Source organism: Mesocricetus auratus, unplaced genomic scaffold (assembly GCF_017639785.1).
Source record: "Mesocricetus auratus isolate SY011 unplaced genomic scaffold, BCM_Maur_2.0 Super-Scaffold_100045, whole genome shotgun sequence".
In the NCBI taxonomy this organism is placed as follows: Eukaryota; Metazoa; Chordata; class Mammalia; order Rodentia; family Cricetidae; genus Mesocricetus; species Mesocricetus auratus.
This window is the reverse complement of record NW_024429222.1, coordinates 8,184,197-8,242,040: the sequence shown is the minus strand read 5'-3', so window position 1 is coordinate 8,242,040 and position 57,844 is coordinate 8,184,197. Positions and strand designations below refer to the sequence as shown.

The 57,844-nt window shown below is 46.8% G+C and overlaps 1 protein-coding gene across 1 annotated transcript; it reads right to left on the bottom strand.

Annotated features, from left to right (window-relative positions):
• Nucleotides 1–15,977: 15,977 nt before the first annotated feature.
• Nucleotides 15,978–55,294, bottom strand: Slc6a2 (solute carrier family 6 member 2). The gene is made up of 14 exons (XM_005079146.4): nt 54,754–55,294; nt 45,763–45,894; nt 43,406–43,643; nt 34,707–34,845; nt 27,921–28,055; nt 26,829–26,932; nt 25,600–25,724; nt 24,049–24,161; nt 22,852–22,980; nt 22,452–22,551; nt 21,444–21,544; nt 20,865–21,032; nt 20,125–20,196; nt 15,978–19,573 (listed from the first exon to the last, which is right to left on the bottom strand). The coding sequence occupies exons 1-14, from the start codon at nt 55,025–55,027 to the stop codon at nt 19,550–19,552; spliced, it is 1,854 nt and encodes a 617-aa protein (XP_005079203.1). The 5' UTR covers nt 55,028–55,294; the 3' UTR covers nt 15,978–19,549.
• Nucleotides 55,295–57,844: the final 2,550 nt, after the last annotated feature.

Here is a 57,844-nt window from a genome sequence, read left to right as displayed (position 1 = left end):
TCCACTCACAGCAATAATTACATGAAATTAAAATGCCTGATCGTATTATCCAGATTTTAAAGCAAGACTCAACTCCATGCTGTGGAATTCAGGATGTGGCTCCACTTTCTGACCTTTGACTGCTGGTAGCCTTTAAGCCTCGCCTGTCGCCTTCCCCTTTCGCCCCTTATCTGGAAAAGCTGATTAGAAAGCCTGGGACTTCCTCCCTTGGTGCCAGAGTAAGATCCCAGCCTCATAAGCTGGCCCTGGTCCCACCCCAATCACAAAAATCCTAAACCTTATCTTTCAGGCCTTGTTGGAGCTGAGTGAGAGGCCTGCCCTGAACCTCAATACTGTGTGTAAGAAAACCCTGCACCATGTCAATGTAATCGCACACACAATTTATATGTTTATATTTATATTTAAAGTAGAAGATGCACTACACAACCCAGATACTCAAAAGACAAAATTGGATGGTGATATTAATATTCCATGAATCAAAGTTACAAAGGAAAAGAGGGATAGATGATAGATAGATAGATAGATAGATAGATAGATAGATAGATAGATAGGTAGGTAGGTAGGTAGGTAGGTAGGTAGGTAGATAGATAGATAGATAGATAGATAGATAGATAGATAGATATCAATGGGTCAATTCTTCTAGAGGAACTACAACCCCAGTGCACTTACAACAGCTAATGGGATCTCAGAGGCTCAGCTCAATGTTTGGGGGCTTGGTTCCCAAGATTAAGTCCTGAATACAGTCATGCTGGGAGTGGATGGACGATAAGTACAGAAGCACTGGGGCGGGGGAGCAGCTGTGGGAAGAGACTTCCTAGTGGAAACTGAGCCATTCCCCCTGGGGACCAACAGGAGGTAGCATAAGACAGAGCCAGCCATACTCCTCCAGGAGAGCTCAGAAGGGGGATGTTTACACACCAACTAGAGTCCTTTCTCACAGTCCTGTTGCCTGATCCCATGAGACACTGCAGATGATCCCCCATCCCTGGTGCTTGGAAGGGAAGCATCCTGGTGTGTAGGATCAGTGAGCAGGGGGTTGGGCAGAAAACAGTGTCCTCTATACTTAAGCTAGAAGGCCGCTGAGTCACCGCTAGCTTGTAAGGCGAAGAAAGAAAGGCACTGACCCAAAATCACTGTCAATACCAGTTAAGCCACACAGTCCCCTCTCCCTGGTTGGATTCTTTAACCACACTGCCCAGTCAAGCTCAGCCTGACCCCACCATATGTAGGCGTGACATTTCCCTGCTCATCACCCTTTCCCGCCTGTCCTGACACATGTTCTCAACAGCTTCATTTCTTGCCTGGCTTCAGGGTGTGACACAGACACTCCAACACATATTTCTCCTCACAGAGTGAGCATTTGGGAGTCTCTGGGCTCTGAAAGTTCTATCCATGCTGAGCAATTGGGAGAATATACTGCTGAGCTGGGCCCTCATCTAAACCAAGGCTCTAGCCATAATAGAGATGACCAGGATAGAGAAGGAGGGAAGGAAGGAAGGAAGGAAGGAAGGAAGGAAGGAAGGAAGGGAAGGCTCTAAAATATATATGTATATATTATATGTGTATATGTATTGTGCATATATATATATATATACTGGAGATAAGAAAATGAAAGAAAGACTTAAGAAGCCAATACCTACAAGTGGCTAAGATATAACTGAGAAGTTCCTCACCTCACTGCCCTGCAATAGCACAGGGTGATGCTCAAGCATGTGTGTGTGTGTGTGTGTGTGTGTGTGTGTGTGTGTGTGTGTATCTATATGCATGGATGTGTGAGTGTGTCTGTGTGGGTGTGTGCATGTGTGTGTGTGCATATGTCTGTGTGCGTGTGTTCATGTATGCATGCATGTGTGTGTGTGTGTGTGTGAGTACATCCTTCTTTATGAGCATGTGGAGTGGAGGCAGTTGGTTGGTGTCGGTGTCTTCCTCCATCTTGCTCTGCCTTATTTTTTGACACAAATCTCTCATGGAACCTATACCTCACCATTTTGCCTACACTGACTGGCCAGCAAGCTCCAGGGATGCGCCTGTCACCACACACATCCCCAGGAGCGACAGTTAACATGTGTCACCACACTTGGCTTTGATGTGGACCGGGGGGATCTGAAGTTGGGGCTTCATATTTGAGCAGCAAGCACGTTACCTGCTAACCCATCTTCCCCGGTCTATTTATTTGTTTATGGCTGAATTCTCTTGTTGGGGTTTTGTTATTGTTGTTTACCTTTCTATCTCACAAGGTTTCGGGACTCTGCACAGCTCTCTCAAGCAGGAGACCAGATAAGGATTCTAGAGAAGAACGCGACTCGAACCCTTGATTCACGCAGTTCCCAGCCTGTACGAAGCTCATGGACCACACACACTGGGACACCTCAGCTCTGGGTGCCGGGGAAAGCCTCCTTCCTTTGCCTCTGCCTGGCCTTCTCCATCACTAGATGTGTGATGCAAGTGAGTAGGAGGTCCCTGCATCTGGTCATAACCCTCACAATGCAGCTCCTTCATGACAAACAGCAGCGTGTTCATTTCTTCTTCTGACGGTTTTGGAGCCTGGGGACAGGAGGGGGTAAACTAAACTCAAAGATTTCACTTCTAATAATTTAGAAATGAAGGGAGCAGACCCTCACTCAGCCCCCTGCTTTAGCAGCCATGACAGGCTACAGAAAAGACACGTAGGCCTCTGACACACGGAAACTCCAGATCCTCTGGCCCCCTAGTGCCTAGGGCCAAAGCTGAACCCAAAGAAACTCCAGACCCCCCTAGCCTCCTAGATACTTGGTTTCTGGGAATTGTTTGGCCACAAAAGAAACTCCAGCGGGCACCAAAACCTCCCCTGTAGTCTCCAGGATATAGTTCTGAAAACTATTGGTATCTATATACAACAAGCCACCTGCAAGTAACAAGATAATTCCATAGAAATCCCTGAGTGTTCCCTCTCAGCACTGACCAATGAAAATAACTGGTACCCAGGTATTTCATGCCAAAATATGACTTTGAGAAATTCTTCTAATTGTTCCCAAATGTCAACCAATCAGAAACCAACCCATACCTACAGATGTAATCCTGTAACTCTTGTCTGTAAAACCTAGCAGTAGACAGGGAACTTCACTCCCTCTGGAGGCTACTGTGTCAGCTTGCTAGACAGGGCCCCTGTCACAGTTGGATGAACAATCAATATAATTAAAACCTTGCTTTCACAGTTTGGTTGGTCTATCTTCATGGTGGTCTCTGGGGACTTTGCAACTTGGGCACAACAGGGACAGTTGGGTTTATTAGGCTGATCCTCGGGCAGAAGGATGGCAGATACTATACAGCAGAAATGCAGGCATGAGCCTGTGTTTATAAGTCCTGGTAGTGGTCACTGTCACTCCTTCCTGGGGTCATGTGCTGATTCTTCTTCAGGGCAGCATCAGGAACAAGAATAAAGGCAAGAGTAACACAAATAATAAAACCTCAGAGACAGATATTGGAGTTCAAGTTCCAAGCGTAAGGTCAGAGAAGCTAAGCGTCCAAGCCAGTAGCTATTACCTCTACCCAGCTGAAATGGCAATACTATCTCCATGAATCCTCAGAGCCATATCATTCCTGTCTCCGTCTCCCTAGTGCTGGAATTAAAGGTGTGTGATCCAAACTGCTCGATCGAAGGCATGAGCTCTGTTACTTTTCATTCTTATGTGGGCCAGAGTGACCTTGAACTCAGAGAGATCCATCTGCCTGTCTCCTGAGTCCTGGGATTAAAGGTGTGTGCCACCACTGCCTGGCTAGCTAGTATGGCTGCTGGGAATAAAGGTGTGTATCACTACTGCCTGACCTCCATAGCTTGTGACTGGCTTGCTTTCTGAATCCTTAGGCAAGCATTAAGAAATCATAAATAATATATCACTGTGGGCATCTATGCCCAGAGGGTTTCTGGTTAATCCTTGGACCAGAGGCCTTTTCAGAATCCTCTTCATCACCCCTAGCAAGTTCTTAGCAATGGGACTAGACGGGTTAACTGGAGATGCCCGGCCAGATGGACCATCTGAGGGCCTTTTATTATTTCTTTGAACCCCATAATGAGAACAGAAAGTAAATGTTATGAATTTTGTTAATGTGTTAAGAAAAAGTTCACATTTATTCGAATAATCTTCAAAGCAAAGCTGAGAACTGAACTCACCTCCCATGACAGGCAGCCCAAGGCCCATTTACCTGTAAGGACAGGTAAGTGGCAGGACCAACAACATGCAAAATATGAAGTTGAAACACTATTATCATTAGTAGTAGTCGTTTCGTCGTTGTAGTAGTATCTTAATATTATTATAAATTTAAAAATTAAACATTTTAAGACAGCAACAGCTAAGTGTTCAGTCAACTGTGGAGGTTTTCTAAAAGCACAGCTCTGTGACTACAGAGGTCTCACAATCACAGAGTCACTCCCAGGGACAGAGCAGGAATATGAATCTAGAAGCTCCTTGAGAGCAAAGCAATCTTGCCATGCTCAGATGGCTACTTCCGAGGCGCCTGTTCTGCTGATAGCGCTTTGCTGCCCTCTGGTGGCCAGTTTACAGACAGAGTCCTTAAGGACTCTGGACTACATACAGCCTGGGACCACAGGGCTCCTGAAACTTCTGCATTATGGGATTGTGCCCATGTTGACATAAGATGCTTTCTCACCTCATTCAGATTCTACAGTCACAACCGCAAACTCAGTGAACTACCAACTGCGCAGTCTCAAGACAGGGCGAATCCACTTCTGGGTACCTCGGAAGTGTTTTCTGGGAACTCCAAAGTGCTCGGGGAAACTCTGATCAGAATTTCTCTATAAATGGACTCTCCTTTGCCTGGTTTAATCCAGAATGAGGAAAAGTCGAGTGCTTTTCCTGTCTGCATTCGTATCTGCAGCTACCACCCGCTGTGTGGCATTCCCCACACAGCAATTCTCCAACAGACAATGTTGAGGGTTCTGCAATTCAGTTCAGTCCTGACAAGATAAGCCAGAAGATGACATCAGATCTCACATCTTTGGAGAGCAGTACTGATTGTTTGTTTGTTTGTTTGGTTGGTTGGTTGTTTGGTTGGTTGGTTGGTTGGTTGGTTTCTCTGTGTAGCCTTGCCTGTCCTGGAACTCACTCTGCAGGCCAGGCTGGCCTCAAACTCAGAGATCTGCCTGCCTCTGCCCCTGAGTGCTGTGATTAAAAGTGCGTGCCACCATCACCCAGATGGAGAACAGTCTTGAAAGGCTACCTCTGTGCCAGATGCCAGTGTCAAGTTCAGGGTGTGGCCGGAGCAGTTTCATGCTGCACTGACGCCCCTGGAGTGGGACAAGGGCTCATGGAGTACGTCCCACGAGGCAGGTTTGTTACTGACAAGTGCACAGAAAATGGAGGCCTGGAATTTGTGGTTTACAGGCTTCTTGGGGACCCTGTCTGGAGCAGTCTTCGTTATGTGTACCCCTACTTGTGCCACATCTGAGAGACCCCATAAAATAGCCATCACTTGGTTTTATATACAGAAAATGATGCTGAGGGTCATCCTGTTCTGGGAGGGACTGAGCTGCAACCCAGGTTGCTCGGGCCCCTCATTTTAAGCATTGCTTTCTATCTCATTATACTGTCAGTGCTGAGACCACTGAGCAAGGAAGGAGAGCTGGGATGGACCCAGGGAGTCTGAGAACTGTGATTGGAGCAGGGAGATGAAATGAGTGAGAGAGAAAACTTTGAACCTCCTTAAAGGCAATGGAAACCACTAAAGGGATCTAAATGAGTATACAGTAGGTACTCAACAGTTCTTCTTACCATCAAGCCATCTATTTTCCTCTCAGGTTGAAGATCTCAAAGCTAGGTTTATTTATCCCTTGTATTCATTAGACCAGTAGTTCTCCAACTTTCTAATGCTGCAACCCCTGAACACAGTTCCTCATGTTGTGGTGAGCCCAGCCCCACAACCATGAAGTTATCTTGCTGCTACTTCATAACCATAGTTTTGATACTGATATGAATTGCAATGTAAACATCTGTGGTTTCTGATGATCTTAGGAAACTCCTGGAAAATGGTTGTTTAACCCCCCCCCAGAGGGGTCATGACCCACAGATTGAGAACCACTGAACTACTCTATGCCTATGCAGACTGGCATTCTCATCAGTGAATAAATGAATGATTTTCCCCAAGACACAGTAGTATGAAATCAACTGGTCTTTTGTGTCTAGATAAGACAATAGCTGATTTTCTACACTCAAATAAGCTCTGAGAAGAATCAAGAAGAAAAAAAAAGACTTCAGTTAACTCTAGACTTCCTTCAGCCATGATTTAGAGTGTGTTTGGTGCCACCTAGTGGTCGTATAACATTTTAACCAGCTCCCTTTGCTGCCAGCGAAGGAGAGAGGGAGCTAGAGAGCACAGAAATGCTTTGCTTGGCTGATATATCCACTCAACAGGTCAGAGGGGCCTCTGTAAGTGCACCCAGGTATGTCTGCAAGCCCTGACAAGACAGGAAGGACCTGAGCCCTAAGTCCCCTCACTAGAGCCCAGGAGTGATTGATCCCAAAAGGTAGAGTAAATGCAAGTGTCTTTGTCTGTGGTCCTTCAGTCCCTGGTCCTTTATAAGGGTCCCTCATTACCCATCCATGCAAAGCAGAGACTCAGTACAAAGAACTGAGACTAAGGGACTGCTAAACGCTAAGTACTAGGTGGAACATCATTTCACCCACCCTGAGGCCCAGGAAGTATTGTAGAGGAAGGAGGGGAAGGCGATAAAAGTTGGAGGACAGAAAAGAGCACTGGAGAATGCTGTCTGCACAGGACACAGTTGCTGTCATCAGGAACACACTGTGGCTGTGACCACCCATGCACGAGGGTAGAGGGGGAATAGAATGGGAAGAAGCAGGACATTGACAGGGTATGGGAGAGGGATAAGAGAAGATCGTGGCAGGGGTGGGGCGTAATGTCATCACAATGCATTGTATGCAAATAAGAAACTGTCAAATTAAACCTGATCTATTGAAAAATGGGAGTCTTCATAATCCCTTACAGATGTGCCTAGAGGCTTGTCTCCTTGTTTCCAGTATCCTATCAAGTTGACACAAATCTGCACACTGCCTGTCACAAGACATCGCTACAAGAGCTTATGTTATAAGACATCATTATGAAATTGAGAGAATCCCTTTTGTTGATAGATATAGCTGTATTTCTATTACACAGTCACTTTCTGCCCTAATATGTATGTATACATATTAGATACAGCCATGCCCATCTGTGTGTGAGAGAGAAAGAGATACAGAAGGAAAGAGAGAGACAGAGAAAGATCTTCTTGCTTTGTAGTAATGAACCCAGACAAAATATCCATCTGAGTAAAGACCCACAGAACATGTAATTGGGGTAGATTAGAGAAAACTAGTATAATCATTTTTCCCTGTGAAGTTGGAGACCTTATTTCAAGCTGATCTCTCTAGCCGTGTGATTTGACATAAATTATTTTCTTTCTAATACACTGTAGACACTTAAAATACATGTTTCCTTTTCTATTAAAACATGCATGCACATACATACAATATAAGCTTCCAAACTGTATATAAGGTGTATACAACTTATATGTATATGCAAATAAATAGCCCTATTTGCATATGTATACCTGATGCATTTGTAACTGAAGATGGTGATGGAACTAGATGAGAACTCATGTTCATACTGTGACTGGTGCCAGAAAACAGCCCATCAAAAAGCTTAAAGGCACAGAATGGGGCCACGCCTCCTGGGCTCAAATCCCAGAGACAACAGCTTGTAAGTTATTTTCTCCATCTGCACATTGAAAACGTAATACTAACCATTGCCCCCCCTTCTCCCGTCACCCTGTCCTGAAGCTCTGAGGCAGATTCAATGAGTTGGCATAAGCCACCTGTTTGTCATGTCTGTCCCTTGGCCTTGTCCAAGGTGCTGATGCTCCTGCACTGTCTGTCTTCCTGGAACCAGTGGCTTCTGTGGCTGGACCTAAGCTCCTCCTCTTAACTGAGGCTTAAAATGAACTCAGATGTCCTTGTGCTGTCCAAAACCTAAGGAACGGGCTCTATAACGGTAGTTGAGAAGCTGTTGGTCTCTGCTTGAGTCCCCAGCATGCCTTCATCTCACTCTGCAGCTCCCTTGATATGCCAAAGTTGCAGACTCTGAGTGGGCATGCCTGAAGTGTCCTCCCCGGGGAATGAGAGACTATCAAATAGCTGTAGAGATGGGCTGAAATTCGATGGCAATTGCAAGGAAAATTGGGTGTGGCGGAACATGAACAACTCAGTGGGGTCCTAGGAACAAACTCAGAGTGGGCAGCAAGCAGGTAAACTGTTGCTGAGCTGGCTATGGGCAGTGTGCTAGTTAATTTTCTATTGCTGTGATAAAATACCATCATGGCCAAAAGCGACTTGGGGTGAAAAAGTGTTTTACAGATTACAGCTTGTAGTCCATCACCCAGGGAAGTCGGAGCAGGAACTTGGGCAGCTTGCTCAGCCTGGAACCGCAGGCATGCAAAGAATGGTCTTTATCTAGCAGGCAGCTGCCCCTGCTGAAGACTCCATGCCTGTGCTCCTAGTATTTCCAGGCCACAGCATCACTGGAACCTTAAATGGCTTTACTGAGTTTCCTAAAGCCCAGACTTTACTTACCCTCATGTCCTGACCACCCTCTCCCAGGCCTGAAGCTGACAAATCTGGTAGTTGATCATTCTAGACCCTAGCTGGCTGCTTAAGTTGTCTCTAGATACAGGCTTCTTTCTCCTTCACTTTTGGTCTCAGTGGATATCAGCGCTGGCATAGGGAGTGTCTCCCTTGCCATCAAAACTAGCAGAGGCCAGCAGTGGAGAACTTGTGAGACAGCACGGTCCTAGAGAAAGGCAAGGCCCAGGCATACCTTGAACCTTACTTCATGCCCAGGCAATCAAATGCCTTTGGGTCTAGGAAGACTAGGAATTGGATAGCCAAGTCAAAGGCACCATCCAAAAGAGAATTGAAGAGACATGAGAACAGACCACGTTCTAAGCATATGAAACCCAACAATCCAGCTGGGATGTCTTTTAAATGAGCCGGAGAGTCAGATCAAGGTATACCAGAAACCAGACAAGAGACCCACAGCTACAAGGTTACTTGATGTGGCATGATAAAATAAGGGTGTAGATCCAGGGACTGGCATGGGTATGAAATGTCCGCAGGAAAAGCTGGCTTTTGAAGGCTTGGTCCCCAGGTTGAGGTACTATTGAGTAGTGATTAGATCATAGAGTGCTAACCTCACTAATGGATTATTGCATTGATAAGTCCGTAGCTGAATGGTCTAGAATACTGAGTCCAGATGAAAGAAGTGATTCATTGGAAACATACATTCCTGATACATCTTGTTTTTACATCCTTCTTACTGATCCATGCTGTGTAGCTGCCATGAGGTGAGCAGACTTTCTCCATCATTCCTTTCCACTACAATGATGCAATAGCATTCTCACTGGCCTAAAAACAGAGGCCATTCTCTGAATGTATGAGGCAAAATTAACCTTCCTCCTCTGAGTTGCTTTTCTCGGGTTTTCTGTCGTAGCTGTGGAAAGCTGACTGCCACAAAGAGCTGAGGCCAGAAACAGGGTCATTGCTACGAGTGCAATTGACATTCTGATTTGTGTTCAGATGTCTTTGGAGCTGGTTTGTGGGAGGAAATTTGAAAAGACAGTCTAGCTAGACAGTTTTGAAAATCTATAAGCGGAGCATAGTGGATGATTCTGCTGGACCAGAACACCGGCAAGAACACCGACAGCCGAGACTGGAGTTTCTGTTAAAAATGAGATTCTATTGGGAACTGAGCTAGACGCCACTCATGCTGCATTCTCACAATGGCATTGCCTACATTTGTTCCATGCCCAGAGAATTTGTGAATTTAAAGGTGACAATCTAATTAATTCTCAGACAACACAGCTATCGTGTGAATTGCTGGATACCCTTAGCCAGATTTGCAGTGGGAATATGGAGCAGAGAGCAAAGCTGGAGGATTTGAAAAGCTTACAGTGTTCAGGGAAGAGGCTTGTTTTAACTTAGGCCAAGGGAAGTGTGGTTCCTAGAGATATTAGTGCCCGTAAAGAGAGACCACCGTTAAGTGTGATAGCTCTTTCCTGCAATCCCAGAAGTTGAGAGTCTGAGCCCAGTGTCTTGCAAGTTCTAAGCCTCCCTGTGCTACATGCCAGATCCTCTAAAAAATACATAAGAAGGAAAAGGGAAAATAAGGAGGGGGGAGAATAAGGGAAAGCTTGAGAGAAGGGAGAGGAGAAATAATTCGGACCATGAAGGCCAGCTCCCAAAATCCCAAAAGAGAGCCTCAGTGTAGTGGATTCGGAAAAAAATTCTTTTATACCTAAAAAGTCTTTAGGAAAAAACAGGCTCACATGATCTGAAACTAACTGTCTTTATTACTGCTTCTTCAATAAAATTCTTTCTTAAAAAATCCTCTCTGCTGAGCCAGGCGGTGGTGGTGCACGCCTTTAATCCCAGCACACGGGAGGCAGAGGCAGGCGGATCTCTGTGAGTTCAAGGCCAGGCTGGACCGATAGCCTCCAAAACAATACAGAGAAACCCTGTCTCGTAAAACCAAAAAAAAAAAAATCCTCTCTGCTCTCTGTCGCTGCTGCTGCCCCTGCCTCTGTCCCTCCTCCCTTCACCGCTGTCTCTGCTCTCTGCCCTCTGTTTCTCATTCTCTCTGCCTCACCCCACCTCAGCCCAACTCTGGACAATTAAATGTTACATTTTTAGGGCCCGATCCCTTCTCAAAACCCAAGATATGTCACATTGTTTCTCTCCTACTAAAATGTCACAATGACCAGTGAGCAATCATGGCCTTGTAAGTAGCTCTAAGTTGGTGAGGGTTTCCAGGCAGTAAATGACATTGGAAATCAAGATTTAATAAAAACAATTAATTACCTGGGGAGTATGTGCAAGATAAAGTTGCTTCCAGCTTTGGCCTTGAATCAGCAAAACAAAACCTGGAAAAATGACCCTTTGTCTCTAGGGGCAAACAGATATTGTCCCCAGGGGCAACCAACCTGCTTTGAATTTGGTCTGAAGTCTAAAGTTAGCTTGTCTGTGCAAAAGACTGTCTTTGTGACCGGGAATCTTATGTCCACCTTCCTAGTCATCTATGGTCATCTTCCTGACCATCCACAGCTATATGTGAGCCCAACAAGTATAAAACACATCACCAAAGGGCTGTGGAAAGACCCCCAAAGTTGTTCTTATTAGGGAGGTAAGTAAAAGCACCGGAGAACGTTTCAGACATTCATTCATTGTCAATAACCCTACCGGCTTTGCCAAGTGGCTCCCCAACAACATTTAGTGGGTTGACTTGTTAAATACTAGCTGTCACTGTTGTATATTCTTTTAGTGGCCTCCGGAAGAGAAAGATGTCTCAAGAAATGGATGGATACTACCCATTGTGGGTCCAAGTGTGTAATGGAAAAATTTCATTTGAGAGACTTTGTTTCTGTGAGGGGCAACATATACCTGTAATCCCATCGTTTGTGGGACGGGGGTGGGAAGTATGTGAGTCTGTGAGTTCAAAGTCAGCCTAGAATGAGACTATCCCAAAACAAAGAAGAGGAAAAAAGAGAGAAGGGGAGGAGGAGAGAGAGAAGAAGGAGCAAAGCCAAAGTCAGCCTGGGCCGCGTAGTGAGACCGTATCCCAGAATGGAATGGGGAAAGACCGGCCTCGCTTATTTTGTTAAAAGAGTTTTGGGGTGACATGCCTACGGAGTCATTTAGAAAACAATTTCCTGCATTCCATCACGCAGACACTTGGAGGGTGTCTCAATTAAGTGCAGGGAGAGCTGCACCTGCTTGAACTATTAGCACACCTTGACGTTGTCCATATGAGAGTGGCATTACAGGCTGGTGTTCTTTAAGAATCATGGCATCCTGGAAGATCCCCACGAAACTTCAACAAAAGGGCTAGGAAGCCAGGTGTTGTGTGCGAGTCTCAGAATCCCTCTGACAGGGCTAGGAGTGAAGCTGTGGGGATGGTGCCGACATTGAAGTGGAGACAGCAATGTGAAGCGACTGCCTGAGAAAACCACGTGGCCTCAGCACAGCTAGCCCAAGAGAGAGGCTGTGTGGGCGCCAGCTCATGACGTCAGAGGCGCTGGGATGCACAGGGTCTCTGAAACCCACTTCCTGACAGCATGTGCCGAGTACTGAATGGAAGATTTAATGTTTGCCCTGCTGGGTTTTGGTCTTGCTTTGTGGGTCCCATGCTGCTATCAGAAATGGAAACGTTTGCCATGCCCCACTATTTTATACTGGAACTATGTAATGTTCTTTTTTAATTAATCATCAGTTAGATGTTGCTTTGAGTCTGAGCAGCGATCTTGAACTTAAACTTTTTTTCATTCATTTATTTAGTGTGTGTGTGTGTGTGTATGAAGGCTAGAGAACAACTCTCAGGAGTTAGTTCCCTCCTCACACCATGTAGATTCTGAAGATGAAATTCAGATATCAGACTTGGTGCCAGGTACTCTTAACCTGATAAGCCATCTCAATAGCCCTCACTGAGCTAGACTTGCTAAGACAATGAGAACTTTTAGAGATGGACTAAATATATTTTAAATTACAATGTGGTCATGAACATTAAGCAGCTAGGGGCAGAATGTTGTGGTATGGAATGTCACCCAAAGGCTCGAGTGTTGAAGACGTGTTCCCCAGATGGTGGTTGCTGTTGAGGGCTAACTGGATCATGAAGGTGCTAACTTTGCAAGCAATCTTCTCTTCCTCCTATTAAACTCCACTCAGCTCCAGGGCCTAGTGCTCACTCCCTGCCAGCCTTCATAGAAGGAGGAACACTGATCAAATCTTCATTTGATGCCAAATTCTCTAGATCAGCTACTGGATGGTTTTCATTAAGAACAAACACATTGCCTGATAGAAAAGACAATGGGAACTCATTGGCACAGAAAAACACTTTCTGAAAAGAACAGTGTTAGGACAGGCACTAACTTCAACAATTAATAAATGGGACCTCATGAAACTGAGAAGCTTCTGTATGGCACAGGGCACTGTCATTTGGACAAAATGGCAGTCTACAGACTTGGAGATTTTTACCAACTACACTTCTGATAGAGAGTTAGTTTCCAAACATACAAATAACTAAAAAAATTATATACCAAGAAACAAATCACCCAGTTAAAAAATAAGGTACAGATCTATTCAGACTTTTAAAAAGAGGAAACTCAATGGCTAAGAAACAAATAAATGTTCACATCTTTTGTCATCAGGGAAGTGCAAATCGAACTGGTTTGAGATTAATTTATGCTCACCAAAATGGCTAGGATCAGTAACACAAGCAACAGCTGATGCTGGTGAGGATGTGAAATAAGGGGAACACTCATCAGTTGCTGGTGGAAGTGCAAACTTGAATAACCACCATGGAAATCAATATAGCAGTTCCTCAAGAAGATGGGATTCGATCTACCTCAAGATCCAGCTATGCCACTGCTGGGTATATATATACAAAGAACACTTGTTTCTACCACAGAGACACTTGCTCAACCATGCTCTTCACTGCTCTATTCCTGATAGCCATATATTGAAAACAACTAGCTGTCCTTCAATAAATGAAAGGATAAAGGAAATATGGTACATTTACACAAGGGATTGTTACTCAGCCATAAGAGGAAAAAATGAAATCAATAAATTCACAGGCCATTGGATAGCACTAGAAAAACACCATCCTTAGTGAGGTGACCCAGAACCAGAATGGAGGAGACAGAGTCCCAGCTGGCCTATCTTGTCATAAAATGAAGCTTCCATACCAGGACTAGGGTTACACCTATTTGAGATGTTGGCCAAAGGGGTTCCAAGGGAACCCCAAAGTAATCCAGGCTGTTGCTGAGACTACAGGTTGCACTCTACACACTGATGGCAAGGCTCCATTGCTAAAGACAACACCTATACAATTCATTGAACATAGAGACATCAAACTGATCCCCATGTAGAGCCTTCATTCCTACTGGCTACTGTCTTTGGTACAAGAAGGTATTTTGCACACTACCAAAGGAGAAACATAAACACCAAGTCTGCCGCAAACCCTTAGGTCTACAGTGGTATCCAGCCTGCAATGCCAGTGCTCCACCATTGGGGGAGTAACTAATCAATAAATGATTTGACTGAAGATAAATCATTAAGGCACTCCATGAGATGGAGTCCATATCTGACACTGCTTGGGTGACCAAGAACCTGAGACTAGATATCTTGGGGACCTAGGGTAAAACTAAATACTACTGTTCTAGATAGATAGATACAGAGATATAAATATAAAATGTAGCAATAAAACAGCTTTTAATGACATTCTGCAGTACTCATAGATCAATGCCTTGCTTAGCTATCACCAGGGTAGCCTCCTCTATAGCAGATGGGAACAAATAAAGAGACCCACAGCCAAACATTATGCAGAGAGTGAGACTTGGGACACTTGACCCTGAAGGGGATGTCTCTGGCAAATTCCTCTTCTCAGGGGTCAGGGAACCCCACTGAAGAGGAGGCAGTAAGAGCATATGAGCCAGAGGACACCAAGAAAACAAGGCCCTCTAAATCAACTTGATCAAAGTACATGAACTCACAGAGACTGAGGCAGCATGCAGAGGGCCTGTGTGGGTCTGCACCAGTGGGGGTCCTAGAGCAGAAAGTGGACACAGGCCCCCATAACCATTTGCAAGTGAAAATTCAGTTTCTCTCAAGGGTGTTTCATTGGTGGTACTCATAAGGGTAGGCTGCATGCCTAGCAATAGGAGGCCAACAGAAAATGAATTCAACGGTAGCATCATTGGGAGCTCCTTGTCTCATATGTCACATCAGGGACTTCTTTTTCATCTTGGTTTTTTATATTTTACTTATATATATATATATATATATTCTCTCCTTTTACTCTATGGGTCCTTTGGATATATATAGTGGTTTCCAGGTTAGTGATTTCATGGAATTCCTGAGTGGGTAAATGAGTGGATCTCTGCCTCTATATATCTGTTTCTTGTGCCTTCTCTTGGTGTCTTTCCCTTATGTTTGATTGCTTTGTCCTGTTCCTATGAGTTAGTCTTTGTTCTGTATTATTGTATTTTATTCTATTATTATCCTGTAGAGACAGAACACGGGTGGATCTGGATGGGAGGGGAGGTGGGAAGGAACTGGAAGAGTAGAGAGAGGGGAAATCATAATCAGGATATATTGTGTGACGGAAACAATCCATTTTCCATAAAAGGCGAGAACAAACATACTGAGCTCACAACTTCCCCCCAAACAAAACCAATGTGAACCCCAAGAGCCTGAGTGTGGACAGCACCCTCTGCCCAGAGAAGTCCGCATCTGCACTAAACTGTGCACCCAGTTTAATTCAGCAGAGGTTCTAATGCCTTTGAAACCCAGGCCTAGGAATGACAAACTTAACAAAGTTAGACACAAGGCATGTTGTCTCACGGCATCCACTTTGTATTTAAACAAAAACGAGCCAGGGGTGTAGCTCATCAGGGGAGAGCATAGCTCAGTGTGCTCTTGGGTTTGATCCCAAGTTCTAGAGAAGAACAGATCATAAAACAGAAGGAAAGGAACAAAGCATGGAAGAGAGGAGGGGCTGAGATAGAGTGGAGAGAAGAGAAGGGAAAGAGTGGAAGGAGAATGGGAGGGGAAGGGAAGGGAAAGGAGGAGAGGAGAGAGAAGGGGAGGGGAGGAGAGAAGAGGAGAGAGAAGTGGAGGGGAGGGGAGGGGAGGAGAGGAGAGGAGAGGAGACGAAAGAAGAGAAGAGGAGAGGAGAGGAGAGGCGATCTTTGAGCTAACATCACACACTCAACCCTTCTGTATCCATCTCCTCCACAGGTCCTCAGAGCAAGCATACAGATGAAAGGTGGGCTTCTGTGTCCAGAATCTCTTCTTTACTACTTGGCTGCTCATCAGAGACAATGTCACTTGCGTCACTAGCTTTTACATGCATGGAACAGCACTCAGAACTTCACAACCAAATAGACAGCACAGGCAATGTCTTTTATTATACTGTACACTTATTTTTTCCCATGAAAAGAGCAACTTTCAAAACACATCCAAAGCAGACACAGAGATTTGCATGGTACTTGGATGGTCCATGACATGGAGAAGATGGAAACAATCCTATTTACATAGAAGTAGAGACAGTGGGGCGAGGGCAGGCACCCACGGCTTCACATTCACCAGCCAGGGCCAAGCACACTGCCTCTGGGCAGAGCTGTGGGTACCCAGACTTGCAAACACAGGGCAGAGCATGCCCTTCACCTTCTCACACCATCCAAGTGTCAGATCGAGAGGCTGGACTCGACTTCTTAGATACCAAGTCTTTTTGGTGTTGGCTGAAAAAATATCTGAGATAGGGGATCTACTAGACATAAAGAAATATCAAAGCTATGCAGGCCAATAGTTGGTCAGTTATGGGTCACTTTTGGAAGCTTCTGCTGTAAGCGGCATGCTTTTGTCATTGTAACTTGAGCACAAGGACGTTGTTGTGCTTTGTTGTTGCTTATGTTTTTAATTGATTGATTACCCGATCAAGTTCTGATTTTATAGACAAAACCCCCTTAAACCCAAAGATGCAAAGCTCCTGTCTCAAGCCACAGCTAATCCACTGTAGACCCTCCGCTAATCAATTCTAAATACTGTGCTGATTCCACCACACCAAACACCCACTCTGGTCACTTCCCCCTCTGTGGTTTTCAAAAACAAACAAACAAACAAATGTATGGGGTAGAAATGGTTTCTTTGGTAAGAACGTGTCAGTCTTACATTACCAGATCTGGAAAATCCAGACTGGATGATGGATTATACGGCAGGGGACTGGCTCCTGTCTGGGCAGGAACACCCTCTGAGAACTAAGGCAGTTTAGAGACCTTTGCGGAGCAGGATTTCTAGGGTGAGTTGGTATCCTTTTACTCCTCTGTCTCACTGGAATCTAGAATGAAGACTGACAGGAATGGTCTAAATAACACCAATGTTCTTAAACAAATGACTCACAGCTCATAGAAAATAATTCTCTAAAAATATGATAAAATATCAAAAGTGTCAAGTGTCATATACAGTACTCAGGAGCACACTGGACTCCACTATTTAAAAAAAAGTCACAATAAGGAAGTCAAGCATTATTTGTGATTAAGCATAACCCCCATCTGCTGAGTGTGGGTGGAAAGGTGGGTGCAGTGGCCTCCTAGCACCTTCATGAGAACCTCCAGGACCTTTCTGGGTGCCCCACCCTAACCTACCCCATCAGAGCACCTGGGCTTGGAGCCAAGAACCCCGTGTCCCAATCTCAAGACCCAACTTTGCCACAGAACAGCACCTTTGCTCTAGTTTGGGGCTCATTCGGCTAGCACCGCATCTCAACTTCACCCCGGGGACAATGTCTACGGGCAGAGGGACCACATAGGTGGCAATGAGAAAATGGTGAACCAGTGCTGATTCAGGGCACCCTGACTTTCTGAGTGTGTGCACTCATGACAGATAGGTGGACTTGCTTCAAAGTATGACAATTGGCATCAGAGGAAAGAACAGTGCCTCTCAGGGAGCCCGTGGGACGAGAAGAGTGACATTCTTCTACCCTTCTCCCAACACACTGTCCTTCTGCTAAGAAACACTCCTTTCCTCTTAAGTGGGACTCTGTGCCCTCTGCATTTGGTGACAACCCTGGGTGGGGTGAACAGGGAGTTGCCCGGTGCTCTGGAGGGTGAAGACAGGATGGGAATAGAGAGAGGGTCCACCCTGGTCCCTCAGGAGCTGAGACCTTGAGCAAGAGGGACTCTGTCTTCTCACCAGGGACATGGGGAGATGGAAGATAGGACACAGCCTTTCTTCTTACGGGGTAGAAGGGAGGAAGTGTGGGTGGAAAGTGTTTTACTTGAATAATGATAAACTCTCTTTAAAGATAACAAGTGTGCTATTCGTCAGAGGTGTTGAGACTGTCTGCTAACAGGACTCTGACAGTGAGGTGGGTGAGGTTCTGCTTGCCCAGCACTGCAAGACATTTGCCACTGGGGGGTGCCTTGAGCTGAGCCAGCTTTCTTATACAGAAGAACCAAAGTCGCTGGATTTCCTCTAAAGAATGACTCAAGGACCCTGATTCAGGGAAATCTTGGGATCTTCAGAGTAAAATATCTCCCATCCAGCTATCCTCACCTGGCCTCCTCTTGCACCCTCCATGGGGACATACCAGTTTCTCCATGTGGCCTCCTACACGACCCCAAAGTGTTCAGTGGCTTTTTTTTCACAACACATAAATAAAAAAAACCTGCAGCACGGAATTCCACGATCACAATGACAAACTATGATTCTACATTTCAAATAAGGGCTTATGAGACTCAAACCATAAACATACATGCCAAGGAGATGCCATCGATTTACCAAGCCATCCTTTCCCTCAACGAATCAAAACTAACCACCAGAGGGCACTAAGTGAACCTAGAAATTTCCTGACCCCACCAACCTGTCGTCACCAGTCAGGATATCATCCCCTAGACATGAAGGGCTGTGCTCTGATGTGGTAGATCTCCATCCCATTATGCCCTCCAAGGTGCCAAGTCCAGTCAAGGAAGAAGCAGACCATTTTCAGAGTCAATATATCCCATTACTCAGGACCCCTCCCTGTCTGCCAGGATCCCAGGAGGAGGCTTAGGACAAGCCTGTAGACCATGAAGAACTATGGCAGCCTATCACGTTGCCCTCAGTCATGCACTTGACCCAACACAACAAAGATCTCTGCTATGCCTCAATCCCCAGGAAGGTCTCTGGAGCCATCCATGTGTCAGACAGAACGTGAGCAGTGTGTGGTCTTGGCAAGGGTGATGTGTCTAGCTGTCTCTATCACCTTTCTGGAGTATCTGACTTTGTGAACTTCTTCACTGGTAGTCCAGCTACATTCTTCCACTAACATCATGGTTTGGGACTAGCCAAACACCAGAAGCTAGAGTAATATTCTAGAACATTCAAAAACCAATCTCAGATTAAACGGAAAACTTAAATTAGAGGATTTTTACTTAAAACCCCTAAAACATTACCAGTCACATTTTAGGTGCAAATAAACCCTAACTCCCACACAGAGGCTCAGGTACCTAAGTGGTGACTAGATGAAAAGCTGGGTAACCTTGGCTCCCACACAGACCCCATCAGGCTTCGGTTGGGCTTTTGATATCTAGCCAAAAGACAATCTTCTCTTGGCCTTGATGAATTGAAGGTTTCTTCTAAGATCTGAAGTACAAGCAAATTCAGGAAGAGGCTCTGCCTGAGTCATGGATCTCATGTGTGCACTGAGATTGCCCTCTAGCCAGAGTTCCAGAAGCCAGGCCCCATTCCCTCCTCTCATCCTCTTCCTCGAGACTCTTTAGTTCTCCACACTCACTGCCTCCATGCCTGATTAACAGAAGGCAAACAAAACCAGAGTCATAGAATCATTAGTAACCGGGAAAACAAGAGGGATGGGAAAGGTTCTTCCAGGACGGGAATCCCAGGGCGGTGTCCGCATGGGGGTGAAGAGGATGCCCTTGGTCCAGATGATGGGTTCCTCCTCCTCAGAGCCAGGTTCAGATAGCCAGCCAGTGCCGCAACTGTAATGAAAGACAGTGGGACCAACATAGTTGAAGGCAGAGCCAGTGGGGTCTTGAAGGACCAGGGGCCAGTTGGTTGGGACATCAAGAAGCAAAGGGGAGGAAAAAAAAAAAAACAGCCGCAGACTTCAGAACACAGTCCTTAACTGGTGCTGAGGTTGGGTACAAAGAAGCCACCCCTAAAGAGGAAGCTCAGCAGACACCACCCCCAGCCCTGGGGCCAGCAGCTGTTACTAATGTCCTGATGCTATGCTGTCAAGACTATAAAATGTTCAGCTTAGTTTGGTGACGCTAACTTAGTCACCTCTGTCACTAACACGTCAGAGCTAGAATAAAAGCGGGAATCTTCAGCACTCAGCATCAGGACTAGGAAATAGCAGCAGCAGCATCTGGTGGCTGACTAAACACCCATCACCTTATTTGCCCCTAAACTGAAGCTAGACACCACCCAGTTTTCCCAACTGTGATCCTGCTTGGGCACCCCACAGAGAACAACCAGAACCCACCCTACCCTGCCCCCACACCACCCCCAAGGTCAGCTCTGCATCTACCTGGAACTGTCTCACGTCTCTCTGGGCCACCAGGTGGTGCTCGTTCTCTGGTGTGATGCCATAGGCCACTCTCTGTGAAAAAGGGAGAAGGGAGGGAGGGAGTCTTGGTGGCCCAGACCTCAGATGTGCCCAAAGCAGCTCAGATGTGAGGTCTTTGCCTTACAAAGTAAGGACACTTGGAAAGACTACCGCCACTAGTTTATACAGCAAAATAAAAGTCATGGTGTAACTTCAGGATAAAGGGCACCTCTGTTGAGGGTTGGGTGTGTGTGTGTGTGTGTATACAATGCATGCATATAAAGGAAAAGGAATCATTTCAGAAACCCCTGGTTGAAGGTTAATCGTATTATTATTATTTTAAAAATGGTAGTGGACTTAGACGAGAAGATATGGGATATCTGGGGACATAACACACTAAAAGGGGACAGGCGTGGCTGAGATTTGCCTTCCCCTGTGAGCAGCAGAAACAGCCCCAGTACTGATGGGCAGCATGCAGGCATGTGGGAAGCACCTCCCATGGGCCAGTTTCTGTGCTTAGTCCCCAAGTGCTTTTCTCTTCCAAGGCACAAGATATTATTCCCAAGTTACAGATGTGGAAGCTGAGGCTCAGGAAGGGTCATCACTTGGTAAATGAGGTGGGTATGCTGACCCCCAAGTATCCCAAGTATCCTCTTTCGCTCTCTCACCCCAACAAGAATGCCGCCTTCCCCTTATCCCACAATAGCCATCCCAGAGCTCACCTCCCAAAGGGAGCCCCGAATGCTGAAGAACTTGTAGATGACATAGGCAGGTACCAGGATCATGGATGAGAGGGCAATGCCCCACCCGACCCAGTTGGCCCAGGGAGGATAGACGTAGTCATCGTAGGTGAGCGGCTTGAAGTTGATGATACTGACCACCACCACAAACTGGAGGAAAGGATGGGGCGGGAAGGAGAAACAGAAAAGAGAGAGGATGGAAGGGAGAAGAGAATGGCAGAGATAGAAACAAAAGGAGACGATTGTAGGAGGAAATGAGAAAGAAAAAGAAGAGGTGTTCAGGAGGCAAGCAAGAGTTAGTGAAGATTCGAGATGGCAAAGCAATGGGGGAGGAAGGAACAAAAGTGACTTTGTAGCCAACACAACAGCATGGGGTGGGGGTAGGGGACCTGGCTGGAGATCCACTAAGGTAGAGTACCCCCCCTGACCCTTCTAAGAGTCCTGCCTGCATGACCAGACTTCTAGATTCCAGCATCCCCCCTAGGGAATAAATGTGCCCACCCCACCCCCAGCCTGTACTCAACCACCCTTCTACAGGTACCCCAGCCACATCAAACCCACCAGAAGGAAGGCAGGACTGACGAACTTCCAACACAGTCTCCAGTACAGGCCTGGCTTAAACCCCATCATCTGCTGAATGTCATTGCTGAACCTGTCAACACCTGTGAGCACACAGGGCAAGCATGTCACAGAGAGCCCACAGGTGCAGGCCTGGGGCCTCCCCTGAAGCCATTCCATGAAGTTCTGGCAGAGTGCAGGGCAGGTGGCGAGAGACTGACACCTTGGAACGCGGGAGGCCCGAAAAGCACTTTGCTAACAAGAGACAGGACAAACTCTGGGACAGCCACCTTTCCTGTGCCACTCTTACAAGAGGGAAGCCAGGGCTCAGAGAAGCGAACACTTGACCCAAACTGACAAGCCAGGTGCCTTGACCCCAGTCTGGCTCTTTCCTCTGGCATAGCCTTTCAGTGAGAACATTCCATCTGACCACGCATGTGCACACGTGGACACCCCTCCAAGCATAATCTGAAAGAGACCATTACATGCTGCAACCCCTTCCAGAAAGAGCAAAACCAAGATTAGCCTACTACTGTCACATGAAGGGGAAATGAGCAATTATATCACATGTGACAGTTGATTTCTCAGTCCAGCTCCAGAGTGAGTTTAGTGGATAAAATACAGGATATCTGTTTAGGTTTGAATTTCAGACCCGTAATGAAAAATATCAGCATCAGGAGAGTCTGCGAAGTATTTGGGTCATGCTGATCTGAAAACATGTATTTATCATTCATCTGAAGTTCAAGTTTAGCTGCTTTGTTTGTTCACTCTGATGCATGCACTGTCAGGTTTGGTGGCTGGGGGTCTGCAGCTCGCTACTGGTTCTCTTTCAGATGTTGGCACCCAGTCTCTCCCAGGTCTTTGCAGCCCAGTGAGCTAAGGGTTGGAGAGACTTACACCTATTAAGTGAAGTGTTCACTTCTGGAGATCCCAGTGGTTGTCTTGGACATGAAAAGCCCCTTTCCCTCCCAGGAGCTCTTAGGACCAAGGCTTACGACAACACTCACTTACCATAAAACCAGGACACTCCGATAGCTTCCATAAGTACCGCAAACAGAATGGAGGTGCCTGCTGCAAAAGTATCCAGCAGAGTCAGGACATAAATTCCTCCCTGGTCACAGAGAGAAAGGGCTTGAGCCAACCTTGGTATAAGCAGTCACTGGCTATCCTATCCATCCTGCAAATCCTTCCTGTCCCCATTGCCTCATGATCAGAGCCCCGTTTACAAACATGGGTGGCAGGGCTGTACAGCCAAATGCGTCTGCATTCTAACCAATGGCCGGGTGGGGTTCAGGATAGCAGAACCCCTGTGCTCAGGCCCACCCGGCCCATCCCAGTACCAAGGCTGAGAACGTCTGGATTTTTGAAACAGTCTTTAAAAAGTCCCAGATTGCCCCAAGCCCAACCTCACCTTGGTTATGCAAAACATGGCCAGAAGGAAAGTACTTATGGTGACACCAAATGTGAAGAGTTTCCGGTGCCGCTTCAAGACCTGGAAGTCATCAGCCAGTCCTGTGATGACTGCTTCCATGCCTCCCATCTGTAGAGAACCAGGAGGGAGGGGCAGGAATGAAGGGCGTCCTTTCTGCAGCTCACTATCAGCTTCACGTACATCAGGCTCCTCAGAAACTGGCAGGCCCTGCTTTCCTCTTAAGCATCTTTTTCTGCTCCAGTCTCAATCACGCTCAAATTATATGAAATGAGAGTCAACTCTTGCCTGCCTCCTCAACAGGTCCCTGACCTCTGATTCATTCAGCCTGAGTACTGATGAGAAATAGCGAGTGAAGGATATAGTTGCCAGATGACACATCTACGTGCAAATAGAACCTTCTGGAAACATCAACCAAAGAACTTATCCAGAGTGGAAACTTCATACTGTAGTATATGATAAGGGTCCCTTACTGCCTTTCCAAGCGAAGTGGTCACTTTAAGTACAGACTGTGAGTCTATTCCTTATATTCCTTATGAGCCACTGCTGTGGCAGTCAATAATCACACATGTCCCTTGCTCCTCTCCAATGCCCTTGGCAGGCATTGTTAATCAACCTCAATACTCTTCCCTGAGGTCTGGAGTCAGCCTCAGAATCCTTTCCAGCACACTGCTCTGGCAGATCCACCAAGTGAAAAGCAAAGACAGTGAGGTCTGCCGGCCAGCCCTTCCCTAAGGCATTTAAGACTGAAGGGTAGAAACAGACATTAAAAAGATGTCAGGAACTTAATTTGCACATAACTAAACAACTGAAAAAACAACAACAGTAATTCTAGTAACCTAGCAGGGTCCAAAATGTTTGGGTTGTTTGTTAGTAATAAAATATAATGAGTGGGAAAGTGCTGGGTCACAGAACATTCTATTCATGTCCTTTCTGAAGTCTGCCTCCCCATCCGCAAAAGCAAAGTGTTGGGCTGGCTTGTCTGAGACCCAGTACAATTTGGAGTTCCTGTAGGTTCCTGGCTTTGACCTAGGCTATCATTTTGAAAGAAGACTCACTTCATTATTTGGATTAAAATAGGGCCCTTGGAAACAGACACCAGACAGCAACAGCCCTGCAGGCTGAGTACTGGTGTGGATTACAGTGGTGGAGAAGGGTGTTCTGAGAGGAATTACTCACTGAGCTGTCCAGACCCAGAGCCAGGAGCATCAAGAAGAACAAAACCGCCCAGAACGTGGATCCTGACAGAGTGGAGATGGCTTCTGGATACAAGATAAACACAAGGCCAGCTCCTGTAAGAAATATTAAGGCCTGGTCAATGGCTGGGATGTTCAATTGGGGCTCGGGACTCTTGATCAGTCATGCGTGGACAGCACAGACTCATGATCTGTGCATGAGACAAGGAGACACAGTTTAGTTGTGCTATTTTTGAGATCTGTAATGTCCCCCAAGCAGCCCTGTGTCAAAGTCTTGATCAGTTAGCTAGAGCAGTTTTGAAGTGGTAGGAAGTTCAAGATATGAGGTCCAATGTAGTCTTCCATTTATTGAGGATGTGTCCTTGTAGAAGATACTGGGACCCAATCTCTTCTTCCCTCTCTCCCTTTTGCACCTCAGCCATTAGGTGAACAGGTTGTCCCCAACACAGGTCTCAAAGCAAGAGTGCCAAGTAGTCATTGACTAAATCTCCAAAACTGTGAGTCAACTAGCCTTGTCCGCATCATAAGTCAATTGTCTCGGGGATTTTGTTAATAGTAATGCAAAGCAGATGAACACAACCTGGGCATCAAACAGCCAGGCAGAGAGAGCAGCAGCTTGCCTGAACAGCTACAAGCCACATGTGGTAAACCCACTTTCTACTCTGTGGGATTCTACCCTGATTCTCAGAAACTCATGACCCTCATAGTCCACTACAGAATGCCCCTCCCTGGGTCTCAACCTCCTTGTAGCCTTAAGGATACAGAAGGCCACAGAGAGACAGAGGATCCAAAGTCAAGATGATTGGGGCCAAATGCTAACATCATTGCTCACCAGCTCACCAGTAGCTTAAATCCAAAAGACTCATCTTTAAAGAGAATCTGCTGATCCTTGCCTTGCAGCTTTGTGAGAACTAAGTGGAGCTATGCTGCTGTGTTTGGTACATAGTTTGTCCCCACTGAAATTCATGCTCAGGCTTGCTCCCCAATATAGTAATGTGAAGAGGCTGAGGACATTAAAGATATAATTAGATGTTATACACACTGTCCTATAAGCATGACTCTTTTGACACATGGGTATTTCTACTTCTACTTCTCTATAACAAGATAAACAACACACGACCTGTACCTGAAGCCTACTGGACAACCAATCTCTCTACTCTGGGCTTACAGAGGGATAAGTTAACTCAGCATCTTTTGTGTATAAATAACCTAGTATGAGCACCTAATGCTACCTCCTGCAGACCCGGAACTATGAGGACTTCAGAACTGGAACAGATTTGGAACTAATTATTAGGTAATTAGCACAAAGGCTGGTGCAGAATTTGCAGCCCAAAATGTGTTCCTCTTAGGCTGCCAGAGGAAAGTCTTGTGTTATATACTTAGGGCCCAGGGTTTCCAGGAATGTTCACTGATGCCCTCAAGAGAAAGCCCAGCAGATGGAAAGCCAGCCCTCACTGTCTTCCAACCATAGAGGCACTATGACAAGCTCGATCTTTCTTCTTTTAGCTGGAAACAAAGTGGTCTGGCCACCTACCTTCAGTGGCAACATCCTCAATCTTGACCTTATGTTCATGGGCCATGTAACCAAGGATGGAGAAGATGGCAAACCCAGAAATAAAACTGGTAACGCAGTTGATGGTGCTGGTCAGCAGGGCATCCCTGGTAGAGAGAGAGGCGGGGCTGCTATTGACAATGCAAGTCCACCTGACTCTAATGCCACTCTGCTCATGAACCACTGGCCATCTATGGAATCTTCAGTCTCATTCAATCTCAAAGCCACCCCTCTTTTCCATTGCCATGCTGTCACATGAACCCCAGTGCCTCACCACCACTGGGTTAGTACCTGCTGGGCCAGTGTGTAAGCAAAGAGCTCACCAAAGGCACTGGTGAACTCTTAGGGGATCAAGAGTTCCTCTCTCCTTAAGTGAACTCTCCGTGACTTACTATGTCTCCTAGATCTTTGTGCTGTCATTTCAGAGCATTGCTAAGATGAGCCACCCTTCCTTCTTGGCCTGTTTCTCATAACTTCTAGTGTATACTCTTGGAACAAATAGAACAAAGCAACCCTGATCCTCTGACACACTGCCTCCCTATCTCTATCCATGCCATCCGTTCCCCACCTGCCTACCATAACCTCAGCTGTCCTCCCAAGCTTGCCTCAAGTTCATCTCTAGGCTCTTATTGCAGCACCCTACTAACGGGGTGATCATCCCATTTTTCTGACCTCCCTAAAACCTCTCCTGGTGGCACATGCATCCTGTTCTTTCTGTGTTTTTGCCTTTATTGTTAAATGGAGCAAGAAAGGTAGACTCAAATCTGCCCCAACTCTGAATTCCTCATAGCACAGGGTCTGCAGGAAGTGGCATTAGGTGTTCACTGATCCAAACTTCAGCATCCCACCTGCTCTGAAGTCTTACTTCTGACCCAGCCAGCCCTCTCCAGCCTGTTCATTCTGCCCCTGCCTCATGGCAGTATCTGATGAATGGCATCAGGTAGTTTCATCTTCTCTGGAAACCATGCCATGCTCCTCTGTCCCAATAATCCTTCCCCATAAGCTCCTATAGCTAGTGACCTCAACTTTCCCAAGAGATGTCTTCTAGTGAAATATGCTCCTCGGGCCCCCTAGACCACATTGGGCTTCCCAGAATGATCAGGATGGTCCACAGAGGACAGATAAAGCCTGTCTAGTTAAAGCCCTCTCTCGGTTCCTATAAGGACTGACCCCAGGACTCAAGCATTGGCACGCTCTAGAGGGGTGCTTACCTGTAACAGTTGTTGTCAAATTTATTGTAACTGGCGAATGCAATCAAGACTCCAAATCCAGCCCCCAGGGAAAAAAATATCTGAGTTGCAGCATCAATCCATACCTGAAACCAGTGAACAGAAGTCATCACCATCTCTGCTTCCTGGAGAACTGGATTGCCACCTTGAGAGTGCCATAGACCAGAAAACGTGGTCTGAAGTCAACAGAGGCAGTACAGTAACAGGCTGGAATCTCCCTAGCATCTCCTGGCCTTGGCTACCAGAGTAATCACATTCTGGGGAGCCTAGTGAATCCATTTAACATCCAGGTTTTCAAGAAAGTTAAAAACCTAAAATTCTAAGCTAGAATGGTGCCGGGAAAGACCAAAGGGTACTGACCATCACGGGAGTTCTGAAGATAGCATCCTCCTGCCCTTTCCAGTCACAGACACTGGTAAGCAGTGGGGGCCTTAGGAGACAATGGAGTCTACTTCCCAATCCCCTCTCCCTGGAGCGAAAGTATATGGCTAGTGGACTAAAGATGTGAGCACTTCTCCAACCTCTGTGTCATGGTTTAGCCCTAGTCAGTCTCTCTTCTCCAGCATCCAAGATTGCTGTGTGTGTGTGTGTGTCTGTAGATATATGTGTACATATATATATATATGATAAATATATTCAATGCACCTAAACTAAGGCATTTGAGTGTGATGGTGCCTGCCACATCTTTACTTGTATTATTCTGGATTTCCCCAACCTTCCATTGCAATGGAGGAAGGCAGATCCACTCACTGAGACTATACTAAGGACTCAGTGTCTACATATCTGAGTGAATGAGGGTAGCTGAACAGGTGCAGAACCAATGGAAGCCTGCTGTGCTTCACAAGTTTCAAGGTGACCTGTGGCCAATGGTCTCCCATCTTTCTAAGAGTTACACAAGAAAGAGGTTGCTTCTTGGTCCTTGCTCTATAGCATAGTGGTAGGCTGGACACTCAACTAAGAAAGGAGCACATTGAAATTTGCCCTTCTTAATCCTGTTGCTGCACCCATCACCACCTACCCCCTAAGAAGCCTCCCTCCATCTGGCCCAATGATAGGTGGCCAGCAGGCACTCACCGTGGCCTCTTTGAGGCGGTAGAAGTCAATGTGCAGGTAAGCGTTGATGCCATTGGAGGCGCCAGGCAGTGTGACACCATGGACCAGGAGCACAAACAGCACAAAGTAAGGCAGGGTGGCTGTGATCCACACGACCTGAGCAGAGACAAACTGGCTGTGAGAGTCCCACTCTGCCTGTGACCTGGGGAGTTACTAAGGACACGAGGTCTTTTCCCAGAAAGTCAAACATGCCCTCCCCCAGCTTCCTTCTCCTAGTGTTTGAGGCGCCATCTTCATCTCGGGGCCATCTCCTTGGCCAGACCTCAGGGACAGAACAATGAACAGACGCAGAGCTCCCTGAAGAAGCTTAGAACTGGTAGAGTCAGTCAGTCAGTCACTTAGAGAATAGGGCTCAGACAGCAACGGTGGCCAGCAAGGACAAAAACTAGACTGTCAAAGCCCTTGGTGCCTCTTCTTCAACAAAACTCCCTACCCTGATCCCTTTAAGCTTCTTCATATAGAACTGAGTACACTCACCCTCCTCCTGTCAGTCTTGCCTCCATCATTGGTTGCTGCACTCAACTGACAGGCAAGTTATTTAAAATGTCCAGTCTCCCCCCCCCTTTCTCTCTCCGTTTTCCTTCTCCTCCATTGCCATCTGTCCTTATCCTTTAACGCATTCTCTTTTTGTGTATATGTGCCTTTATTTCCTTCAGTGTAGAGGACAGCACCTTCCTCATGTCAAGCAAACACTCAACCTCTGAGATACATCTTTTATTTTATGAGACATTGGCTCACATGTAGCCCAGGATCCCTCAAACTCATGATCCTCCTGTCTCAGTCTCCCAGGTGCTGTGATTACAAATGCGTGCAAAACAGTTAACTTCTCTCTATTTCTTTATCCACATTTAAGTGCATTCTCTCAAGTCTGTGGTGCATGTGACTGGACAGAAAACAGAAAAAAATTCCCCACCTCAGTAGGAGCAGATAGAGACCAAGACAAACTGTCTTTGGAGAAATACAAAAGGGAAGAGATTGCCTTTAGAATCAGAACAGATAGTCACCCCCAGCTTGGAGGGACAGAGAGAGAGAGAGGTGACTAGGAGGCCTGCCACCCTCTCTGATCCTCCTTGCTCTTGTCTATACACTATAGCACTCCAGGGGAGTTATATACTAGAATGTTGTAGAGAGGCCCCTGGCTTGGGATTTCTGGTTCAAATGACCTAAGGTAGGGCCTCAACTACATTATTTTTTCCCAACTAAGGTCAATTTTGTGTAGCCAAGGTTAAATGTCTTCACTTTGATGCAGCTGTGGGCTGTAGCATTTTCTTTGCAGAAAAGTTGGGACCCAAACAGAACACTGAGCCAGGGCTGGGTAGTCAGACCCAAGGAAGGCACTGCTGTAACATGAATGGACACATAGCTTAAGGACCAGGAGAGTTTCCCCCCTACAGCTCAGGCACTCTGCCCCCTAAAGAGTCCATACACAAGCCTAGAGGGAACATGGAACACTGAAGACATGCCTGAGGGTAAAGTTCTTTGTCAGCCTAGAAAGATATGGACTCAAAACAAAGAGTAATGTATTAGTGACAAACTCATACATTTTTCCATATATGCATTTATAAACTGGAATTTAGCTGGCTTATTTCCTTATTCCTGGGGTATATGGGTCCTTTAAAATGTCTGTTAGGTGAATGAATGAACATTCATATAGATGAAAGTTTGAGTTAGAAGATGGGACAGATGGTTGGCTATAGAACTGGGCTTTTGGTTAAATGAAGGAATGGGTAGTTAAGTGGTCAGATGGTTGGGTGCAGGGATGGAAGGAAGTAAGAGCAGTTGAGTTATAAACCAGACAGCCAGTGAATGACAGAGTTAGTGAAAGAAAGAATGAAAATAAGAGCAAATGAATGAGTGAGGAAACAGAGTAGACCCATCAGTGGTAGGCACATCTGGTTTGGAGGGAACCAGAAAATGCTCCCTGTTTAATGATATTCAGTTAGTCACTCCCCAGTTCTATGAATGTCTTTGAGAATATGTACTTTGGCTTCTGTTCTTTGAGGGGTTGTTAATGCTGAAACGTGGAGGACAAAACTTGATAACAAACGGGGAGCAAAACATGCCCTTGACGCTGAAGCTGCTGCATCTGGGTGGCCTCACATTGGTCTCGGATGACTCAATCTCTCCAAATGGGACAAACGGATCTCAACCCTTGGCAATTGGAACAAAGAAGAGTCGTCATCCTTCCTTATTCTAACAGCTACAGTCTACTACAACTCTTGTCAACAGCTGTGGCACAGCTGCACTGTCCTACCCAGCAGGCTGGGTGTGACCACACTCCTCCCATGGAAACAGCACCCAGTGTTCTGACTCTAAGAAATCTCCCCCTCCGTCGAGCCTGGAGGTGGTCTTGCACTGGCCATGACTGAGGCTCCAACACAGATTTGGTTTCCTAAAGAATGCACCAGGGTATAAGTGTGATGTACTGTGAGTACATCAAGCATCAAGAAAGAGAAGATGTCCCCCACCCCAGCCCCGTGACCATGCATTCAAATTTAAAGCTTTTGGTGGCCTCTAGAACCTTTTGTCAAAAGCTGGAGGACATCTCCCTCACAGCCATGTGTGTCCCTATGAGAACAGCCAAGGAAGAGCCCTCTGAGCTGTGTCATCTCCATCCTAGGCCTACTTTTAAACATGAGATAAAGAACAAATGAGCAACTCCTTTTTTTCTTGTTCTGTCACTTTAAACATAGCTTGGTTTGGGGACTTTGCTACTGTTTTTGGTTTTTGTTTTGTTTGCTTTTATTTTGAGACAGTCTCACTAGGTAGCCCTGGCTAACCTGCTCTAAAAGATCAGGCTAACCTCAAACTCTGTTTCCTAAATGCTGGGAATGAGGATGTGTTCCACCTTGTCTAAAGATAAATTCTTATCTGCTTGGATGTATCTATGGATAACTTCTTAAGTTCCACAGCAACAAACTCAAAGCAATGACTGATCATAAAAATGAAGACGACTGTGGCTCATAAAAGGAAGAGCCTGAGATGACAGAGCACCCTCCCAGTGGTGTGGGTATTTATATTCTCAGTGTTGGAGCATAACACCCACCAGAGCTTCTCCATCTGCAAGTCTAAGAGGACCCTGAGAGGCACCCCCGGAAAGCTTAGCTTTCTGCTCCTTCCTGGAGAGACCTAATTTGGTGGGGGTGGGAGAGGAGCTCCCCTTTCTGATGAGCTTCTGGATGACATCAATTCTAGTAGGTCATGGGTGACATCAATGCTAGTAGCCCATGGACCTCACCTTGACCAAGACCATACTTGGCCTGGTGCCTGGGAGCATACCGAGGCTTGCACACTTTGAATAATGGAAGCTCAGCATCTCCCTGGTCCCATAGCGCTGGGTGGAAGCTCCCTACAGTTTGTGGCCAGCTAGCCTAGTTTACTTGCCAAGGACCAGACCAGTGAGAAACTCTTAAACAAACAAGCGAGCAAACAATAGCAAGAGCAACAACAAAAATAGTGCACAGGAATGGCAATCCGTAGCCTTCCCATTGGGCTTTACTTGTACACCGCCCACCAAATACGTATGTGCACTCCACACACATACAAACATACACATGTTCACACAAATGAGCATTAAAATAAATAAAGTAAATATCCACTCCGTATCTCTGTGAAACGTGATTAATTTTTCCACACCTAGGCTTTGTGGTCTTTGAACTGAATTCCAGGGCCGTTTTCAGCAATGAAAATAATTTTTTTACACAGAAGAATGTATAAGGAATGGCATAACACTAATGTTGCTTAAGAAAACAGCATGCTATACATAGTTTAGTGCAAGCATGGATCATATGCAAATGACTCTGTTCTGTGTAACTAAGTGTATAACTTAGTCAAGTCATGAAGGTAAACCAGAATCAGCCTGTATTGACACAGTAGTGGGAAAGATGGCTAGAATTATGACTTCACTAGAAATGAAAATGCAAACAAGAAAGTTTTTTATCTATTAAGTATTCTAAAACTTAATCTCTGAGTTTGTATGGTTTTCTCTCTCTTTCCAATTCCACCACCTCTTACTAGAATTCAGGACATGGTCTACATGTTCCCACCTTCCAAACAGCCCGAAGTTTGGCAGTGAAATGGGTAACGAATGGCTGGTCCTGGACAGCTCTGCCAGCTCATCTCATGCCCTGGGAAGTTTCTCACACTCAGTGCAGTGTGTAAACTGACTGGGTGGGAACACAGGAGACAGGAGATGGGGAGGCAAGCACCACTTCTGACCCCCTCTGACTTTCTCTTCAGAAGTGCTCACTGGGCCAACACAGCTCTCACTGAGTGTGTGGTCTGGGGTGTCCCCTTCCCCTGGTTCAGACTACACTCCCACCTTCCTAAGAGCCGTGGAGTCAGTATCTTTCCAAGCCATCTTCCCTTACACATGTTTGACTAATTCCAGGCCCCCTCTGTGACTCTGGAGACGAACTAAGACAAGCTTGTGTGCTGTGCTGGAAAGAAATAAGCATTACTCTTGGATTCCTCATCAGCCAGTTTATAAAAACAATTAAAGACAGTCCTGGAATGTCCTGAGTGAAGCCAGTTCTAGAAATGCCATCCCCAGTGAACTACCTAGACCTCATTTTGTTCAGACTTCAGGACTCTGGGGAGTTATGCAAATGAGGGCCCTGGCTTCAGTTGACTCTACAGAGTCATTCACATCCTTGTCATGTTTCCACATGGAGGGTGCTTTCCTGGGGAAACACTCCTCCTCACCTCAGAAAGTACATTTGGCAAGAGGAACTGAGCACACTGGGCCACTGCTCCTGCTGCTGATCACTTGGTAACACCAGTCTCCCTGCTGGCAGCTTATGGTTTGCTCATGCTGTGAAGAATAAGCTTGGGTTGCCATATTCGGATACTGATGGCCCCACACCCATCTTCTGCAGCTCTCTGGGTGGGCTGTGAGGCCTGCTCCTGGCACCAGGGGCACACAGGGAACCCAAGCTTGTCTAAGTCTGCCACGCCTTGGTGGCTTTGTTCTTCCAATGAGAAACTTTCCTTTTCTGCTCACTTCTACCCAAGCCAATCCTACCAGGTGAAGCACAAACAAAACCTTCTCTGTGGTCTTTGTGGACCTTCTTAGCTGAAAAGGCATCCATTGTCCACAAATGTGGCATCTGGGACTTTTGGGCCATGCCACATGATAGGAAATATTGCTTGTCTCATCAAAGTATAAGTAAACATACACATGGCTACCTTCATCTGTCTAGTGTAGCTACCTGCTACATTGGCTTAATAACAGTTTAAAAACCTACAGTTTGTATTTTTGTTAAGATATAACTGGACTACCTAATAAGAAAATATTCTAAGGTAAAATTAAGTTTAAAATTAAAAAAGCAAACTGTATAATAACAAGTATAGTTTGTGACCACTGGTGTTAAATTTGAATGAGGCTGAACATGGATGCATTTGGATAATGACTCAAAATACTGGACACCTCTGCTGACCCCAAGCCCATCAGGGACACAAACAGATCAAAGTAACCAAGGAAATAATCTGCCTTCTATTTGTGTACTGTTAGTACTAGCATCGAGGACCTCACATAATCAGTGCCCATAAAAGCTTAAGAAGTTGAGCTAAGCACTTAATAAAGTCCCCTAAATTTACCCAACCATTCTTCAACCCATTACTAAGCATTTACTGGAGACCTACTATGTGCACAGCATCAACATGATAGTAATCCTAGATTGGTTTTGACACTGGGACACAGAACAAGCATGATGCAATCAGAGACTGGAAGAGCTACTGCATGTGGGCTCTCTTCTGTTTGGAGTATGGTGTAGAAGTCAGCTGTCATGATGTGAGTTGTCCAGGAAAAACAGAAAAGCTACATGGAAGCAATTCTAAGTCCTTTGACCCTAAGCCTTCCAACTCAGCTCCCAGACAGTCCCAACCACCTAGGATGTCCCAGTCAGGTCTCTAGACATCACACAGAGAAGAACCATCCACCTGAGCCCAGTCAATTGCCAGAACTGTGAGACATGACAAAAATATTTGCCATTTTAACTCACTATATTTTGGTGAGGCTTGTTCCAAGGCACTATCTAAGAAAAGCATTAGAAAGGACACTTCCTAGCTCTATCGTCTTTAATTACAGGAGAGTTCCAAGCTACACGAGGTCCCAGTGGGGTTGTTATCCCCATGTTATTGCCAAAGCTAAAAGTCAGATGAAGCCATTCCCTATGCAAACTCCATCCCTTAGAGCTGACCACGGCGGGAAGCAGCGTAAAGCACAATGCCACCCTTACTGTCTAGTGAACCTTGTGTTCTCCTTAGTATCTAGACACTTGGGGGTGCCCAACACTGTATCAAAACAAAAACATGCATCTAATTATCTTTCAGAACATCTTTCTCCCATAAATTCAGTATGAATTTATTAGTTTTATAGCAAAACAAATTGTTGATTTCCTGAGTAGGGTGAAATACTTGCATGCAGTTTTAGATTTCAAAGTCAATGATCTGTAGCCTTGATCTCAGACTTTAGGGGATGCCCCAAGCCCCGGTTTCTGCTATTATAGAAGCTTTCAAGGGAAAATATGAGGATATCTGATCTACTTGCTCCCCTTTACCCTTGGGCAGAGTCGGGTTGAGGCTAATTGGCTTGCTCACACAATGGCAGAGCTGAGGGTATGACCCAAACTTGCGGTCCTGGGCCCAGCTATTTGTACCAGTTGCATGACTGTAGCTAGGAGAACACAACACAAGATGTGTATTCCTAAGGCCAACTTCCCAGATGAAGACGCACAGAGGCATCACCTTTCCCGACGTCTTCACTCCCTTCCAGAGGCTGAAGTACAAGACAACGATGACGACCATCAGGCAGAGCAGCAGCTGCCACTGGGGCAGGCCGATGTCGTGGATCCCGCTGCTCTCGTGCAGGTGAAGGACACCGCGCCTGTGAGCAAGAAAGAGGACAGCGCCAAGGAGGATGACCAAGTGCCTAGTGATGGTGGCAGGATCCAACACTCCCTAACTCTAGGGCTATTGAGTGTGCCAGTTCTGGCCAGCTATGGCCTGCACCCAGGATGGCCTGCTGAAGCGCCACTTACTGGCCCTGGGGACATGATGCTAAGGCAGGGAAGGCCCCTGTCCTCCAGAGTTCACCTTCTAAACTAGCAGCTCTCAGTAGGAGAAAGAACAGTGTTCATACACACAACAGCCCCTAAATGGTGAAATCCACCTTTAATAGAATTAGTATTCACACACACACACACACACACAAATCATCCATTAATAGACAAACACTTTGCCGCTGAGCTACATTCCCAGCCTTTCCACCATTAGTAGAATAGACAGATTGTGGAGTATTATGCAGCATCTACACCCATGGAGATGAACTTTTTGCATCTTATGGCTATGGCAGACAATCAAATGAGCATTTTTCCATCTGATTCCATTCATATGAAGTTCTGTGAAATGTGGAAAATTAATTTAGCTGGTTAAAAGTCACTCTGGGCTGGAAGTAAGTGTTGGCAAGCAGGGAGGCATGCATGGGCACTTCTAGGCACCCTGATTCCTGGGCTGGGTGCTGTTCACATGGCTATGTTCAGTTTGTGGCAGTCACTAAGCTGGTCCTTTGTGATATGTATTTCTTTGTGCTATGTCATCCTTCAATAAAAGGCATTTTAACCAGTGAAAACAAAAAGAATAGGCACTCTGAGGTTATTGAGATGCCACACACATGTACAGTGAGGGAATGAAAAACACAACAATAAGCAAAATGATCACTCGCTAATTAGAACCCAAAGTCTCTTGGCCACATGGTCAACTAAGACAAATGGATAAAATAGTAGATTAGGTCCCAGAAACTAGGTGTCCTATGGGGTACAGATGTTCACCAACAATTCCACACCCTAAGAAGTCAAGCAAGGAGAGCAGAGAGTACCTTAGTGGGGCCTTTGACCACACCTGTGTCATGCATTCCTCTCAAAAGCTTAACTGTAGGCTGGCCCATCTAGACCATAGACACACTTAGGAAGCCCCTGGCATTGCAGTCCCTGCCTTGACAAGGTTACATCCAACTTTGGCAGTAGCATTAAGTGTAAAATCACAACAAAGAGTGGTGTATGCTGTGAGCAGTCAGGGAGCTGCAGGAGGCCCCCAGGATGGTCTCCACCTACCTGCCTCTGAATGCCACACTCAAAGGCCATAGTTGGCTGCCCCAATGTCTTTTCTTCCAGAAGGGTCCAACAATAACCCTTGTCATATATCTTTAACCCTTTCAGTTCCCATGGCTCCTGACTTATCTTCCAGAAGAGCTTCTACTTGGGATACCAAGGCTAATGCATAGTGTCCCTCAGTATCCCTGGGGAATTGGTTCCATGACCTTTCATGGCTACTGAAGTCTGTGGATGCTAAAGTCCCTTAGATAAAATAGCATTGTATTTGGTATTTCTTGCACAGATCTTTTTGTAATTTAATATCTATCATCTCTAGATTACTTTAACTACCTAGTATCAGTACAAGTGCTATTCTGTATCACTACGGAGATAATGGCAAGAGACAAGCTTTTGTCTGTACCTGTTCAGAATAGACACATTTTCACAGTGTGATATACAGGTTCACTGCACAAAGGTCTTCCAGGAAAGAGAGGTAGATAAATCACTCCTGGGTTGCTAGGGCTTAACCCAGGTGTGGTAGCTACGTGCTATATTCAAAACGCACAAGTGTCCTCAACTCTTCTGGCTAAACCCAACAGTTCATCTTATACTCTAATAAAATATGGGAACCCAGAACCACTCCAGGGAGAACCAGGGGAGATAATGTGAGTCCCCAACATGCTTTTGTCCTCCTTCTACTTGTGCTAAAGTTCCGGCTCTCTAGGTACTTTGTATTTCCAAAGACAACCTCCCATTTTCCCACTTCCCTGAGTGTCCTTGTGCAAATGTCTGTGCTCAGCTTCAAAGAGAACCTAGCTATAAATCATGCTGAAGTATTAAGGGAAGGCAGCAAGTTCACACACTATGGTTCCTTCGAATAAAACACTGTTCAAAAGGACACACTGGTGGCAAAAAAGTATGCATCTTTGATGGAGAGAATTAATTGTCTAATATTATCTATATGTTATCTAATATTTATGTATACATGGATATCTGCCTTATCTGTCCTCCTTCCCTGTATCCCCCCAATCCTTTCTCATCCTCCTTTCCTCCCCCCATCCCTAGTTTTCTATCTCTTCTTCCACCTCCACCTAAAGAGAATTATGAAATAAGGGTTTTAATTTGAATATAATTCAGAACCTGCCAGGGGCATCAGTTATGCATGCAGCCCATATCTGAGCATTCTTCCCTTCAGAAACAGGATTCTCAACTGACACATTAGTATTAATTGCCTAACGTCAAAATAAATATATCTCTCTGTTGTTGCTGTTGGACATTCCGTTTCACTATGTAGCCCAGGCTGACCTGGAACCCATGGCAATCTTCCTGCTTCAGTCTCCCATGGGCCACCAGAAGAGACAAAAATCAATCTTTTAAAAGATGGTTTATATCATAAAAGATCTGCTGCTGTCTACTCACTTTTAACCAATTAAGTCAGAACCTCTGGGGAGTTGGTACTTGGGCAACAATGTCTTTGATTGGCAGCCAAAGATTGAACCTACTGAGTCAAAGGCCCTGGTCCCAAATGACAGGCTTCTGCTAGACCAACTTGGGCCTTCCAAAACTGTCTACTTTACTGGCAAAACACAATCGGCTTTCCGAACGTAGGGAGGTTCCTAAGAAGTGGGCCTGTAACTCTTCCAGAAGCCTGGGTTCTTGGAGGAGTGCATGGATAATGGTAATGGGGAGTGGAGCCGCCTTCACTGAACCAGCTCAAAAAAATCAGATTCAGTGCTGATGAGTTTGTCTACTCCCAGTCTGGAGAGCCACCGCTTGCCCCTGAGGAGTTAGCATTTGTGAGTGGCCTATGAAAGTGTGAAAATGTCACTGGCTCCCTCAGTCCTGGTCTCTCTGCCTCACATTAGCTCTCTTAAGTCTACTGTCTACTACCGGGAGGTGACACGTGCATGTCAGTCTAACCATGTCACTCTTTTGTCTCCAAATCCTCAGAGGCTGCCTCTCACCTAAAACAGAACTTCTCACTGACACACTACTTCCTGTGTCTGGATCTTATATATTCTATACAGAGAGAAAGGGCCGGTGCTGGCACCTACTGAGTAGAGACCAAGGACACTGACAGACATACATGACACTGGCTACCCCACCCTCGCTCCCCAGACAGAATCATCCTGCCCTAAATAATGCATGTCAAGTTGGGAAGTCTATCTCTAGGCCACAGAAGCCTTCAGTGTCAGAGAGCTTTCAGAGCCCATGACTGCCAAGCTCATGCCTCCCTTGCCACACCTGCCTTTTGGTCCTGCCAACAGCAAGATACTTGTCTATAATCCTCAGATGCTCCCCTGACCCTAAGGGAGGGTCTTGGAGCCTTCTGTTCCTGAATCCTAGAATACATATCCCAACCCGATTTGTCAGCCTGGCCAACGTTTGAGTCCTGCTACCCTCAAATCAAAAGTGGGTCCCAGACTTATAACCTTTATTTACAGATAGAGAAGGTGGGAAGGCAAAGAGAAGAGATGGGAAGAGAAGAAAAGAGAAAAGGGGGTAGGGAGGATGAAGTGGAATGAATGGCTGAAAATGACCAAAAATAGAGAATGAACAGTCTAGTCTCACTTGATAATTAGTTCTGCTTCATCTCATAGTGTTATGGATCAGAGGTGACAACTGCCATTTGGCTAATTTGACTGTTAAAATCAGACACACACACATGGACGGACACACACACACACACACACACACACACACACACACACACACACACGTTGAAGCTTGGGGAAATGCCCTAAAGTGCAGTCATACAACTGAACTGCCCTCATGGAGCGTGCTTCCCCACAGGCATCTGAAGAACCAGACTCTGGAGCTGGTCAGGAAGAAGAGCATTGAGGGCCAACCTCCCCGGCTGTGGGGTTGGCACAGGTACTCGGGTTTTATTCCTTTTCTGGCAGCTTACTGGGCGTGAATCATCACCGGGGGCACCATCCAGGTTTTCCAAAGCCTGTGGGCCAAAATGGCTCCATTTCTCACTTGACATTTAAGCATTTAGTACTGGGGAGGAGGGAGAATTCCCTTCCTCGCCAGAGGTATCACACGGAGATATTTTCTATCCTGACACATTCACTGAAGGTGTCTTTTACAGATAAAGTGAGAACTTCAGTGGCTTTCAGCCGTGGCTCTGTGTGGCTTCAGGCCCAGAGCCTGAAGAGAGCAACAGTTTTGTTCCCTTGAATGATATGTTCAGTCTGTCAGGCTAAATGAGTACAAGATGGCAACACACTTGGCCAGGGTGCCTGGGGCAAAAGAAGGAATTACCCAACCTCCACAGGGCTGGCACTGGGAGTCACATTTGCTGGCTCTCTAGACAGAGTTGAGTTGTCCTAAAAGCTTAAGTATTTCAATAAAAGGGACATGTACGACACAAAAATCCAAAGGCAGCCCATGAGAATGTCGTGTTCTGGAAGGCATACAGACAGTACTGAAGAAAGAGAGGCACTGGAAGGACTCCTGTCTACCAGCAGAGGCCCCTGCACTTGTGAGCCAGACGGGATGAGGGGAGAGCCCTGGGGCAAAGAGGAGACCCAGCTCTGCCTCAGACCTCGAGCTGGGCCTCTACTCACTGTCTGACAACACAACTCATTTCCACTTCCACAAATGCAGAGAATAAGGTAGCAGCCAGATGTGAAGGCGTGCTCAGAACCCTGTTCAGGATAGCTATGAAGGCTTGTGTGTGGGGGGGTGGAATCTGTAGAGCAGAAGGTTTCTGACATCCCCCCACCTTCTGCTCCCTCCCCTTGGCCCCCAAGCCCCATGTGTCACCCCAGACAGGAATGTTCTCCTTCCACCATGTGTCTGGGCCTGGAAGAAGCTCAGCTCTGCAACAAAAGCGCTCAAGGTCTCCTCTCCCTCCTGCTGTGAATCTGTCTCTGCAGGAGTAGATGTGCTGGCCACTCAGGGGAGGAATCAAATACTAACCAGACCAAGATGAGGGGCTTTCATTTACCACTTTAATTTATAAGAACAACCATTGCCAGGAGCTAAAGAAAAACAATGCTGCTTGCTCTGTGAGAGGAGCATGCCGGGAAGTATGGATCAGCAGTTCCCCACCATCCCCCATCTTGCACAGACTCCCTGTCCAAACCACACTCATAAAATATGAAGAAACTCCCGGAACTTTCACCCACAAACTCTTTTACAGTTCTGGGGTCTGAGGCCGTGCTCCTCTGGAAAAGAATGCAGCCCTAGAATTTCTACGACATGAGATCCCCACAGGGACACAGAACTGTGTGGAGTGACTAATCCAGGGGCTTTCTAAGATGGCTGGATGTTAGGACTCTGGGGAGACACTGATCACAAAAGTCCATGTCCCCTGGCTGGATGTTAGCATTCTGGGGAGACACTGATCACAAAAGTCCATGTGCCCTGGCTGTACCCAGGCTGGTAAGATCCTGGCAGCAGTAACTTTTTAAACTCCTCAGGTGAGGCCCCTGGCTGTAGAACCAGGATCTACACCTGGTGTGTGAGCCAGCTTGTTGGAGCCCATTCCCTACAGTGGGATGCCATGCTCAGCCTTGAAGCATGGGAGACGGGCTTGGTCCTGCCCCAACCTATTGAGCCAGACTTTGTTGACTCCTCATGGGTGAACTTACCCCGTAAGGAGGAGTGGATGAGGGGGAGAGTTAGGGAGGAGGTGAGGGTGGTGGGAGGAAGGGTGGGAGGGAGAACTGAGGTTGGAATGTAAAATGAAACTTAAAAAAATTATTAAAGAAAAAAAAAAGAAAACTTCCCAGGTGATTGCAAAGTGTAGCCAAAATTCAACTTCACCATACGAAGAACTTGGTCCTTGGACCAAGCTGAGGACAAACTCCCTTCCAATGCTACTTCAAAACTGGGGGCCTGGGAAGAGGCACTTTCTGATTTGTTCCTCATTCATAGAACAAGCAACATTTTAGAACACAGTGGCCATAATGAAAAGATAGTATTAACCAGGTTCCGTACTAATGGTAAGGCTCCTTAAGCAGAAAGGCAAACAACTCAAAATAGTTGCTGGAAGTCCTTGAAACTGACCAGTTTTACTAGGCCACCCAATGCCAGAGTAAGCAATAAACACTGCGAGTTCTCTGGGACTAGCAGAACCCAGCTGACAAGCCTGGGAAAGCTTTAGACCAAATCACTTGAAAACGTCACTGTCCAACCTGTTGAGCAGCCTGCTGGCTGTGCAGTGTGTTCCAGGCTCTAGCTTTTGTAAGTTGTCACCCATGTGGGGTGGGCTTTGGTGTTATAACTGTCTTTGAGTCACCTCTGCTCCAGTAAGTAACCCCTCACCCATTTCCCTGTAAGTAGCCCCCAATAAAACCCATGGTCCACTAAACTGGACTTCCATGGTATCTGTTGGGGTTTTTATATGACCCGGGAGATAAATCTACACAAGTGATCTAAAAGCCTCAGAATATATATTCTGTGTTTCTATTTGACAAAGTGTAGGGCTTCTGCAATGGATCACATCAGCCTTGAGGGTGGAGTGCTGTGGGGTTTACCTGTCCTGTTCCATGCTTGTGGTCTGGACTTTGTATTCAACCACTAACATGTGTGTAGTGCATTGCTCAAATGAGGCTCACCTGTGTTGGAGGGATCAGCTGAGGCCAGTTTCTGAGGACATGCAAGCATTTTAAGTTAGATAACTGAAAACAAGGCAGCCATTCCCTTCACTAAGACTTAGGAAAACAGAGCAAAGGGGCCAAGAGAAAGGATAGTGATGGCTCTGGAGTTGACCACAGATTAAATAAATACTCAAGACCCCATTCTGATTCAAGTGAGTAAATTGGATTAAATACATGAGGGGGAAAGCTGGTCCTTAAAGGAGGATTCTACTCGGTCATTCAAGAAGGAATGATGGAAATAGCAAGGGACAATTAAATGCTATGGCAGAAATCCTCACCTGCAAAAATTAATAATAGGCACTATTAAGTTAAAGTGTGAGAAACAAGACACTTGCATAAACTTAAAGTACCTAGCTGAAGAGCAAATATCACCAAAGTAAAAATATCCCTGTCCAGAAAGAAGCTGTCAGCTTCCACCTTTGCCACATTCAAGGTTAACATCACAGGTAACAAGACAGATTGGCATCATGGCCTCCAGACAAGGCTTACTAAGAAAAGAACCACAGTGCCTCTATGGTGCCCTTGACAAACGTGCACACCCTAAATCAGAATGTGAGAAACAACAACTAAATCCATCTTGACATATACTTCATAGACTCCCTGGTCAGTACTCCCCAGAAGTGTCAAGGTCCTGAAATTCAAGGAAAGCTCAAAGAACTCACCCATATTGGAGGGACTAAGCAGATGTGACAACTAAGTATCATAACATAGTACAAAATGGCTCCCCAAGATGTCAATATTAGAAGCTGGGCAGTGGTGGCACATGTATTTATTCCAGCACTTTGGAGGCAGAGGCAGGAGAATCACTGTGAATTTGAGACCAGCCTGGTCTACAAGAACTAGTTCCAGGACAGCCTCCAAAGCTACACAGAAACCCTGCCTCAAAAAACCAAGGAAAATAAGGAGGAAGAGGAGGAGGAGGAGGAGGAAGAAGAAGAAGAAGAAGAAGAAGAAGAAGAAGAAGAAGAAGAAGAAGAAGAAGAAGAAGAAGAAGAAGAAGAAGAAGAAGAAGAAGAAGAAGAAGAAGCTGGAGAGAAAAGGTTCCAAGTACTATTCTTAAAGCTTTTCTACTTCTGAAACCACTCCAACTGAAGTGCTGTATATAGTTTTAACAATGTTCTGACCACTGCCAGGAGATAATCACACACACACACACACACACACACACACCCATGCATGCATACATGCACACACAACACACATGCACGCACTGTGTCCAAGCTGCATACATCTGGTTTGCTTCCCCCATAGGGAAGCCCTCAGCACAGGATATATGAAAGGACGTCATCATGACCAGACAGATGTGGATCCCAGCTACGGAGCCACCATCTGCCAGCTAGCTTCTGGATGTTCTCTTGGTTGACATCATCCATTTCTACAGTCACCTCCTCCAAGCAGCTAGCTGTCCTTCCCACATGCTCCCATTCTCCCACATAAGTTTTAGTTCTTAAGGGCAATTATTCTCTCCAGAGTGCCTTTTTTTTTTGTCCTACAGAGCACACACCATCAACACCATCTCCCTTCCTGTCCAAATGCTGGCATACTGGCTCCCACCCTCCACTCTCCCGTCCTATACCGGAGGCTCCACGGGTTGCCCTATACACACCTGTCTCTTCTACTCTCAACTTGGCATCAAGCCTGCACCTTTCAAATGCTGACTGCCTAGCAGGTCTGTGGTTTTCCTGAATGCCTGGCTCAGCTCCTGCCCAGGCCTGAGTATGCAGGTGACACGCCCATGACTTACTCATAAAACTCTGCAGCCGGTGTGAACTTGTATTTGGAGTATTTGGTATGGTCTCCCAGCACCGAGGCATTGAGGAGTTTCGGGTCAGTGCAGTTGGGGCTGTTCCAGGCATGGCCACAGTTGGTCCAGGGCAGGTTCAAGGTGAAGGATGCAAAGAGGTAGTAGAGCGACCAGGCAATGATGACGTTGTAGTAAAAGCCAACATAGAGGGCAATGAGGATCACAGCGTAGCCCACTCCTGTGCGGGAACGGAGACGTCAGGCTTTTGCCCCAGTTGCGTAGCTATCCCACGCCCCTAGAAGCGGGCTCCAGCCGCTGCACACTCTTGCACCTTTCTTTTTCTGGATCAGATTACCAGGGCCTCACCCATAATCCTTTGCCACTGTAGCTTTCTTGGTCACTCATCGGGTAAATAGAAGTGCCAGGGCCTTAATGTTGTATCGGGTGTTGGAATATAAATACTACAGCTCCCTCGTCACTCAATCAGGATAACACAAGGGTGAGTTTCACATCTCTCCCTGCCTACAGCGGAACCGGCCAGTGAAGGGCTCCTTAACTAGAGACAGGCTTCTCCAACTGGTGTTCCTAAGACCATCTTACCTTCCCTGGTAACTCCTTATACTTGGATTATTTAAATCCTTCTCCAGGACCTGCTTCTGGGGGGAGCTCCAGCCAAGCATTCCCTGGCTGGTTCTCAGCACAGTGTGCAGGATCCTACCTGCAACAGTTGTGTCCTGGGCTGACACACTGACTGAATAATCAGAAAGCTCCGGCTATAGCTGTGGCTTTGTTTTTAAGAGAAGAAAATTTTCCTTACACATGCATTGCTTTAAGGGATTATCCTTGGCATTTTCTTTTTTCTTCTTCTTTTTCCCCTGGGATAAGGTTTCTCTGTGGTATAACAGCCCCAGCTGTCCTGGAACTCACTCTGTAAACCAGGCTGTCCTGGAATTCACAGAGATCCACCTGCCTCTACCCTCTGAGTACTGGGATTGAAGGTATGCACCACGTGCAATGATGCTCCATAATTCTTAGTGGTGGGGTTTGAAAGAGAGTAATCCCAGTTTCCTTGATGTAGCCAAGGTCTTACGATACAGGCCTGGCCAATCCAAGTAGTGCTTCCCTGTAGCTACACTGATTGGTTAATGGACAGTCATGTGACTCAAGTCAAACCAACGAAAGTTTTCTCTGGGTCCTTTAGTGAAGTCTTGAGTATGTGAGAGGTTTTTGTTGCTGCTTGCTCATATGTTTGTTGTTTTCAACTGTTAAACTTGGCAGAATTTAACCTTGTAGCTGCTAATGGTCATCTTTGCTAGCAATTGATAAGAATGCATCTGGGAATGATGCTAATATGGGAGAAAAGAAAGCTGAAAGAGAGATTCCAGACAGCTGTTTGAGCACCTGTATCAAATTTCATAGGACCAGACCCCTAGACCTTAACGTAAGCCAATAAATCAAAGTCTAATTGAGTATATATAATCTGCCTTATATACTCATGGCTTCATTAGGAGACCCAGAGACAGCTTTCACTGGCTTTTTATTTGAGTTATATACATACATACATATATATGTATATATATTTTATATATATGAAAATTCCATCATGAAGCCCATCACTTTGTATGATAACTTTTTAAAATTGCCAAAACCTATAAAAAATACTAAAATAAAGCCATTTTAGTGGGATTTCAGATGACTAAGCAGAGAAGATGCTAATCCATGTATCCTGTAGACTTTTATATCAACCTGTCCTTTCCACGGACTGAGTATACACGAGTGCTGAAGAGACTCTTGCTGCTTAGGAAGAGGCTCACAGGAGACATCACTGTTTTTCTAACCAGTGTTTGAGAGATACTGGCCTTGCTCCACACCCTTCTCCCAAAGGCTAGGGGATGGAGAATGGCAGTTGTCATGGTTACCTCCCAGGGACTCGTCCTAAATTCAAGGGCCAGTTCATCTTACAGCCATCATGGCTACTGTATTAAGCTTCCCAAGGCAGTTTTGAGCTTGAAGGCATCCATGATCAACTTATCATGCCTGCCATGGGAGAAAGAAGTGAGAACAGAGCTATGTGTGCTGAGATCTCTGCTATCTTTGTATTTCCCATATGTAAAAATACTCTTTAGTCATTCACTCAATTAGCAAGGCCCAGTCTGGAGTTCAAATTTAAGGCTATATTTCACGTAACCTAGTTTCTTTGTGTACATTTGAAGGGCGGACAATTTTGACTTCGTCAATCCCTTTGAACCCCACGTGAGAGTCGGTCTACCTTAAATTACACCTTGGGAGCAGATTCTTCAGAAGGCGCCGAGGAAGGCTTTGGAGAAACTATTTGGCTTCCCTCAGGTCACTCCTACCTTTAAAGAAAGGACAGATCTTCCACACCGTGGCAGCACCTTCCCTGTTGTACTGCCCCAGAGCCAGCTCCATGTAAAACAGTGGCATCCCAGCGATGATGAGGAACAGTGTGTATGGGATCAGGAAGGCACCTGCGAAACATAGACACTGCATTAGGCCTTTAGGATAGTCAAGCATCTGCAGCAGCCATGAGGATCCTGTCCATCCGCTTCAGCTGGACGTTTCCCGGGGTGGTGGGGCTGGAGGGATGTCTTGTGGCAACAGGGTTATGAAGAACACTTGACATACATACACTAGCTAGCATGGCAGTCATAGTGTTGCTAATCATAAAATGCCCATTTGCGGTCAGATGAATAAAATCTGAGAGAAGCAAAGATGAAGAGCCATGTTTTCCACAGCTTCTTGGAGCCTTTGGTGCACGGTGCAGGCCGTGAAGCACCACCAGATACAGCCCCTACCAAAGTCTGCTAAATGAAGAGCCTTTCCTTTTGTGAAGCCTCACTCTGGAACCTCCCTGGCCAGGCCAGCCTTTCTGTTCACAGACAAGATGACAGGGAGAGATGGCACAACTGACGTCATTGGAGGTCTCACGTGGCTTCCCCAAACCTGATTTTACTGCATTCCCCTTAGAGCAACCCATGAGAAAACGAGGGACATCGCTAGGCAGAGGGAGAAGTCTACACTTCCTGATAGAACTGTTGATAATTGACAGAGGGATTCTCCTTCGGGCTTCCTTCCTGTCCAAGGGGCTCATCCTGCTGTAGGCTGCTGAAGGAAAAGTCTGGTACAATAAGAAGCCCGCCTACTGACGTAGAACCTGAAGAGTTTCCTAGGCCACAGGAGACAATCCTGGTGGAATGAGACAGGTCTCAGTGCCAGGGTCAAGTCTCTGTGTGCCCTGACACCTTCTCGGTAAGCTACATGGGCTAAGAGATCTGGTGCCGTGACTCAGGGATGTCTGCATGCCAGGTCAGCAGGATCAAAGCAGAACAGCAGCTCCTTCCAGGGCACAGCCAGCACAAAACCAAACTCCCTCTGGATGTCGGACTGCGACGCTCTACCCGCGGCAATCTCTAACCCATCCACACCAGGAAAATGAGCCAAGTTGAGAGTGTGTAAAGGTAGCAACACTGATGATTTTAACACATAGCTCACCAGCTTGCTCTGGCTAACTCCCTGATGTGATATGGGCATTTTCCATGCAACCTCATTATCTTTTCACAGCACATTTCTACATAGCAAAGATCATTGCTAACTTCATTTTGTGTGTGGAAACTTCACTACAAAAGAATTGGAGCAGAGGTACATGACATCCAAGGTCGAGCTCACTCATTGACTCGGTGTCTGCCTTCTGTGTGGAAAGCCTGGGGCTTGCAAGGCTAAAGCATGATGTGTTAGTCCAGGTCATTCCCAGCTAGACACAGGCCCAATTTGGAGAGTAGTGAAAACCACTGCTAATTCATATCATGCTTATCATGCAAGCACTAAGTATCTGAGTTCTGTACAACCCAGAACCCCTCTGGTAGAAAACAAGTGCACTCTCCAGAGGAGGAAACTGGGGCTTAGTGTCAAAGCAAGTCAACTACCCAGGCTTATATATCTGGTGACTTATAAATATAGAATTTAGGCTCAGGTGTGCCTGGCTTCTGAGTTCGAGGTCTGTTCCCAATATACCCTGCAGATTCTAGAACGTTCTAATGCAGATAAAAGATGCAGATACGAGTCTGAATAAGATGTAGGAAGAGGAGTGTTTGTGGATCTGGGGCAAGCCAAGCTATCTGGTTTGTTTGTCACAGGCTGACCCGTCACTCCAAAGTCTGCTCCAAGCAGGAATTCTTTGAAATACCACGTGTCAAGGTCTCATTTCTTCCATTTAACTTCTGGCATCTACTCACATAGTTGTCAGGGATGGTGTTGATAAGGATAGTGCTAATGCCGGGAGGTCATGGGTTTAGAGAAAACAACATGTGTCTTTTGATGGAGACCCAGTCTTTGTCAGGCCACACAGGTTGTACACAGTATTCATTTAGAACTATCCCTAAGAGATAATCACAAATACTCTTCATTTTACAGGCAAGGAAACTGAGGCTTAGACGCTTATAACTTAGATTTGCCTGGGCCCACTCTTCTGTCACCTGGGGGGTCTAGAACTTGGATTTGAGTAAGAAGTTAGGTCCTAAACAGTTGAGTAGACCTGAAGACTGAAGTCAGTACCCCCAAAGGGTTCTAAGATTTGCCAACAGAGTCCACGTTCTTTTCTGCCTGGCCTAGGTAAAGACCTGGCCAGCTCATCACTGCTTTAACCAATGCTCTTAACTCTAAACTTCCAGATGGCACCTCCAACCCAGTAGCTCACTCAGTTTGAAGCCCATGTCCCCAGCTGCTAACTGCAAGTCACAACAGTATGAGGAAGCACAGACACCAAAGGGTCTGCATGAGCCACAACTCTCCACAATGAATGACTCTGATGTGACCAACAGATGTTTCACGGAATGCAAGTCCCAGAAGACTCAAGAATGTTGGCATGGGGGACACGGGGGGGGCGGGGATTGGAGGGAGGAAATGGAAGGGGAGTGTGATGTAATTATATTTCAGTTTAAAACCTGGCCAGTATGAATGAAGAACCAGAAAACACTCAGTGGTTCGACGCTTCTGCTAAAAAATGGACATTGAGTAGCACACTGGTGTGAGCTCTCTTACAAAACAAACAAACAAGAATGGGGGTGTGGCTGAAGGGTTAGGACGGGGTCTGGGTAGCTGTGGTGGGCCGAGGACATCTTTTCACAACCAGCTCTGCAGCAGCATCGTGGAGTTAAAAGCTGCTTGTAAATAAACTGGTCTGCAAGGGCCATCGCTGTTACGTCCTTGTGTTCCTGAGTGTCTCTCGTGGGGCTGTGCATTGCCACAAGCCTGACACAGGCCTTGAGAGTCCAGATTCTGCCACAGCTCTGGAGTGCCCTTGTTGTGTAAGTGCAGGGCTTACTCCACGGGGAAAATGTAGCAGGCCATACCTCCCTGAGGGCTCAGCTTCTAGGAAGTCCCCCAAAATGTGACTTTACACAGCATACACCCATATATACTCATGCAATGCTAGGACTAAACCTTTTGCACACACACACACACACACACACACGTTCACACCACCTTACAAGGAAGAGAAGTGTCCATTGAGAAAGAGATTCCAGCCAAAGGCCAGATATCTCACCATTATAGAAGAGCTCCACTGGCACAGGAGGTTCTAGAATTTTCCATGTAAATGCTGGGTCATCCAGAAGAGAAGCCAACAGCCTCTAAGATCACTAGATAGTCACTGGGGAAGGTGGCTGGGGCTAGGGTAGGAAGGGGTACCAGGAGGAATGTGATGGCCCAAGTTTGAGGGACTAGGATGAGTGGAAGGAGTCTGGTCACTGGAATCTCCAGCAGGAGAGGAAGGTCATCTAGACCAATCTCATGAGGACAGACTTCCTTCTGCATTCTAGATAAACTCTGGTGTGTTCAAGGAGTGAAAATGCACAGAGCAGCTTCCTGGATGCCTGCAGCTCAGCTGTGGGCTGTCACAGTCTGAGGCTCCCCTCAGGCCCAACAATGCCTAGGCCAATAAAACAGCCAGATCTGGCCCCCCTGTAGCCAATATCTAAGCTCAGGGAATGACCCAAACTTTTGCAGGGCTGGGGCACAGTCCTCTTGCAGACATAACTTAAAATAACAACGTCAGTCACAACTGTTAATTAAAACATATCTCCTTCCTTCTTTGACAATAGGCCTTTGTAATAGTTCTGTTAAAAACTCCAAGTATGGAATTCCCAGTTGTTAGAGCTCTAGACTGAACTCTGCTAGCCAAGGCCTTGAGCTCCTTTTCATCCTCAGTTCCATCGGCCACAAAAGAGGCCTCTGGCGCATGCTGGTGGGCTCTTCTGTCCTGTGCCTGAGTTCTGTTCCCAGGCCCCACAGGCAACAAGGCCTTTCACATTGTTCAACAGGTCCTTGGGGATCCTTTGCCCAGGAAAACCCAGAGCCAGGTTTCTAGGACATGGTTAGGTGGAAGGACACTCACTCTCTCACTTTCATGTTGGCTCAAGATGACCTCTTGCCTGAGCCCTGATACCCAGGACCAACTCCTGATAAGATGCACACCCACCGTCCTGGTGTGAGTGAGTCAGCTCCTCTCAGAGGTCAGTGGGGGTGGGATTTAGGTAAATGAGTTTGGAGGCTACTTCTCTTTATGCAACACCTCTCCTTGCATTGTCACGCCCAAGCTTGACCAGTCCTTGTGGCTTCTGGTTACTGTCACCTCCATTCCAGTCTCTTTAAGAGGGATACATCTGAAAGTGTTTGGGATGCTTAGAACTCTATTACTATAGGAAATGTGACCCACAAAGAACTGAGTAGGACCTCAGTGCCCCCCATTTAGAACATACTTCAAATATGGTATAATACATCATGAATTTTTAGAATATCTACAGTGGACTACAACTCCCTAGAGGCAGGGGTTGTCTTCCACACATCTTTGTACAAGGTGTTTGCATTAGCCAACGAGTTTCTGTTGAATAAACAGGTCTCTGTAGTGACTCACATAGAGGATGCCACTAATGGAAGCCCTGAACCTTCTCCACTGGTCCTAGAATTTAGTCCTCACTTAGGCAATGGGTTTGAGACTGCAGGACAAAATACAGCATTTTTCTCCATTGGACCCCACTTGGTTGGGAACAACCCTTCAGCTCATTTTAGCCAGCTCAGAGTAGTGGGCCACTAGATGATAATGAGTCCAGATCAGTTCCTTACTCTTTAGAAAGTGAGGGGCACACCCCAAGTTTGAGTACCATGCTGTTTGACTCCTTGTGTGTCTGAGCTAAATAATAAATGCCACCCAAACAAGATCCAGATGTGGAGAGCCCTACATCCTAGCTAGACATGAAGGTATCAAGTTGGGAAACCCCAGATGTGGTATTGAGGATCCCAAGCATTTGGGTAGTGAGGGAAGTATACTGGGAACTCAGAATCATAACGTCTTATGGAATCCCACGCTGGAGTGCAAAGCCCACTGTCCAGGTGAGCAATTTACAGTGGCACACTGTAGGCTGTCTGACATGAACAAGCCCAACCTTTGCCTCCTAAAGCTGCCATGCTATGGCCCCAGGCTTAAGGAGTTCTTTTTGACCTTATCTCCTCCATCAATTTCTTTTCAGAATAAATTCTACTTTATCCCATACCTGTGTCCACCATGTAACCAGTATTATCAAAAATAATTGAAATGGTAGCATTTCCATTGAGCCCCTATTATGGGACATCATTCTAAGTACTTTATCTGTATTGTCCGATGTTATCTGGCCCTGTTGAAAAGGTTAAATTTATCCCCTTTATTTTCTGCACGAGGAAACTGAGGCTTCAAGACACCATATGACTTGCCCAAGGCCACTTCTCCAGCAAATATCAGACTCTGATTCAAAGCTGGGTGTGCCCAAACCCCGGAATCCACAGTTGCCACAAGATCCAGTGCAGAGCACCGTGCACAGAGGAAAACCCACCGAGGCCACCTCCAGAAATGAGTACTCAAGCACCTATGTATTTGTTCCTTTCCGGAGACCAGCACAGACCCAATCTCAAGTTCAAAGGGAACAATCCAGAACTCGCACCCTATCATCCCAGCACCTAGTCTTCAGGAAGATGTTCAGACAGGCTGATCCTTGACAGTAATTCATTCATAAAACATTAGCCAGGGGCATAAACTATTGGCACCTTCTTCAGTTCAAAACATTCTCCAGTTTGGGCCAGTATAAACACTCAGACTTGGAGAGTTCTATGTTAGCACTGGCACCAAAGAACACAAAGACCCAGGGCCAGGACAGGAGGATGATGCCTGACTTGTGTCCAGCAGTAGTCAGGGCACTGGGGAGCAATGAATTGTAGGGATCATCTAAGACTGTGTCACTTTATAACATCAATTTTGATGGCTGAGGCCACAGTGAGTGGCAGGGTTGGGATTCAAACTCAAGTCTTTGGCTTCTTCTGAGACTGAAGAGATACCTGCCTGCTCGCCCATCTCTGGGACTGAATGCAGAATTGCTGAAGGAGAGTGGGCCCACAAGAACAGAGTGACATCTCAGTGGAGATCAAGGCCTGCAGGGGTAAACTGAGCATCCCCTGGATCAGTAATGGGAGTACTAAAAATCAGGCTGCTCTGTTCTCCCAGATGAAGGGCTGGCTATACTACCTGTCCCCAGACCAATTACAAACCTCCTAATCAGCAATGGAAATTCATCCATGTAGCAGCCCTTCCCCCTCAGCCTAGCACTCAAGGCTTCTGCAGCCCAGCCCCAACTTGCCTCTCACCCTTATCTCTCCTGGCTTGCCCTTGGGCCAGCCTAAATTCCTCCTCTGAGAAGCCTGTCCCAGGTAGAAGCTAAAATGCTGTTTTTCCAAGCCCTCCCCTGCCCATGGCAGCTGCATTCCAGCCACAGCTCACTCCCCCTGAGTCTCTGCTCAGCAGCCCCTTCTTAAACCTCTATAGCACCAGTCACTCTCCCATCCCTTTCCTAAGGCATCCTAATGATACTGACAAAAGCAGGGACGCTCCCTCTAACACTGGCTCTGCACACGCGCTGAGCATTTTGTCCTCGGCCGTCCTCTTAGCTGAACAAGATTATTGGACAGATGAGGAAACAAAGGCCTGGAGAGTTGCCCAGAGTCATACATGTTAGAAACTGGAGCCTATAACTTCCCAGTCAAGACTCCTGATGTCTAGGCCACACCCCCCATACACATTCACATCATCACCATCATCATCATCTCCATCACAGCACTGTGTTAGTTTTATTATGTTTCTGTCATGGTTTCTAAAATTGGCAATGAGTATCTGAGAGCTTGTGTTACTTTATTAATATATTTGTTCAATACAAGTGTGTAGGAACCTTCTATCGCATTTCTAGGATTTGAGTCTTATTGGAGATTAAGATCCTATAGTCTGTACCTCAGATTTTCCTACCTTGCTTGGGAAACGGGTCCACAAAAGACAAATTATGGAACAACTCGGAATAGGCCACTCCAGGACGAGGATGCCCAGGAAAGGGAACTTCAGTCAATTTCAATGAAAACTTTACATCTGTGACAAATTTGTTGTACTTTGGCCCTAGCAACCCAATCTATCGTTCAGCACGCAGCAGCTATTCTCTCTGCAACATGCCAGTGGCCATGTGGATATAGAGTGTCAGTGAGGACCCTGAAATATCTATTTAGCACATGTGTCAAGTTGGACATCTGTGTTGCTTTAGTGTCAGTGGGCATTTAGCAATAGAAAGGAGGTATCACAGCATGACATTGAGGACTTTCTGGAAATCAATGCTCCCAGCAGGCAGAATGGTGGCTTATACATCTAGGTAACCCCTGCAGAGCCTAGCAATATGCCTTACACTGAGCTAACCCAGAGAAATATTGTTGATTAATGACAGAATGTCTGGTGTCTAGGGACAGGCAGTCTCAGACGGTCACTAAGGACATGCAACTTGTCCTAAGGGCTCCCGATTTGTCATTCATTCATCATCTCCCTGCTTGCAACAAATATAGAAAATCTACCTTTTTGTTGTTGTTACCATTGGCTTCCAAGGACCAGAATGCTCAAATCTTCCCAGAGTCCCTGGCAGATCTGCAGTCACAACTTGTGGAAAAGCTCAACCTTAGGGTTGTGTTCCTCTTCCTTGGCTTTCTCTCTCTGCCCAACATCTGTGGGTCAGAGTACTGAGCCAGAAGAGTAGAAAGGGCCATCCGAGGCTAGGAAGCATCTCCTGACCCTTGGGCCTTATCTGGGGTGTCTAATGGTGACAGACCCACGTCAGGAAGGGAATACACCGCTGTTCATCCGTTGACTCTGGCTTTGATTCCCTCTCAGTGAGAGCTAATGCTTCTATATGCAACAGGATCAACTCAGAGCCACCTGCTCTCTTTGGTGACCACACCCTCTTTACAAACACTGGGTATTGCTTATCCCAAAGCAAGTGTCCAGAGAGCACACAGAAACAAAGAGCCTTGCATCTTGGGCTCAGGGAGACAAAGTCACAAGCTCCTTCCAACGCCCTGTAAATTTTCACCCTGCCTCTATCGGACTTCCCTTCAATTCTAAGTCAGAGTTACTACAAGGCAAGGTGTGGCCTTGTCTTGTAGTACCAGGGATGGCCCAATGCCTTCCTGTAGAAGCTCATGTCCTTGGGTTCTGTGTGGGGTACTCCTGAGCTGACATCTCAGTAAAGGTGGGACTACAGTAGCTTGGGCATCTTAGGCTCCAAGTCCTTCGGGAAGAAACTAAGGCTGCTTCTATGGTCTTGTATATGACCTCTGTGCTCTCATTCCAGGGCATATGGGCAAAATGACAGCTCATTAAAAAAAGGGAAAAAGAGCGTGGCTGGTGGGTGTCTTCTCCAAGCTCACCTGCACACCACTCCACAATGTAGCCAGAGCCTGTAAAACGGAAGGGGACACACCAGTCTCCCAGGCCTCCTAAAGCTCCAGCTTAGTTCTTGGCATCTAGTAGTGTAATCTCACAAAAACTATGTGCACTTACCCCTCTAACCCTCCGGTGATCCAAGGGCTCCAGTTTTACCTGACCTAGTGTTGGAGCCCCAAGGCTAAGAGTGTTAGAGTTATTGTCATCTCGTGTCAGGCTGGGACATCCTAAACTCTTCGAGAACCTTTCAAGATCTACACCCCTTTCCTGAGGAGGCAGTATTGACTCAGAGTTCCTAACCCAACCAGGTGCCGGGCCCCCTATTCTGTCCTTGAACCCCTATGCCTACCACTGTCCAAGGTCCTGCCTCGATTTCCCTAATGGAGAACACTCCGATCCTATTTCCCGGCGCCCTGAAGAGTTCTTTCCTGAACACTAAATTTCTTAATTTAGTGTGTCCTCTTCTCCTCCATGGGTATCCCTGCTCCCTTCCCAGCCGACGCTACAAGAGCAAGCAGCCTCCCAAGTCCAAAGCCTCAGTCAACCCTGCGCTCACCACCACCATTTTTGTAGCAGAGATAGGGGAAGCGCCACACGTTGGCCAGGTCCACTGCAAAGCCGACCACAGACAGCAGGAAGTCGATCTTCTTGCCCCAAGTCTCCCGGGGCTGCGCGTCACCGTCCTGGGACGCCAGGAGACACTGGACGCCGTTGCGCTCCTTCACCACCAGCAGATCCGCGGTTTTGCAGGGCCCTAGGGGCTGCTCAGGCAGCGGGTCCGGCCCGCCGAGCTCCGGCTGCACCTGCGGGTTCATTCGCGCCAGAAGCATGGGTGCGGCTGGAAAAAGGGACTTCGGAGGCACTGGGGACACACCGAAGCTCTGCTTTCATGAAAAGGAAAAAGAAAAAAAAAAGTGGTCACCAAGGCTTACAATCTGTTTGCACCAACTGAGACCACGCAGAGGAAACCAGAACGTGGGGATCCGTGCGCTGAGTGGACTCCGGCTTCCTAGAAAAGGGAGCACATGTGTTGGAAAAATTTGGAGACAGAGGTTGTGACGCGCGTCCGACTGGGACAGAACTCATAGGTGGGGACCTCCTTGGGCCGCCCTGTGGGTCGGGCTAAAGACCCTGGTCTCTACCTGGGTCAGTCTCTGCCTCCAGCACCATCACACACACCCCTAATGGCAAGTTTCTTGTGGGCCGTGCAGGGCCCGAGTCAACTCGCGGCCCCGGTCCTGCTCCGGAGGCGGGTAGGAGAGCTGCCCCCAATAACCCTGGAAGCCTTCGGGACACTTTAGTGGGTGCAGCCGCTCACGATGTGCTTTGGGGCCGGCCGCACACTTACCGGTCCCGCGCGCAGGGCGCACTCACGTGGTGGGCGGCTCGGGGATCGCCGGCGCCAGCCGGGGCTGAGCTCCGCCGCGTGGCACTCAGGCGGAGCCCCGGGGACGCTGCGGGCGCGGGGCGGCCGGCAGGACGCGGGCTGGCTGGCTCTGGCCGCGCCCGGAGGAGGCCGACCTGGTAATGTAGCCTGTGCTCCAGGTAACGCGCCTATTGCATTAGCCCCGCGCCCAGCCCGCTCGGTCTGGAGCCTGTTAGCGCTAATGCAGACTGACAGCGTGGCCGGGACTGGCAGAGGCGGGGGCGCAGCTCCCACGGGCTCCGGGGTGGCGGGAGCCAGACTCCAAGGCACTCGTGGGGACCTAGCTTCACACTTTTTCGGTGTCTCTCTTCAGCAGGAGTAGCGCATGTGGCTCCAAAAGACACCTGGATCTGACCAGACAGCAAAGGAAGAGTGCAACAGACCCCCAGAACTGGGATCTAGTCTGTGAAAGGGGCGTTGGTAAGAATAGGGGGAGTAGCCACCATCCTAGAGACACCAGCGCTGTCGTACTCCAGACCACTTAACCTACGTGGTGAGAGTTTTCTCCACCAGCAAAATGGGGACTTGGTGCTCCAAGATGAGCACTGCAACTGGTGGCTCACCGGCTGGGCTGGGCTGGGCCCTTGGGCAGTTTTCTTTGGCCAGCTCAGTTTGTTGAAAGGTCACGGCCCAGGATTTTACTCCTGGCTCTGTTTGTGACCAGCAGGCTAGCAGGCTTTGGAGGCTGTAACCCCGTTCCGTAAGACTGAGTATCGATACACACTCGTTCTTATAAATGCCTCCCCAACTGCCAGAGTGAGCCTTTTTAGTTTCCCACAAGTGGGTAACACCATCAAAGAGCTGGTGGTTCAGTCCCGGAAGCAGGAGGAAAACAGGAAACACAATAAATAAACACATATGAAGGGTGAGAAGACTGGCGTAGCGTGGGCTGGTGTGGGTAAAGCCGAGTAAGGGGATGGGTGGAAAGAGCGGGCTACAATTTAAGGGGCAGCATCTTCTGTAGTGTTGAAGGGTGAGCTACTTGGACCTGGGAGTTTATGTATCCAGCTTCTGCTTGTGTCTGAATCAGCCCAGCTAGGAGAGCCGTGAAGACAATCCCTGATACCCAGGAGTTCCCAGCCCAATGTGTAAAGAGCCCCGTGCCATCAGGTCAGTTGTGATCACTGGAGGACAGGAATTTGGTGAAGTCAGATCAGGAAGGGCAGCAGGCAGGAACGGAAGGACGACACTTACGTAGCATGGGAAGTAGTTTCGGTAAAGCTTAGTCACAATGATCTTTCCATGCTTTCGACATTCCAAGCCCAAAGCAACCCTAGGGCCTTTCCATTTGCTCTTGCTTCCGAGTTATTCAGGTCTTAGTGCAAAGATTCCCTCTCGGGCTCCTGCATTCTCTACCAGATCACTGACTTGATTCATGAATTAATGTCATCTCCCCTGAATGGCAGTTGAGCTCTAGAAGAGCAGAAGTGTTGTCTACCCTATCTACCTCTGTGTCTCTGGCACCTGCTACTCACTAAATATCCACTGGCACATAAAATGAGTGAATGAGGGAAGAAATGCCAAGCCTCATGGGGCATTTTAGAGAATTTTCACACACAGGGCCAGCAACACAGGTATCCTGTGGAGAGGATACAGAGAGGAGAGGATGGGATGCCCAGAGGGTTGTAGGATCACCTTGATCTCTTGGGGACTGATGACAGGAAGCAGGAGATTAGGCAAAGGGTAGCCCTGAGGTTTCTGGATGAGAACTGGAGACTATAGGTTCCCTGTCGCCAAGGGTGATTGATTATCTCTTGCCCTCTATGACAAGTCTGTGAGGAAGGAACATATCCCACATGTGGGAAGTGTCAAAGTGGACCGGGAACCTGGGTCTCCTGATCCCCATTTTCTGGTCTCTTCACCTATGATGGAAAAAGACACCTGAATCCCTCTAGCTGACCTGGCATGTTCCCCTCTACTCCATGCCTGTTCAGCTGGTCTTCAAGCCCCGATATTCTCATCCCTGAATGCGTATGAAGCCCTGCCGATCCTCCTGCAGCCCCAGAGGATTGCCATCACCCCTTCCTGCTCACTCTATTTCCCCTGTTCTTCTAGCCATACAATCATATCCAGCTGCCAGAGAAATTCTTGAAACACAAGTCCAGCACCTCAGCTGAAATCCCACTGAGACATACCAGAATGACTGAATGAACCATAGATTTAGAATAATCTAATTGTCTCCTTTCCACCACTTGGAATCTATCTGCCCACTTTTTCTACA

Bases quoted from the DNA above. Each gene is read 5' to 3' on its own strand.
- Slc6a2 (XM_005079146.4), bottom strand. From the start codon at position 55,027: ATGCTTCTGGCGCGAATGAACCCGCAGGTGCAGCCGGAGCTCGGCGGG. The intron at 24,162-25,599 runs GTAGGTGGCCAG...TATTTCTTACAG, and splicing joins TGAGGATGTTGCCACTGAAG to GAGCTGGCCTTGTGTTTATC. The intron at 21,033-21,443 runs GTGGGTTTGATG...CCTTTCCTCCAG, and splicing joins TCAGTCCTGCCTTCCTTCTG to TTTGTGGTGGTGGTCAGTAT.